At 44.8% G+C, this 72,089-nt stretch overlaps 1 protein-coding gene across 1 annotated transcript; it reads right to left on the bottom strand.

The window, feature by feature from the left end:
* Positions 1-13,151: 13,151 nt before the first annotated feature.
* Positions 13,152-60,663, bottom strand: RCL1 (RNA terminal phosphate cyclase like 1). The gene is made up of 9 exons (XM_077249153.1): positions 60,425-60,663; positions 53,007-53,078; positions 35,136-35,311; positions 34,902-34,976; positions 32,586-32,710; positions 31,800-31,925; positions 31,541-31,697; positions 14,560-14,663; positions 13,152-13,693 (listed from the first exon to the last, which is right to left on the bottom strand). Exons 1-9 carry the CDS (start codon positions 60,654-60,656, stop codon positions 13,546-13,548), a joined length of 1,215 nt encoding a protein of 404 aa, XP_077105268.1. The 5' UTR covers positions 60,657-60,663; the 3' UTR covers positions 13,152-13,545.
* Between the last annotated feature and the right edge of the window lie 11,426 nt (positions 60,664-72,089).

The following is a 72,089-nucleotide window of genomic DNA, read 5'->3' as shown; positions in this document are numbered from 1 at the left end:
CCTTCGGGTTCTTTTTGAAGGTTTCCACAGTAGGCGAGAGTCTGATGTGTTGGGGTAGAGAGTTCCAGAGTATGGAGGACACATTGGAGAAATCTTGTATGCGATTGTGGGAAGAGGAGATAAGAGGAGAGTATAGAAGATCTTATGAGGATCGGAGGTTTCGTGCAGGTAAGTACCAGGAGACGAGGTCACAGATATATAGAGGAGTCATGTTGTGGATGGCTTTGTAAGTCATGGTTAGGGTTTTGAACTGGAGTTACTGGGTAAGGCCGGTTTCACACGTCAGTGATTCCGGTACATGAGGTGACAGTTTCCTCACGTACCGGAGACACTGACACACGTAGACCCATAAAAATCAATGCATCTGTGCAGATGTCATTGATTTTTTGCGGACCGTGTCTCCGTGTGCCAAACACGGAGACATGTCAGTGTTCGTGGGAGCGCACGTTTTACACGGACCCAATAGAGTCAATGGGTCCGCGTAAAACACGGACCTCACACGGACATTCTCCGTCTGGGGTCCGTGTGCGTGCAGGAGACAGCGCTACAGTAAGAGCTGTCCCCCCCACATGGTGCTGAAGCCGGTATTCATATCTTCCCTGTAGCAGCATTTGCTATAGAGAAAATATGAAGAATAGTGTTAAAAATAAAGATCCATGTGTCCAACGCCCCCCCACCCCCTGTGCGCCCCCCCGCTGGTCAGAAAATACTTACCCGCTCCCTCGCTCCTTCCTGGTCTGGCCGCGCCTCCTACTGTATGCGGTCACGTGGGGCCGATCATTTACAATCATGTATAGTCGGCTCCGCCCCTATGGGAGGTGGAGCCACATATTCATGACTGTAAATGATCGGGCCCACGTGACCGCATGCAGGAGAAGCCGCGGCCAGACCAGGAAGGAGCGACAGCCGACGGGGGACCCAGGTAAGTATTTTCTGACCAGCGGGGGGGCGCACAGGGGGTGGGGGGGCGGCGGACACATAGATCTTTATTTTAAACACTATTCTTCATATTTTCTCTACAGCAAACGTTGCTGCAGGGAAGATATGAATCGCAGCTTCAGCACCATGCAGAGTGGGTACCACACGCTCCGTGTGGTACCCACTCGCCATACGGGCGGCACACGTGTGCCGCACGTATGGCCTCCGTGAGTTCCCAGGCACACGGACAACTCCGGTACCGATTTATTCCGGTACCGGAATTATCTGGACGTGTGGGACAGCCCTCATGGGGAGCCAGTGCAGGGATTGACAGAGGGGAAAGGCTGGAGAATAGTGGGAAGACAGGTAATTAGTTGGGCAGCAGAGTTTAGAATAGATTGGAGGGGTGCGAGAGTGTTAGAGGAGCGGCCACAGAGCGGGAGGTTGCAGTAGTGAAGGCGGGAGATGATGAGGAGACTATGTAAGACTAGATGGTGGCCCGATTCTAACGCATCGGGTATTCTAGAATATGTATGCGTAGTGTATAGCACAGCTCACGTAGTACATTGCGCAGCCCACGCAGTACATTGCGCAGCCCACGCAGTACATTGCGCAGCCAACGCAGTACATTGCGCAGCCCACGTTGTACATTGCCCAGCCCACGTTGTACATTGCGCAGCTCGTTGTATATTGCGCAGCCATGTAGTATATTGCCCAGCCCACGTTGTATATTGCCCAGCCCACTTAGTATATTGCGCAGGCCACTTAGTATATTGCGCAGGCCACTTAGTATATTGCGCAGGCCACTTAGTATATTGCGCAGCCCACTTAGTATATTGCGCAGCCCACTTAGTATATTGCGCAGCCGTTGTATTTTGCGCAGCCCACATTGTATTTTGAGCAGCCCACGTAGTATTTTGAGCAGCCCACGTAGTATATTGACCAGCCCACGTAGTATATTGACCAGCCCACGTAGTATATTGACCAGCCCACGTTGTATATTGACCAGCCCACGTTGTATATTGACCAGCCCACGTTGTATATTGCACAGCCCACGTTGTATGTTCCGCAGGCCACTTAGTATACTGCGCAGCCCACTTAGTATATTGTGCAGCCCGTTGTATATTGCCCAGCCCACTTAGTATATTGCGCAGGCCACTTAGTATATTGCGCAGGCCACTTAGTATATTGCGCTGGCCACGTTGTATTTTGCGCAGGCCACGCTGTATTTTGCGCAGCCCACGTATATAGCAATGTGGGCATGATATACCTGTTAAAAAAAAAAAAAGAATTAAAATAAAAAATAGTTATACACTCGCCTTTGGTTGGCGCCTGGATCCAGGAAGCGGTTACCAACGCTTGGGATCCACCGAAGCTCCGCCGAGCTGCTCGCGCCGGCCGCCATCTTCCGTTCCCAGGATGCATTGCGAAATTACCCAGAAGACTTAGCGGTCTCGCGAGACCGCTAAGTCTTCTGGGTAATTTTGCAATGCAGCGCTGGGAACGGAAGATGGAGGCCAGTGCGAGCGGCTCGGCGGACTACGGAGTGTGAGTATAGCAGGTGTTTTTGTTTTTTTATTATTTTTAACATTACATTTTTTTACTATTGATGCCGCATAGGCAGCGTCAATAGTAAAAAATTGGGGACACACAGGGTTAATAGCGGCGGTTACGGAGTGCCTTACCCGCGGCATAACGCGGTCCGTTACCGCCGGCATTAACCCTGTGTGAGCGGCGACCGGAGGGGAGTATGTGGGCGCCGGGCAGTGAGGAGCGGCCATTTTCTTCCAGACTGTGCGCGTCGCTGATTGGTCGTGGCAATGGTCGTGGGCGTTTTGCCACGACCAATCAGCAACTTGGATTCCATGACAGACAGAGGCCGCGACCAATGAATATCCGTGACAGACAGACAGAAGGACAGACAGACGGAAGTGACCCTTAGACAATTATATAGTAGATATATATGTATTTGTGTGTAGTCATATACAGTGCCTTGCAAAAGTATTCGGCCCCCTGGAACTTTTCAACCTTCTCCCACATATCATGCTTCAAACAAAGATAGCAAATGTAAATTTTTGGTGAAGAATCAACAACAAGTGGAACACAATTGTGAAGTTGAACGAAATTTACTGGTTATTTTAAATTTTTGAGGAAATTCAAAAACTGAAAAGTGGGGCGTACAATATTATTCAGCCCCTTTACTTTCCGTGCAGCAAACTCACTCCAGAAGTTCATTGTTGATCTCTGAATGATCCAATGTTGTCGTCAATGCCTAATGATGATAAATATAATCCACCTGTATGTAATCAAGTCTCCGTAAAATACATCTGCTCTGTGATAGTCTCAGGGTTCTGTTTGAAGAACAGAGAGCATCATGAAGACCAAGGAACACAACTGGCAGGTCCGTGATACTGTTGTGGAGAAGTTTAAAGCCGGATTTGGATACTAAATGATTTCCAAAACTTTAAACATCCCAAGGGGCACTGTGCAAGCGATCATATTGAAATGGAAGGAGTATCAAACCACTACAAATCTACCCGGCCGTCCCTCTAAACTTTCATCTCAAACAAGGAGAAGACTGATCAGAGACGCAGCCAAGAGGCCCATGATCACTCTGGATGAACTGCAGAGATTTACAGCTAAGATGGGACAGTTTGTCCATAGGACAACAATCAGTCGTACACTGCACAAATCTGGCCTTTAAAATTGATGGGAAGATGGATGAAGCCAAATACAGGACCATTCTTGAAGAAAACCTGTTGCAGCCTGCAAAAAACCTGAGACTGGGACGGAGATTTGTCTTCCAACAAGACAATGATCCCAAACAAAGCAAAATCTACAATGGAATGGTTCACAAATAAACGTATCCAGGTGTTAGAACGGCCAAATCAAAGTCCAGACCTCAATCCAATCGAGAATCTGTGGAAAGAGCTGAAAACTGCTGATCACAAACGATCTCCAACAAACCTCACTGAGCTCGAGCTGTTTGCCAAGGAAGAATGGGCAAGAATTTCAGTATCTCGATGTACAAAACTGATAGAGACATACCCCAAGCGACTTGCAGCTGTAATCGCAGCAAAAGGTGGTGCAACAAAGTATTAAATTAAAGGGGCCGAATAGTATTGCACGCCCCACTTTTCAGTTTTTGAATTTCCACAAAAATTTAAAATAACCAATAAATTTCATTCAACTTCACAATTGTGTTCCACTTGTTGTTGATTCTTCACGAACAAATTTACATTTGGTATCTTTAAGTTTGAAGCATGATATGTGGGAAAAGGTTGAAAAGTTCCAGGGGGCCGAATACTTTCGCAAGGCACTGTATATACATATTTCTGCAGCTTTGTCATCATAAAAGGAGGGGGGCCCAGACACATTTCCTGCACAGGGTCCCCAAGCTGTCAGTGTCCGCCCCTAACCTGGACGATAAAGAAACAAGGCACAAGAAGAATCAGCACCTTTGAAATGAGATGCTAGAGAAGGATGTTATCAACACTATGGATGGGAAGAGGAACAAATCAAGCCAGACATGTCACTCGAACCAAGGATCACCAAGCTAAGACTTGCCTACTTTGGACACGTCATACAAAGAGAGCAGTCACTGGAGAAGAACATCATGGTTGGAAAAACAGAAGGAACAAGGAAAAGGTGAAGACCATAAGGCTATGTGCACAGGTTGCGGATTTTGCTGCGGATCTGCAGCGGTTTTCCATGCGTTGTACAGTACCATGTAAACGTATGGAAAACAAAATCCGCAGTGCACACGCTGCAGAAAAAAATGTGTGGAAATGCAGCAGTGTTTTTTCCGCAGCATGTCAGTTCTTTGTGCGGATTCTGCAGCGGTTTACATGTGCTCCTCAATAGGAATCCGCACAAAAACCACGGTAAATCCATGGGTAATCCACAGTGCGGTTTACCTGCGGATTTTGCAAAAACAGTGCGGAAAAATCCGCACACCATTCCGCAACGTGGGCACATAGCCTAATGGTGGAGAAGACCCTGCTGGACCTATCTAGACTTGCACAAGACCGATCTTCCTACAGACCGTTCATCAAGTTGCCATGGCTCAAGATTGAGTCGAAAGCCGTTAAATAAAAAATAAATCCTCCACATAGACAAAAAAGTAAGGCTGGGTTCAGCATATGCAAAATTGGACGTTTTTCATCCAGAAAAAAGCGATTATTCATACATATTGCCATCCATATCTCCATTTTTTACATCTGTATGGGATCCAGTTTTTACATAACCTACTCATGCTTACATATAACCCTTTTAAAAGATAATTTTTAATAATAAATCCCTACAGTGCACAAAAAGAACAAGAAAGGAGTTACCAAGTCTGTAGGATCAGACCACTAGGCTAGTCTTTATGATCAGACCATATTGGGGATCCTATACTAGACATAGTCCAACTGTCTAGGGGAAAAAGAAGAGATAGCAGTATATAAGATACGATGAAATGATAATTATTATGATGTTGAGGAGTAGAGATGTTCTATGCCTCTGCCTCAACGCGTTTTCCCCAATACGGTTCATCAGAAGGCCCAATTCATTAGAGGTACAGATTTGTTCATAGTCATAGGTCCATTGTGGTATCATTAAAAAAGTATCCATACCCTGTGAACTTTTACACAATTTTTCAAGTTATACCCACAAACATTAATGTTTTTTTTGGATTTTATATGGCCTACCAACACAAAGTAGCAAGTATTCCTGAAATGTAAAGGAAATGGTACATGGTTATCTAAATATTTTAAAAATATACATCTGAAAATCATGACATGCATTTGTATTCTGTCAACGAGTCAATACTTTGTAGGACAACCTTTCACAGCAATTACAGCTGCATGCCTTTTGGGGTATGTCTCTACCCCCTTTGCACATCTCAAGGCTGACATTTTTGGCTATTCTCCTTTGCAAGCTAGCTCCATCTCAGTGAGATTGTATGGAGAGTGTCTGCGCACAGCAATTTTTAAGTCTGGTCACAGATTCTGAATGGGACTTAGGTCTGGACTGTGACATTCAAACCCATGAATATGCTTTGATCTGAACCATTCCAAGTAGGTTTAGGGTCGTGGTCCTGCAGGAAGGTGAACCTATGTCCCAGGCGCAAGCCTCTAACAGATTTTCCTCCGGGATTGCCTTGTATTTAGCGCCACCCATTTCCCCATTAACTCTGACCACCTTACCTGTCCCTGCTGAAGAAAAATATCTCCCACAGCATGATGCTACCACTACCATGTTTTATTTCAGAGATGGTATTTCAGGGCGATATGTAATATTAGTTTTTGCCACACATAGCATTTTGAACTTCGCACAAAAAATTCTTTGGTCTCATCTGATCAGAGAGCCTTATTCCGCATGCTAGCTGTGTTCCCCTATGTTTTTTTTCTTCGCAAACTGCAAGTGTGACTTCTTATGGTTGTCTTTCAAAAATGGCTTTCTTCTTGCCACTTTTTCATAAACGCCAGATTTGTAGAGTATACAACTAAGGCCACATTTACGGGTTCAGTGTTTTATATCAGTATTTTTAAGCCAAAACCAGGAGTGGGTGATAATAACTGGAGATGAGTGAATGTGATCGGGTCAAGGCTTATTCGGCAAGCTATAGCGCTTGCAGGATAAGCTACAGCGGGAACCCGGATACATGGAGCGCGCCGCCTGATCAGTTGTTCGGCTCCGCAGCTGAATGTATCTCGGCTGTGTGACAATCATGACAAATGCATGGAGAGCCCAACAAACAGGCTCTCCATGCATGTGTTGTGAAAGTGACACAGCCACGACACATACAGCTGTGGAGCCGAACAACTGATCAGGCGGCGCGCTCCATGTATCCGGGTTCCCGCTGTAGCTTATCCTGCAAGCGCTATAGCTTGCAAATAAGCCCTGACCCGATCAAATTCACTTATCTCTAGTGATAAATACAGAAGTGGTTTCTCTTATACTTTTCCTCTGATTGTTCGACTCCTAGTTTTGACTAAAGGTACCGTTACACTAAACGACTTACCAACGATCACGACCAGCGATACGACCTGGCCGTGATCGTTGGTAAGGCGTTGTGTGGTCGCTGGGGAGCTGTCACACAGACAGCTCTCTCCAGCGACCAACGATCAGGGGAACGACTTCGGCATCGTTGAAACTGTCTTCAACGATGCCAAAGTCCCCCTGCAGCACCCGGGTAACCAGGGTAAACATCGGGTTGCTAAGTGCAGGGCCGCGCTTAGTAACCCGATATTTACCCTGGTTACCATTGTAAAAGTTAAAAAAAAAACAGTACATACTCACATTCTGATGGCGCGCTGCTGCCGAGAGCTTCCCTGCACTGAATGTGTCAGCGCCGGCAGTAACAGTTACTGTGTTTTTTTTTTTAACTTTTACAATGGTAACCAGGGTAAATATCGGGTTACTAAGCGCGGCCCTGCGCTTAGTAACCCGATATTTACCCTGGTTACAAGCGAACACATCGCTGGATCGGCGTCACACACGCCGATCCAGCGATGACAGCGGGTCATCAGCGACGAAATAAAGTTCTGGCCTTCTAGCTCCGACCAGCGATGTCACAGCGGGATCCAGATCGCTGCTGCGTGTCAAACACAACGAGATCGCTATCCAGGACGCTGCAACGTCACGGATCATTGTCGTTCTCGTTGTAAAGTTGCTGAGTGTGAAGGTACCTTTACAGCTACTGAGCATGTGTTGCATAATAGTTGTCCTGTAGACAGATTCTCCCACTTGAATTGCAGCACGTCCAGAGTGACCACGGGCCTCTTGGCTGTTTCTTGAATTTGTGCTCTTCTTGTTTCGGATGTGTTTAGATGGATGGCCATATCCTTTCCGTTTTCGCATGATGGATTGAACAATGCTTAGAGCTTGGGAGATTATATATATATATATATATATATATTTTTTTTTGTAACCTAACCCAGCTTTAGGGCTTGTTCACACGATCCTTTTTTCGCTGCGGATTTTTCAGGTCCTGATTTGTGGAAACCGCAGTGCAAAACCTGCGGTGGTTTTCAGTCCTTTTTCTACTGCGGATTCCACTGCGGGTTTCCAGCTGCATTTTCCTATTGGTGCAGGTGGAAACCCGCTGCGGAATCCGCAGAAAGAATTGACATGGTACTTCTTTTTTTCCGCAGAAAATCAGCGCGGATTTTCCAGCGGAAAAAAGGAACGTGGGAACAGCGGATTTTTTTTTCAATAGGGTTACATTGTACTGTACCCTGCATGGAAAAAGGATGCGGATCCGCAGCAAAAACCGCATCGTGTGAACATAGCCTTACTCTTCTCCACAACTTTATCCCTGACCGGTCTGGTGTGTTCATTGGTTTTCATAATGCTGTTTGATTCCCAATGTTCTCAAACCAATCTCTTCACAGAACAGCTGTAGTTATATGGAGAATAAATTACACATAGGTGGACTTAATTTACTCATGTGTTCAGTGTGCCGTCTGTATGCTGTCCGTTTAACATAAGGACAGTACACTTATATTTCATGCTCTCTACGAGCCCTAAAGGTGCACGGCAATCTCAGTCAGTTAATCAGTGCCAATCAATTTGTATTAAAGTTGATCACTGCTCATTGACTGGGCCATTTGCACATGCCGATAAGTAACATTGTGAGCAGAACAATCATTACGATGCTCCTGTCATCATACAGCATCATGTCCTTGACAGTACAACCCACATGTGTAACCAATAAACAGGATTTTTAGGCAAATAAAATAACCAATTCTCAACCAGTCTAAATGGACCTTAGGTGAAGTTCCCACAATGACTATTGGGTAGGTTTTTTTCTGCTGCATATTTACAAATATCAGCATATTACAGCAAAATGGTTGAGATTTATATAAATTTCATGCCCGCTGTGAAATTTTTCAGCACTGCAGAAACGGTCTTTCGGTGCGTTGTTGAATGCTGTAGCACGTCAATCTCTCTTACGATAGGAGTTGTTTTTTGCAGATATTTCATAAAAAATTGAAAGCCTGCAGATAACAAATGTATGCAAAACTCTCAAAAAAGCAATCAAAAAGAAAATGCAATAAAATACAAAAACAGGTAGGGCATTTTCAAGATGACAGGAACTTTTTTTTGGGGGGGGGTGGGCAGAATATTACAAGGTGCCAAAGTTTCAGGGGTAGAAAGTCAGATGCTGTTAGTGATTGAGGGGGCTCACGAAGTGACAGGGCTCAAAATTCCCAATTATCCATGGGGTACCCTCCATTAATGTGTCTGCCCTACGGCATATTGCCTATAGGTATGGGCAAGGCTGATGTTAGGATTACAGTACAAATTGTAGGCAGGGAACCAGGCAAATACAGCCATCTTGCAGCATTTTATCAACATTTGTAAGCCACGAACAGGTGTTGGCCCAAGGCAGAAAATATATACTGGAAATCTTCTCGCTTACAAATAGTGACATGTGAATAAAGCCTTATTCTTCTGTGGAGGACCCTTCCCATCTATGCAGGCTCCAGTGTTGGACATCCCTCAGGAACCTGGTGTTTATTACAGCAGTGGATCTGTAAAGCAGCGAAATGACATATGAAGTTGATCGTCACAATTTAGTAAATATTCTCCTTAAAATTGATTTTCTTGTATCAGAAAGCCTTGTCCCCCAGGTGCAGTTGGTTCTGAAATAAACTATGCCTTACCTCCTGTAGGCCAGGGATGAAGTCACATCCACAGAGCTGCAGTCAGTCACTAAGCTCAGCCGATATAAAAGGCACAAGCTATTGAGCAGTCTTCGTGTCATCAGCCCTGGCTCCTCTTCCGATTAAAAAAAAAAAAAAAAAAGATGCCAACAGTGTAACACAGGTAACATCTGCCCTGTGTACGGCAGGTTCAGCTGCAGAGCCCCATCACACATTCTGACAATTTATGTAATATATACGGTAGATATGAATGTATCACCTACGCTATATTGTGATAATTAAAAACAAATCATTTAAATGTGTTTCAGTCCGATCATTCTAGATTTTAATTTATTTTTTTCTGTACAGAATTAGGAGGGCAGTCATTGTGCATCAAATTCTGTTAACGATTTTCACGCTAGATGAATCTGGACTTAATGTGTCATATTGTTCACCTTCTAAAATGTCAAGGTTGTGACACATCATTGTATTTCTGCCATTGTTTTGGTGTAAATACTTCTCAATTAATGACTTTGATTTGCGCCTTTTTTCAAGTTGTCAATTGTGGTTTACTTAGTTTTCAGACGTTTATATCTATTTGCCTTTTGCAAATGTTAAGACCAATTCATGAAATACAGCTTTTTTTTTTTTTTAAAGTTACAAAATGTGATGCAAAGCCACTCCAGTCCACCCAGAAGTGATTTTATGTATGTCAGTTAAGTCATATTTGGAGACATTTTGCACAAAAAAGTAGCAACATTTAACCCCTTACAGACAACCATCGCACATATACAACATGGGCTCACAGGGTGAGCCTACCCTATACCTGGCAGATAATGCCTGTAACAACAGCCAGGTCTTACCTATCAGAATAATTGGACCGCTTGTCTCAGATGTAGAAAAACCAGTCGTGTGACCCTCCCCTCTTAGTGACTTACGTAAGAGTGTATCAAATTTCAATAGGAAAACTGTGTCAGCTAGGATATGGCATTTTAAGCAGATAAAATGTATTTATTTTATTAGTGGGGCTGATGTTTCTATAGATCCAAAAACAAGTTTTGCTCAAAAAAAGCACAGGTTTCTACTAACTCCTCTCACTCTCACTTGTTTTATCCGGTTTTCACAAAATAAGCCGGAACCGGAGTGCGGCGAAAAACCTGATGTGTGAAAGTAGCCTTACTTGTGCTGGTCACGTGACAACCTACGTCACGCAAGGTCTTGTTCGGTGTTCGCCGCACTACAGGTCTTGATCGCATGCTTCTAACGCCTGCGCACCATCGGTAAGAAAGCCTGGGGGAGAGTATGTCACCGGCCGGGACTTCACTCCTGAAGACAACTCTTTCCTCGATTCCCCACATTGCGGAAACAACGTTTACAGAAGAATCTCCGAAACGGTAACTTCAGAATTGAGACTGCCATCATCTGTAAGAAGGTACCCTTTGGTGCTATGCTTCTTATTTCATTTGACTTCCACTCTGTGGCATTTGGAACGTCTCTACCTATAAGCATTTGGAGTATAGACCCAGATTTTGGGGGACATTATGTCTATATGCACACTGCTCAATGTAATCCGTTGATTCAGTGCCATCGGTGTGTTTTATTATGATGCGACCTCCCTATTAAGTATTGCATATTTGTTTTCACATGGTTGAGAGTGCCGGATAGCGCAAACATTTTTAGTTATTTATTTGGCCAGTATTTTTGACAAATTTGTGGTTTTGTCCTGTTTGCAGTTTCACTCCACCCGTTAACCATTTCTGCACCTGCCTTTACATTTTTAATTTATATATATATTTTTTTTTTGTTTAATCTTGACCATTTGGCTATGTGCACATGTTGTGGATTGGGGTGCAGAATTTTCCACACAAAATCTGCATCTCCTGGCAGAAAAGGCAGGTGCAGATTTGCCACGGATTTTGTGCATTTTTGTTGCGGAATTGATGCAGATTTTCTGCGTTTTTTGCCCCCTGCGAATTTCTATAATGGAAGGGGTGAGAAACGCTGCAGTTCCGCACAAAAGTAGCAGCATGCTACTTCTTTTGTTCGCAGCGGTTTTCATGCAGATTTTTCCGCACCATTAGCACAGCTTTTTTTTTTTCTCTATTGATTTACATTGTACTGTAAATCACTTTGCGGAACTGCAGCGTTTGTGTGGTAAAATCTGCTGCGGATCCGCACCAATTTTTAATCGTGTGCACACAGCCTCTCATTTTCAGAAAAAAAAAAAATGTATTGCTTGGAAATTCAGACACGTCACAAGTTTATAGAATAAATGAGTAATTTACATTTTACTCAAAAATATACCTATAACGATAAAAATCAGACACTGAACATTTTTCAGTAGTTTCTTAATTTTTGCCAGAGCTTCTTTTCCCTTTTTGTGATTCAACCCACTAAGGCTGAATTCACCTGTCATTTTTTCTCATACGAGTGCCATGTTTTTTAAGGGTGATTCTTGTACCGATAATAGGGAATAGTACAGTTTGCATGCCCGTGATTTATTGTGAAATAAATGTTCCAAGAAAAGAAAAAATGCAGATACATGTCCAATTCGGATTCCAATGTCAGGTCAAAATTAACATTTCAAGTCTATGGTGCATGATTAAAAATAAATTGGACAGCACTTGAATGTAACCCATGGTTTTTTTATTTTGTTTTGTTTTTTTTTTTTGGGGGGGGGGGGGGGTGTTAATTGAAACCAAACTAGAAACGGGGGTGGGTGGGGGGTGCGGTGGAAAATGGATGAAACTTTCTCGTTAGAGAAAATCTTTGTTATTTTCTGAATGAGCCTTCCCTTAGATTAGGTCTTAGATATAGTGTGGATTTGCTAGCTTCAAACCTTTCTGCAATGAGATACTATCTTGAGAAACTGGAAGACCACGTTATAAACCATTTCATTCTGGAAACCAGTGGTGGTCTGAGACCACAAACTACTCACTATAGCTACAATACTTGGACGATATAGGAATAATTCTGGTAAGACTTTTATAGCTGTGTGTCATACAGTAAGGGTATGTATGTGCACATGTATTCTTGGCCACTGTGGATTTTTCCGCAGCAGATTTGATAAATCTGCAGGGCAAAAATGCAGCGTTTTTGCAGCAGATTTATTGCGGATTTACCACGGTTTTACAACTGCGGTTTTCCATAGGGGCAGCTGTAAAACCGCTGTGGAATCCGCAGAAATAAGTGACATGCTGCGGAATGTAAACCGCTGCGTTTCCACGCCTTTTTTTCCATAGCATGTGCACAGCGTTTTTGGTTTCCCATAGGTTTACATTAAACTGTAAACTCATGGGAAACTGCTGCGGACCCGCAACTGCAGAAACGCTGCGGATCCGCAGCAAAATCCGCATCGTGTGCACATACCCTAATACAGCCCTTGGCAATAAAAGGTTGTGTGCCTCCGCACCAGAAGGAGACTATGTAACCATTCTGAGATGGCAACGTTACTAGCCCAAGTCCAAACCTCTCATCTGGTTGCTCCTTTTAGAAACAAAAACAAAGCAGTGTTGTATTTTCTCCAGTTTGTATTTCTTTACAAACTGTCTACAAAAGTCTATTTTTCACATTTGTGAAACATACCAACGAGCACACTAAAAAGGCTTCAAAAGTGCACTGGATTTGCAAGAAGTATGTAAAATGCTAGCAGAAACGGACAAATATTTACATATCCAAGGGTGTATCCTAACGAAACGGCAACAGGGAATAAATATAGTTGTAAAAAAAAAAAATATATAAAAATCAGTTTTTCGCTAATTGATGTCAGAAGATTATAGAAATAGCTGGTGGCAGAGGCTTAGATGCTGAGCATGTTTGGAAGGTCAATGTGTTATTGATGAGGTAGCACTGATCCAAGTCCTAAAGTTTTGGATATTCGAGTCTTGTTTTCTTCTTCACGGTTCCCAAGTGATTCAGCCCAGCAATCCTCAAATTCTGACTCTAGGACAGCGAGTACATCTGTCAGTACCATCCCACAGAGAATTTGGCTGCATTATCGCATGGTCTTGCTGAGATTGGAATATCCAACGCCGACGCCTGTCATCAGCACTTTCTCCGCTCCTTTGCGTTCTTCAAATGTCTTGCTTTCAATTTTAAACATGATCTGGAAATAGCTCCTCAGATGACGCAAAAATTCAATCCTGCCAAGTACACACATAAAACAGACACGTTCAAATACATATACACCATATAGCAGTGTGTTGTAAAGCAGGAGCCAGGAAACTGGCCAGGTTTATGCCACCTCATCTGAGGGCAACACTCCGATTCCAGCCATGTGTCACTGGGCGACATGCTGTAGATGTGATAATCTCCAGCTGAGAAGTGATTATCACTAGACGACTAGTAAACCTGCGGTCATGTAGTCCTCCATATTCATGAGCCATGTCTATACCCAACACCCGATTGGCAGCTTTCTGGCTATGCAGTGTACACTGAACTAACAGCTCAGCATCCAGAGAACTGGTAGATCGGAAGTAGAGAAAACAGAATTTATAAAAAAAAAAAAAAAGCAGTGAGCTGCCCAATGTGTGATGAATCACTGGAACCAGGGTCTCTGCCACTCCACCATGTTATTCTTAGATGGGGTAGCAAAAGCCTGGTGACCAAATCCTTTTAAGCAATGTTTAGCCATCACTTATTTCACTTTAGCCAGAGAATGAAGGAAATTCAGTTAAATCTTACTGGATTTCATTTACAGCCATAGATGAGACCATGTTCTGTTTAGTGAGACCCTGAGCAGTCAGTCTCTTGATGGCACCACCATTCTTCAGTTATCACAGTACTGTACCTTACACATATACAGCACCGGTACCATGATAACCGAAAAAGGACAGTTCACATTCTTCGACTCAGCACCAGGCCAAGGATGATCCGCTCTACAGAATAGTTCCAAACAACATTACATAACCGATTACCATATATTATCCAACAACCTCCAGCCGGGGTATCATATGCATTATGGAAAAAAAACAACACTACACGGTGCAAGAAAAAAACGAAAACTTACGTGTAAGGAGACAGAGGTCCAAGTAAAACCTTGGAAACATCCTGCTGTCCGAGGGTCATGAGGAGAAGAACCAAGCTCTGATTTACCGAGTCCACACATCCTCCCTGCAAACACAAGCAAGTCAGTCTTATGTTGGAGGATTAGACCATAGAAAACATAGCACGTAAACCAGGGAATGAAAGAACAGGATTTACAGATAGCCAAAGTAAAAAGGGCAGATCATAGGTGGATATAGGAAAATAAAGGATAAAACAAGAGCATAAAAACACCAAATAGCCAAGGCACTAAGCGATCGCCTTCAATTAATCACTTTATTGGTTACAACATACACACAGCAAATAACATGCAACGCTGCGGCCTCATTGTCAAGCCATAAGGACAGAAGTATGCAATAATATATATGGACTGGCAAAGGCCCTATGTGGCTACAATGCTGCATGTTAATTGGAGAACCTCTGGTGCCTTGGATTTTGGACCTTTTATGAATTGACAACATCGCAGAGAATTATACCAAGACTGCACAGACCATGGAGTGGTGCCTGGGAGTATATTGTTTGCAAGGATCAAACCCGAGCAATCACAAATCAATAGGAGCGGCCAGGAAGCCTTGTTTTGTTATAGCCAGCCTAATGTAACTGTCCTGGCTACACCGCCCCCTAGTGATGACACTAGATCACTACAAAATATAATCTCCGCTTCAATGCTGTGAAAGGGAAAATTAGCTCTAAAGAACATGGAGAAATGCAGAAACAAAATGCATTCTTCAACGGAGTATGTAAGAGCACATTGCACAAAAGGTTTCCTAAATGAAATATCCAATGCTGCAATTAACTACAAAAGCACTTCAGTTCTTCTTTTATATGACCGTAATAATATATATATATTTTTTTCTTTTTTTAAAGCACATGCTCTATTCACCTACACTTAATGTCCAATGTGCAGCAAAATGCCCTACAGGAAAATGATACCAAACCCTATTCAGTGGTTGGTACTAGAGTGCGGCAAGGTAAAAGCAACTATAGAAATAAGTGAGAATAATAAGAAAGACTAGCTTCACACGTAAACACTTAAGTTGCTGCAGATTGCATTGTCAGAAGCAATCAAGTATTCAGGACACAGTGCCCTCTAAAACTACTGGCATAGTGTGTGCCTACTCAGCAGAGGCTCCAACCACAGTCACATTGTGAGGAGCTCATATTACTCCAAGGCTACTGACGGGACTAGGATTACCCGGAGGTATATAAGGAAGCATTGGGCAACACTCCTCAACGACCTACTGCGCACATTTCCGGCGAGGATGCCAGGCATATACATTCACACTGTGATCCTAATCCGAGGGCATGGAGACTGGAGGAACAACTCCATTATTGTATATACTTACCTTTGTAGTCCCATGTACAAAAGAGACTATAGTGCTGCTATTGATTACCATTTACTTCATACAATAAAGGTGTTAAGTGTTGAGTATGCAGAAAATAAAGCTATATGTAAAAGAAAAACTAACTACAGCTACATCTACTTGTCAGGAAAATAAAAGGGAAGAAAAAGCTTGATTCACGGTCCAGTGATTGCTTATGTCTACGGCAAGCTTATTCTAAAATATGCAGTGCCCCAAATATTGATCAGTGCCACTTCCATTGGTTGAGGATACAGCTGATTATACAGCAAACTAAAACAAAGACTAGGGCAACTAAGGCCATGTTCACACGTCCAATAATCCGTTATAATGGATCCAGCAGGAATTAGTTGTGCAGACAACTGTCAGTTTAAAAAAAAAACAACAAAAAAAAAACAGATTTAAGAAAATTGGTTAAATAAACATGTTTTCTTCAATTTGAAATGGAGCCAGGAAGAAAAAAACAAAACAAAAACAAAACAAAAACAAACAGATCCTCAGACTCCGACCCCACAATACTGCATCACTACCAAGCGTGTGCATAATGTGCTGCTCAGATTCATCTAAACTAGAAGCCCAGATCCTTAGATCAGGAACAGAACAGAGACTTAGGCTGGTTTCACACTTGCGTTTTTGTCTGCAGCGTTTTTTGCACAAAAAACGCATGCGTTTTTTTCTCCTATATTTAACATTGAAAACGCATGCGTTTTTTTGCACATGCGTTTGGTCGCGTTTTCAAACGCATGCATTTTTTGTCTGCATGCGTTCATTTTCAAAAATGCTACCTGCAGTATTTTCTTGCGTTTTTTTTGCCGCAAAAAAACGCATGCGTTTTTTCGCGGCAAAAAAATGCATTGCTGTCTATGTAAACGCATGCGTTTTTAAGCACATGCGTTTGTTTGCGCTAAAAACGCATGCGTTTTTATAGAAAAAAACCAGAAAACACACTGAAAAGCCACCCACCACCATCAAGGTGATAAAGGGATCCAAACCCTAACCCTAACTCTACCCCTAACCTCACCCCTAACCGTTTAATGAACATTTTCTGACAGTCATATTGCCACGTATTTAAGTGCCACGTATCACGTATTAAAGTGCCACGTGCCACGTATGTAAGTGCCACGTATTTAAGTACCACATATTTAAGTGCCACGTGCCACGTATTTAAGTGCCACGTATTTAAGTGCTACGTGCCACGTATTTAAGTGCCACGTATTTAAGTGCCACATGCCACGTATTTAAGTGCCACGTATTTAAGTGCCACGTATTTAAGTGCCACGTGCCACGTATTTAAGTGCCACGTATTTAAGTGCCACGTATTTAAGTGCCACGTGCCACGTATTTAAGTGCCACGTATTTAAGTGCCACGTATTTAAGTGCCACGTGCCACGTATTTAAGTGCCACGTGCCACGTATTTAAGTGCCACGTGCCACGTATTTAAGTGCCACGTATTTAAGTGCCATGTGCCACGTATTTAAGTGCCACGTATTTAAGTACCACATATTTAAGTGCCACATGCCACGTATTTAAGTGCCACGTATTTAAGTGCCACGTGCCACGTATTTAAGTGCCACGTATTTAAGTGCCACGTGCCACGTATTTAAGTGCCACGTGCCACGTATTTAAGTGCCACGTATTTAAGTGCCACGTATTTAAGTGCCACGTATTTAAGTGCCACGTATTTAAGTGCCACGTATTTTAGTGCCACGTATTTTAGTGCCACGTGCCACGTATTTAAGTGCCACGTATTTAAGTGCCACGTGCCACGTATTTAAGTACCACATATTTAAGTGCCACGTGCCACGTATTTAAGTGCCACGTGCCACGTATTTAAGTGCCACATGCCACGTATTTAAGTGCCACGTATTTAAGTGCCACGTATTTCAGTTGCACGTATTTCAGTGCCACGTATTTCAGTCACGTTTAGGGTTAGGGTTAGGGGTAGGGTTAGGGTTTTCTTGTTTTTTCTTGTGTTTTCTTGTGTTTTTCTATAAAAACGCATGCGTCTAAAAAACGCATGCGTTTTACCGCGTTTACATGCGTTTTTCACACATGCGGTTTTTTTAAAAACGCATGCAGATAAAAACGCAAGTGTGAAACCAGCCTTATAGGACATTTCATAACTTTCCCAAATTCTTATAAAAACATTTACAGCACATCCTGCACTGTACTACTGAACCCAATTTATTATATATTGTCAGTCTGTCCATTTTATACCGACTCCACAGCACTGGTTCTAACTGATGATTTCTGGACATGTAAACCTAGCCTAAAGCCATATAAGAATGTGACTATATCCATATACACATGAGCAAAACAAAAACTTGCACTTTCCGTGTATTAAAGCGATCGTGTGTGTATACTTATGCATATGTGCATGCAAGTAAATACTGCATGTGTACTGTATACTCTCTCTCTCTATATATATATATATATATACACACACACACATTATATATATATATATATATATATATATATACATACACACACATACACACACATATATACACACACATATATGCATGCACAAACGTGTGTATATTAGCACGTATATATTATCTTATCTATACACACAAACACAGTATTTCAGTATTTTTTGTAACACAGTTATCTTACCTCAAACATGGACACCTTGTACTTGTCCAATTTAGTTCATTTTACTGACAGTGACATGGTGAAACCAGAAACCATTACAGAAAGGAGGAGTACCATTTTCACCTACATGTGCCCCCAAGCTGCTCACCTTTGAAGACATCCTTAAGCCCAAACCTTGAGGATTTGCCATATTTCACCATATGACGTTAGGCTTTACAAGAACATAAGGGGGAAGCCAGCTTGTTTACTTCAGTCTCAAGTGTGAAGGTGGAAATTAAGCATGTCTGTACTTGTAAGGCGCATAATTCTGTGTAGTGAATATTCCTAAAGCTATAAAGACCACACAACAAAAACCACAGCCACTTACCTGTAGTTTACATTTAGCCTTTCTTGCCTTCCCTGCCTGAAGCAACGTCCCCCAGAGCTCGTCCTATACTTTAATGGCCACCGTGTCATCCCCACACAAGCTAGCTATGCTTTCTGGGCAAGCAGCCTTACTGGTATTTATTAACTGAAACCAAATACAACGGAGGTTGCCTTCACTCGAACAACAAAATGTTCACTAGCACTTTGCACAACATCTTATGAAACCCTCGGAGCAGCGTACAGCATAGTATATACTGCACAGGATCAGAGCTGTGAGCACAAACTGCAGAGGGCGACACTAGGGGGGCTCCTTTTGTAATATACAAGCTTAATTTAGCTTAAAGAGTCGGCCTTAAATCTTTTTCCTAATTTTTGAGGCAGGAGTTTTATTTTTTTTTTTTGAGGGGGGGGAGGTTTCCCCTCAGTTTCTGCACCAAAAAAAAAACATTCTGAGTGATCATACCCCTAGATGGATTTTTGATTAATGAACGACTCACAAGCATTCTTCTGAATACCTAGAATATATTTCTTAACCCCTTAACCCCCAAGGGTGGTTTGAATGTTAATAACCAGGCCAATTTTTACAATTCTGACCACTGTACCTTTATGAGGTTATAACTCTGGAACGCTTCCATGGATCCTGGTGATTCTGACATTGTTTTTTCTCGTGACATATTGTACTTCATGTTAAAGGCAAAATTTCTTTGATATGACTTGCGATTGTGAAAAAAATGAAAATTTGGCGTAACTTTTGCAATTTTCTAACTTTGAATTTTCATGCCCTTAAAATCACAGAGATATGTCACACAAAATACTTAATAAGAAACATTTCCCACATGTCTACTTTACATCAGCACAATTTTGGAACCAAAATTTTTTTTTTGTAAGGAAGTTATAAGGGTTAAAAGTGGTGATGAGCGAGTATGCTCATTGCTCGGTTTCCCCGAGGACACCCGAGGACACTCGGGTGATCTCAGAGTATTTGTTAGTGTTCGGAGATTAAGTTTTCAACGCCTCAGCTGATTTACAGCTATTAGCCAGGCTGAGTACATGTGGGGGTTGCCTGGTTGCTAGGGAATCCGCACATGTAATCAAGCTGGCTAGTAGCTGTAAATCATTCAGCTGTGGCGATGAAAACTTAATCTCCGAACCAGTGGCGTAACTAGAAAGTTATGGGCCCCGATGCAAGCTTTCAAATGCCCCCCCCATGCAAAAATATTTTCCACCCAAATTCAGATTTTCCCTATTCATTTCACAAACTATAGCTTTATTGCAAAGTTGTATAGTGTGATCTCAGTGGCGTAACTATCCGGTGCCCCATCCTGGTATATATCTGTCCCCCGCACTGCCATTGTTATGTACTTTATAAAAGAAAATAAATTATTATACTCATCAGGGGCTTACATAGAAGTCATGGGGATCCATGTAAGAATTATAATGCACCCCCATAGTACTCCTTATAATATAATGCACCCCCATAGTCCTCTATATAATATACTGCACAGTTCATAGTCATCCATATAGTATAATACACTCTCCAGTCATCCATATAGTATAATACACTCTCCATAGTCCTCCATATAGTACAATAGTATAATACACTCCTCATAGTCCTCCATATAGTATTATACACTCCTCCATATAGTATAATACACTCCTCATAGTCCTCCATATATTAAAATACACTATATGGAGCACTATGAGGAGTGTATTTTAATATATGGAGCACTATGAGGAGTGTATTATACTATATGGAGGACTGAGCAGTGTATTACACTATATGGAGCACTATGAGGAGTGTAATACACTGCTCAGTCCTCCATATAGTATAATACACTCCTCAGTCCTCCATATAGTATAATACACTCCTCATAGTCCTCCATATATTAAAATACACTGCTCAGTCCTCTATATAGTATAATACACTCCTCATAGTGCTCCATATAGTATAATGCACCTCCATCGTCATCCATGTCGTACAATTCACTTCTCATAGTATAATGCACCCCATAGTTCTTCATATAGTATAATGTATTCCCCATAGTCCTCGATACAGTATAATGCAGCAACCCCACAGAGAATAATGCAGCCACCCCACAAAAGTATAATGCAGCCACACCATACAATATAATGTAACCCCCATAGAATATAATGCAGCCCCCCTCATAGTATAATGCAGCCCCTCCATACAGGTGCAGTGAGAAAGACATGGGCAAATGGTGACTATGGGGCAGGGGAGAAGGACACAAGGGGGCTAGGGGAGACAGGCACAATGGTGACACAGGGGGGCTAGGGAGCAAGGTAGACAGGCACAAGGGGATACATGCGGGCTAGGAGGCAGGGGAGAAGGGCACAAGGGGACTAGTGGGCAAGGGAGACTGACACAAGGGAGACTAACACAAGGGGACTGACAAGGGGACACATGGGGACTAGTGGGCAAGGGAGACTGAATAGAGGACACAGGGACTAGTGGGCAAGGGAGATTGACACAAGGGGACTAGTGGGCAAGGGAGACTGACACAAGGGGACAAGGGAGACAGACACAAGGGGACCAGTGGGCTAGGGAGACTGACAAGGGGACACACGGGGACTAGTGGGCAAGGGAGATTGAACACGGGACACACAGGGACAAGGGACACAAGGGCGACAGGCACAAGAGGACACATAGGGACTAGGAGGAAGGGGAGAAGGGCACAAGGGGGCAAGGGAGACAGGCACAAAAGGAAATAAGGGGACTCCTAAGGCAGAGTAGATAGGGACACGGGGAGACTGGAGCTGCAAGGGGACAGGGGAAAACAGGGGGAGCCATGGGAGCAAGGAAGAAGGGGGCACATGGATTATGAGGACAGGGTAGATGGGGAACACACGGTGAGAAAGGGGACAGGGGAGACTTGAGAACAGGGCAGACAGGTCACACGAGCGGCTGCTAATGACAGGAGGACAAATGCAGATCTGAGACATAAGGGACCCTTCGGCAGCAGGAGGAGGAGGACGCAGCAACAGATTGCAGCTTTTTAGGTGTAGGTACTCAGCCACTCACTCAAGCAGCACCAGCTCCCTTCGACCAGTCTTTCCCTTTGGTGTAGCTGAAGGACCTGTGGACACGCCTCTCTCCAGTCACAAGGTTGGATCACGTGACCGCATTAAATCCATCTTCCCCCATGTAACTGGAGGACCTGCGGTGACGCCTCCCTGCTGTAATGGTTGGGTCCTTCTTCACTATTGCTGGACGGACGGGCCCCTAAGCAGCTTGGGCCCGGTCGCAGCTGCGACCGCTATAGTTACGCCCCTGCTCCGAACACTGACATTCAGAGATCACCCGAGCGTGCTCAGGAAAACCTCGCTTTTAACTCGCTCTAGTTAAAAGTTTACCAGCGATTTCTCATTTTTACATTTTTTTTTTTTTTTTTTTTAAGGGACCACATCACAGTTGAAGTGACTTTGAGGGGTCTATATGATAGAAAATACCAAAAAGTGACACCATTCTAAAAACTGCACCCCTCAAGGTGCTCAAAACCACAATCAAGAAGTTTATTAACCCTTCAGGTACTTCACATGAATTTTTGGAATGTTTAAAAAAAAAAAAAAAAAAAAACTTAACTTTTTTCACAAAAAATTTACTTCAGATCCAATTTGTTTTATTTTACCAAGGGTAACCAGAGAAATTGTACCCCAAAAGTTGTTGTCCAATTTGTCCTGAGTACGCAGATACCCCATATGTGGGAGTAAACCACTGTTTGGGCGCATGGCAGAGCTCGGAAGGGAAGGAGCGCCGTTTGAGTTTTCAATGTAAAATTGTCTGGAATTGAGATAGGACACCATGTCGCGTTTGGAGAGCCCCTGATGTGCCTAAACAGTAGAAACCCCCCCAAAAGTGACACTATTTTGGAAAGTAGACCCCCTAAGGAACTCATCTACAGGTCCTTCTCAAAAAATTAGAATATAGTGTTAAATTTAATTATTTACCATAATGTAATGATTACAATTAAACTTTCATATACTATAGATTCATTATCCACCAACTGAAATTTGTCAGGTCTTTTATTGTTTTAATACTGATGATTTTGGCATACAACTCCTGATAACCCAAAAAACCTGTCTCAATAAATTAGCATATCAAGAAAAGGTTCTCTAAATGACCTATTACCCTAATCTTCTGAATCAACTAATTAACTCTAAACACATGCAAAAGATACCTGAGGCTTTTAAAAACTCCCTGCCTGGTTCATTACTCAAAACCCCCATCATGGGTAAGACTAGCGACCTGACAGATGTCATCATTGACACCCTCAAGCAAGAGGGTAAGACCCAGAAAGAAATTTCTCAACAAATAGGCTGTTCCCAGAGTGCTGTATCAAGGCACCTCAATGGTAAGTCTGTTGGAAGGAAACAATGTGGCAGAAAACGCTGTACAACGAGAAGAGGTGACCGGAACCTGAGGAAGCAGTGGACTGAGTCTGGTGTGGAAACATCCAGAGCCACCGTGCACAGGCGTGTGCAGGAAATGGGCTACAGGTGCCGCATTCCCCAGGTAAAGCCACTTTTGAACCATAAACAGCGGCAGAAGCGCCTGACCTGGGCTACAGAGAAGCAGCACTGGACTGTTGCCAAGTGGTCCCAAGTACTTTTTTCTGATGAAAGCAAATTTTGCATGTCATTCGGAAATCAAGGTGCCAGAGTCTGGAGGAAGACTGGGGAGAAGGAAATGCCAAAATGCCTGAAGTCCAGTGTCAAGTACCCACAGTCAGTGATGGTGTGGGGTGCCATGTCAGCTGCTGGTGTTGGTCCACTGTGTTTCATCAAGGGCAGGGTCAATGCAGCTAGCTATCAGGAGATTTTGGAGCACTTCATGCTTCCATCGGCTGAAATGCTTTATGGAGATGAAGATTTCATTTTTCAGCACGACCTGGCACCTGCTCACAGTGCCAAAACCACTGGTAAATGGTTTACTGACCATGGTATTACTGTGCTCAATTGGCCTGCCAACTCTCCTGACCTGAACCCCATAGAGAATCTGTGGGATATTGTGAAGAGAAAGTTGAGAGACGCAAGACCCAACACTCTGGATGAGCTTAAGGCCGCTATTGAAGCATCCTGGGCCTCCATAACATCTCAGCAGTGTCACAGGCTGATTGCCTCCATGCCACGCCGCATTGAAGCAGTCATTTCTGCCAAAGGATTCCCGACCAAGTATTGAGTGCATAACTGAACATTATTATTTGATGGTTTTTTTGTTTGGTATTAAAAAACACTTTTATTTGATTGGTCGGGTGAAATATGCTAATTTATTGAGACAGGTTTTTTGGGTTATCAGGAGTTGTATGCCAAAATCATCAGTATTAAAACAATAAAAGACCTGACAAATTTCAGTTGGTGGATAATGAATCTATAGTATATGAAAGTTTAATTGTAATCATTACATTATGGTAAATAATGAAATTTAACACTATATGCTAATTTTTTGAGAAGGACCTGTATATGTGTTGTGAGAACTTTGAAACACTAAGTGTTTCACTAAACTTTATAACGCAGAGCCGTGAAAATAAAAAAAAAATATTCCGCAAAAATGATTTTTTAGCCCCCCAGTTTTGTATTTTCTCAAGGGTAACAGGAGAAATTGGACCCCAAAAGTTGATGTCCAATTTGTCCAGAGTACGCCGATACCCCATATATGGGGGTAAACCACTGTTTGGGCGCACGGCAGAGCTCGGAAGGGAAGGAGCACAGTTTTACTTTTTCAACACAGAATTGGCTGGCATTGAGATCAGACACCATGTCGCGTTTGGAGAGCCCCTGATGTGCCTAACCAGTGGAAACCCCCCAATTTTAACTCCAACCCTAACCACACCCCTAACCATAACCCTAATCCCAACCATAACCCCATTTCTAGCCCCAACACAAACTTTAGCCCTGAACCCTAATGGGAAAAAGGAAATAAATCCTTTTTTATTTTATTTTTCCCTAACTAAGGGTGTGATAAAGGCGGGTTTGATTTACTATTTATAGCGGGTTTTTATGTTTGGCAGCTGTCACGCTAAAAGACGCTTTTTATTGCAAAAAATAGTTTTTGCATCACCGCATTTTGAAAGCTATAATTGTTCCATATTTTGGCCCACAGAGTCATGTGAGGTCTTGTTTTTTGCGGGACGAGTTGACGTTTTTATTAGTACTATTTTCGGGCACATTACATTTTTTGATCGCTTTTTTAAGATTTTTGTGAGGCAGAATGAACAAAAAAAACAGCAATTCATGAAGTTCTCTTGGGTGGGGCGTTTATACCGTTCTGCATGTGGTAAAATTGATAAAGTAGCTTTATTCTTCGGGTCAGTACGATTACAGCGATACCTCATTTATATAATTTGGTGTTTGTTTTGGCGCTTTTATACAGTAAAAACTATTTTACATAAAAAATAATTATTTTTGCAACGCTTTATCCTGAGGGCTATAACTTATTTTTTTGGTGATGAAGCTGTATGGCAGCTTGCTTTTTTGCGGGACAAGATGACGTTTTCAGCGGTACCATGGTTATTTATATCAGTCTTTTTGATGGTGTGTTATTCCACTCTGTTCGGCGGTATGATGATAAAGCATTTTTTTGCCTGTTTTTTTTTTTTTTACGGGGTTCACTGAAGTGGTTAACTAGTGGGACAGTATTATAGGTCAGGTCGCTACGGATGCGGCGATACTAAATATGTGTACTTTTATTGATATTTTTATTTACATAAATATGTATTTTTTGGAAAAATATTTATTTTTTTCTTTATTTAGTAATTTTTTTAAAATAATTTTTACACTTTTTTTTTTTTTTTTTTTTTACACACATTGTCCCAGGGCGGGACATCGCTGTATAAAGTCAGATTGCTGTCTGACACTTTGCAGAGCACTGTGTCAGATCAGAGATCTGACAGGCAGTGTAGGAGGCTTCTAAGCACCTGCTCTCAAGCAGGTACTGACAAGCCACCTTACATGCAGGACCCAGAAGGACCCCACGGCCATCTTGGATCCAGGGGCCTGCAGGGAGGAGACCCTTGGAACAACGCGATTAAATCGCGTTGTTCTGAGGGTCTCAGGGAAACTCGCAGGGAGGGGGCTCTATGCCACTGGAACGCTGTTGATCTTGTTTGATTGCAGTGTTCCAGGGGTTAAAGTTCCGGGAGTGGTCCATGACCGCTCCTGGCACAGTGTCAGGTGTCAGCTGTGATAATCACCCGGCCGCGATAGACAGCGCTCCCCTCATGAGCGCGGCTGATCGCGTATGACGTACTATTCTGTCCATGGGAAGTAAGGCCCAGGTCACATGGACGAAATAGTACATCTGATGGTAGAAAGGGGTTAAAATGTAGTTTTTCAGGACCACATATGCCAACTCACAGCTAGTTTGAAACTCTCTTAATAGTTGCTCAATCCCAAATTCTTTTTTTTCTATTTTTTACATTATTTTCCTCCCGACTCCTGAATAAATGCTATTTTACGGTTCTCCAAGTCTTATCTGTCAGACTCATGTACCCCTCTTATTAGAAAAAAAATGAGAACGCAAGGTTAATGTAAAGAGGACCTTTCACCAGTTTTAACATGTAAAACTTGCCACATCAAACAATAATGGCTGCAAAGCTGAATAAAACATGTAAAGTTTAGGTTATAGTTTATGAGGCGTTGAAGGGGTGATACCAGAGATGCTTTTTTTTTGGGTTGTATACTTTGTCCACTGCATGACATTGACCAATCACAAGCAAGAGGCATTATAGAGGGGGAAAAAAAGAAAACATCCTCAGAAAACATGTTTTTTTTTCTTGAAAGATAAAAGATTATAGTGATGTGCAAACGTGTTATCCGAGTAGCTTGGGCGTGCTCGAATAACATGTTCAAGTCCCTGTGGCTGCACGACTCGCGGCTGTCACTGAAAGTCCCTACTTTTGTTTAATTTTGACTGCCTCCAGAAGGCGTACATGCCCGAAAATTATGCACAACAGTGTACATTAGCTCTGCAGGCCCCAATAAAGTTTATGGCCCCAGCTGTGCGTGGGGTTCAGACGCAAGACACTGAACGGGTGCATGAGAGCAACCTTAGGGTATGCTTGTCTCCTACATTTCACTTATATGTGTTATTTTAAAATATGTAATAGTAAACTTATCGTACCACCAAATCATTTCTGGGCTTGTCAAAGCCAACAATACAGCAGAGTGAATCAGCAAAATTTTGCAGGAATAAAGCCAGAAAAACAAAGCCTTTCCATAGACGCTTGTAAAATGAGCCAAGCAGACGCGGATACTTGGAAGGTACTATAGGGAGCATTTCCAAGACTAGTCAGCACAGATTTAGCTTTGTTGCGCTTTGGGGCCCACTCCTCATGTAACTGAAAAACATCAACCTTGTGCAAAATGCAACATTACTAACATCTCCTTTAGGTCTACACATTTTGGCTAAAAAGCTATAAGGTTGTATGTGGTTTCATTTAAAAATAAAAAAGTCAATGCAAAAAGCCATATACCTGTTCAAAAACGTGCCAGCTTTCTATGATGCATGTATTTAAAGGGGCTGTCAGCCTCTCTACCATAATGAGAGGTGAAGGGTGCGAGTGTGTGTAGATGTAATATCTTTACGGCTCACCTCCCAATGTAAGGGGTGAAGGCTGCTGGACAAACTTTAAAATTGAAACATAGAATATAGAACAGCCGAAGGCCATGTTCACACAATGCGTTTTTTACCGCGGAACCGCAGCGATTTTGCCGCTGCGGGTCCGCAGCTGTTTTCCATGCAGGGTACAGTACAATGTAACCCTATGGAAAACAGGAAACGCTGTGCACATGATCCTGAAATTCACTAAAAAAGCCGCGCTGAATAGCTGCGGTAAAAAAGAAGGACCATGTCACTTCTTTGTGCGGAACTGCAGCGGTTCTGCACCCATAGACCTCCATTGTGAGGTCAAACCCGCAGTAAAACCCGCAGATCAAAAATATATCTGCGGGTTTTATTGCGGTTATGGGTGGAGAAACCGCTGCAGCAGGAAGTGCGGGGAAGCGGGCGGAAGTGCGTGGGCGGAAGTGCTTGGGCGGAGTGTGTTCCGAAGTGACGGAGGCATACCGTCGCATGGGGATCGATGTCGGCCGTTTGATACATTTGGTGTGTGTGTGTGTGTGTGTGTGTGTGTGTGTGTGTGTGTGTGTGTGTGTGTGTGTGTGTGTGTGTGTGTCCCCATGGGACGCTAGTGCCACCGTTGTGCTAAGTCGCCGTATGGGACTACTACTCCCATCCGGTATTAGGATGGGAGAGTTGTCCCTGTGTCCGGCGACTTAGCACAGTTGTAAAGTTACACAAAACACACACAATACACATACATGACACACAGTACATACAACATATAACACAGAGTATATACTCACCAACAGCACACTGGTAGGCGAAGCCCTCGATCCCCTAGAAAAAATCCCAAAATAAAAACTCAAATTCATACTCCCTGTCCGCAGAATCCATAAAACGAGTGTCCCACGCCGATCGGCTGCTCTCTGGCGATACACTGCCAGGAGCGAAGCTCCTAGCAGTGTATCGCGTACTGTTCCGGAGTTCAATGGCTCCGGCGTCTCGGTTAACGGCAGTACAGCTGCGTTGAACTTTCCCACGCAGCACTGCCGTTAAGCGAGAGTGCTGGGGTCAATGACCGCCGGTAAACTCGCTCGCGCATGCGCAGTGACACACCGACAGGAACTATGGCTCCTGTCAGTGTGTTGCTGCAGCCGTGGAGAGCAGACATATCTCTGGATGTGTCTGTTCTCCATGGAAGATCTTCGTGGGACCCTCGATGGATTTCTGCGGACAGGGCCAGGGAGTATGAATTTGTTTTTTTATTTTGCGTCTTTTTCAGGTCGAGGGTCTTCAGGACGGATTGAGCGTACAATAAAATATGGTCAAAAAGTGGGTGTCTTTATTTCATTAAAATATTTTTTTTCTAGTGTTTGTGTTTTTTTTAACCCTTTCATTGGATTAATAATGGATAGGCGTCTTATTGACGCCTCTCCATTATTAACCGGGCTTAATGCCACCTTACAATAGTAAGGTGGCATTAACCCCTCATTACCCCATATCCCACCCCTACAGGGAGTGGGAAGAGAGTGGCTAAGTGCCGGAATTGGCACATCATTTTGATGCGCCTTTTCTGGGGCGGCTGCGGGCTTATATTTGTAGCCAGGGAGGGGGCAAATATCCATGGCCCCTTTCCTAGGCTATGAATATAGGCCCACGGCTGTCTGCGTAGCCTTTCTGGCCTAAAAATATAGGGGGACCCCAACACTTTTTTTTTTTTTTTTTGGGGGGGGGGGCTCTCCCTTTATTTCTGAGCCAGAAAGGCTACGCAGACAGCTGTGGGCTTCATATTCATGGCCTGGGAACAGCCATGGGTATTTTAACCCCTTCCCAGGCCACAAATATTGGCCCGCAGCAGTCTGCCTAGCCTTTCTGGCCTAAAAATATAGGGGGACCCGATGTCTTTTTTTTTCTTGGGGGGGGGGTCCCCCTATATTTTTTTGATCATTTTAATAGCATTAATAATGGATAGGCGTCTTATTGACGCCTCTCCATTATTAACCGGGATTAATGCCACCTTACAATAGCAAAAATACGTGGCACTTAAATACGTGATACGTGGCACTTAAATACGTGATACGTGGCACTTAAATACGTGATACGTGGCACTTAAATACGTGATACGTGGCACTGAAATACGTGGCACTGAAATACGTGATACGTGGCACTTAAATACGTGATACGTGGCACTTAAATACGTGATACGTGGCACTTAAATACGTGATACGTGGCACTTAAATACGTGATACGTGGCACTTAAATACGTGATACGTGGCACTTAAATACGTGATACGTGGCACTTAAATACGTGATACGTGGCACTTAAATACGTGATACGTGGCACTTAAATACGTGATACGTGGCACTTAAATACGTGATACGTGGCACTTAAATACGTGGCACTGAAATACGTGATATGTGGCACTAAGTCTACGTTCACATTTGCGGTCTGCGCCGCAGCGTCGCCGCATGCGTCATGCGCCCCTATATTTAACATGGGGGCGCATGGACATGCGTTGCACTTGCGTTTTGCGACGCATGCGTCACTGCGGCGCACGCATCCGGGCGCAGAGGACGCAGCAAGTTGCATTTTTGATGCGTCCAAAATCAACCAAAAAAAGGACGCATGCGTCGCAAAACGCAGCGTTGTGCATGCGTTTTGGTTTGCATTGTGCGTTGCGTCGCCGACGCTGCGGCGCACAACGCAAATGTGAACGTAGCCTTAAATACGTGGCACTTAAATAGCTGGATAGAGCTGGATCCGCGGGCTGTGATCTGGCCTACGCTCAGCACTCTGCGGAGCGCTGTCATTCAAAACACGTCCACTCATTTTGGTGTTTAGTCTCAAAATGGAGGATGGAAGAAGAAAAGGGTTGGACAAGGAAATGACATCATTTCTTTTTTTTTTTTTTCCCCACTGCAGTTAAAGCTTTATTTGTGTCAAACACAGTCAATCTGCAGAGAAAACTGCATAAAAAACCGCACTAAAAACCGCATCAAAAAACGCACCAAAAAACCGCACCTGCATTTTCTGCCAAGAGCTGCGGTTTTTAGTGCAGAAAAACAGCAGGGAAATCAGGAACGTGTGAACATGGCCTAAAAGTGATTGTCAAAAAATATTTACAAAAAGCCCCAATAGCAGAAGTGTGGCACAGTTTTCTAGAAGAAATCAGAGATGGTCGTCTACCAATGTCAAGAGCCTTAATTGGCATCTCGTGATGTAGATCCAGTCTGTATATCATAGAATTTCATTTTTGCATTCATTTTATAGAGGGGGATTCGTCTATACAACCTACTACTATTTGCCCTGTTAGAACAGAATTTACATCATCATGACCCTGAGAATTGAAAACTAAGGATAATTTCACAAAGAATTTTTTTTTTTTATTATGTCTTCCCCTTGTGCAATAACGGAGTTATCTGGTACTGAATAGTATTATGGAAATCTAAGTTTAGGAGTGTCCTATAATAGAATGGACAGCAGCTCTTGTTCTGGTGGACCTTTCCTGTCAGTGGTCAATGTATCATTCCCATGGTAGAATGGAGAGCACTAAGAGCAGCTCTTGTTGTGGTGGACCTTTCCAGTCAGTGGTCAATGTATCATTCCCATGGTAGACTGGAGAGCACTATAAGAGCAGCTCTTGTTGTGGTGGACCTTTCCTGTCAGTGGTCAATGTATCATTCCCATGGTAGACTGGAGAGCACTATAAGAGCAGCTCTTGTTGTGGTGGACCTTTCCTGTCAGTGGTCAATGTATCATTCCCATGGTAGACTGGAGAGCACTATAAGAGCAGCTCTTGTTGTGGTGGACCTTTCCAGTCAGTGGTCAATGTATCATTCCCATGGTAGACTGGAGAGCACTATAAGAGCAGCTCTTGTTGTGGTGGACCTTTCCTGTCAGTGGTCAATGTATCATTCCCATGGTAGACTGGAGAGCACTATAAGAGCAGCTCTTGTTGTGGTGGACCTTTCCTGTCAGTGGTCAATGTATCATTCCCATGGTAGAATGGAGAGCAATACCACCTTACTCTACATCACATACCCTATAGATTTCTTCCAAAAGCAGCTTTGCACAGTTCTTGCCCAAATCTTCTGGTAGTACAGTAGCTCCCTGCCCCTGTGGGTTTGATGCTAGCTCCGCACTCATGAAATAACCTTCAGTTGTTTCGGCCACTAAAGACAGGCCAAAACCAGGAGACCTAGAAATAGAGAAAACCCATGGATATATTTGGAAAATGCACACAAGAAAGCCATTATTCAACTTCCACCAAAGCATGTGGTGATCACACACATACACTTACTTTCCAGAATTTGCCCCTTTAAGGTGGTCTGTGTATATATAAATATCTGGGAGAAACTTATTCAATATGCTTCTTGCCGACTCGACAATTCTATTGCCAATTTGCGGAGACACTCGGACAGAATATCTGTTCACCAAGGGTTAAAGATAAAATCTTATATTGTAATAAAAAAGAAAATGGCAGGGTGGACCCCAAAACACAAACAACTGTGGAAGCAAATTACATAGCAAAGCTTTTAAGAAATCATTCCAAGTATGAAAGCAAGATTTCCATCTCCTGCCAAGATGTTACCAATAATGGGGTATTTCCATCTCCAAGATTCTATCCCAGTTAATAATATTAGCAAATACCTCCAATTAGAAAAGAAGCATAGTTCTTCTCATTCGCTATGTCTCTTTCCTCATGTGCAGGCATAGCAGCAGCCTAGGTATCCATGGTTACCAACACTGGGAACTCACTGTCACCATGTCAATGGTCATAACCATGGATACCTCCTAAGCTGCTGCAATGCCTGCACATTAGCAAAGAGACATGGTGAATCAAAAGAACTATACCACATTTCTAACTGGTTATTTGCTATTATTACACCTATTACATATTGGATATGATCTTGGATATGGGAATGCAATTAATAACTTAAAGGGGTATCTTTAAATCTTTTATGTCTGTTAGTTTACAGTTTTTGATGCAAATTGTCCCAATTAACAAGTAATAAAAAGTTCATCATCCGGACGCTTTAGCACTGTAAGAAAGGACTTTTTGTACAGCCCTCAATTTAAAGGATACGCCACTCCCCGCACACGCTTTATTTTGCCAGGATCCGTCAGGTGAACTGGTCTGAGGACTTTTCTAACAGGACAGGAGAAAAGGACTTCTCCACCTCCTCCAGGTGGCATCCCCCTCTTTAAAATCTGGAAAGGCAAAAGATTAAATGGTAAAAAAGACAAAAAAAAAAAAAAAAATGTTTAAAGAGGACTTATCAGCTCTCCAGTTATTGTTCCCTTTGGTAAATAATTTTTTTGCATATATAACACTTCTAGAAAGTTCTGTTCTTAGAACTTTACAAGGAATCTGACATCAGATTTTTGTCATGTTGTCTGAGGGTAAGCAAGGTGTAAGAGCAGACACCCTGATTCCAGCGATGTGTCACTTGCTGCCATTTTGATACAATCACAGTTTTCTCTGCTGCAGATGTAGCGGTGCTCTGAATGCAGAGCCCTGTATAACCCTGCACGCATTGATTAGCAGCTTTTTGTGTATACTGTGCACTAACAAAAACATGCTATTCAGTGGTGGGGGCGAGGTTATATAGAGTAGTTGACTAGGAGGCACGAGACAAGGAGTCCTCTAGTGATAAGCTACTGCTGTTAAAACAATGATTTTATTGAAACAGCAACACAGCCTAGTGTAAGTGACATCACTGGAATCTTCCTCTCTGCCCCTACATCACATGCTGCTCTCAGATTACAAAGCAAATGGTTGCTCCTCTTAGAAATTGATGAATACATGAAAGGGGCATTGCCACCTTTGTAAGTTATCCCTTATCCATTTGATAGGGAATAAGCTCCTAGTTGCTGGGGGTCTGACCGTTGGGAACCCCACCCATCCCGAGAAACACTGCTTCAATGAGCCCTGTTTGAATAAAGTGGAGGTCGATCATGCGCCCTGCAGCTCTATTGATTCTCATCAGGAACGCTGGAGAATTCCAAGCTCTGCGCTTGGCAGGTCTTCAGTATGCCCATAAGAATGGGTGGAGCAGCAGTGTGCATGACTGTCCAGTGATCCATTCACATGGTTGTTTCTCATAATGGATGGGGGTCCCAGCGGTCAGACCCCTAGCGATCGGAAAGTTATCCCCAATCCAAAGGGATAAGTGACAACTTCCAAGCTTGATAATATCTTTTTAAACAACTGGGTGTATCCCAGCATTCTCAGAGTAGGTTCACACCACTAGTTGGAAAAAAAAAAAAATAGTTGTGTTGATTATGCTAATTACACTCTGATCAAAGTTTGATCAGTGTGATTTAATATTCTTGAATAAAAAGATGGGATGAAAAAAATAATCCATCTCCTCCGTTATGTCAGTCTGTGAAAATTGGACGGCACTCAGACGTCATCCAAATGCAGTCTGATTTTTTATTTTTTTCAGCTGACTCAATGACTTGCATGGCTGAGTGCAAACCAACTATCGAATGAAAATCGTGCATGCTGTGACTTTCCTTGGATACTGTCAGAGGAAAAAAAAATGGACATGGGCACGGCCTCATAGACTAACATTGGTCCGAGTGCGATCTGCTGCTTTGTCGGATTGTACTCGGACCAAAAATACTGTTGTCTGCATGAGCCCTTATGGTGTCCATATGTTTAAGGACATACGTCTGTAACAAGGGGGATGGTAATACCCACCAGCGGTCAATATAGTTACAATTCCTCCAGAATGGCAGTTATGAGAAAAGTTTTCTTATAGGCAATATTGGTATTTGTGTCAGTAAACATGTCGAGTGGTGACAGTTCCTCTTTTACAAAGGGGAAAACAGATGTCCGGCTAAATTTGACTTTCAATTAGGATTTCATGCAGAATTTTGGATACAGAAAAGGAACTAAAATGTTGCTGCTCATTGTGAAACCTCAGGTATAGAGTCACTGCTGCCACTAGAAGTTAGATACTAAGCAAATAAGTTAGTTCCTCCAATGGCCACCATATGGAGTGGGCTTGCATGAAGGCGGCAAAAAAAGGGGCCATTGCAGAGAACCTGTAAGGTAATTAGAAGGTAGGGCCTAGAGTATTCTGCTGGATTATATAGTGCTACCATATTGTACAAGGCTATAACTCGTTACCATTCTCTGTCCCCATTGGGGCTCACACAAGCATTCCTTCTGTAGTGTGCTGTGCAATCTGTGGGCAAGTTTGGGCTGTCACTACACCAGCAATGGGGGTTTCAGTTATCTGGCTGTGGCTCGCAACATCTCAGAGATGAATGTGGCTGGCAAGGTAAGAACGGTACAGGACCACTAGAACAGACCGATATGAAAAACAGCCAGCACAAGACAAATTCGAGAAATGCAATCTCTATTACACTTTTATTAAATATGAAATATTACCTTTAGCTCGAAATGCTCACCATCTATACCAAATCTTTTTAGTAATGGAATGGCTGTGGCCTTTAGAGTATCCACCTAGTAAAGAGAAAGAAAAATGAAGAATGCTGGGTAAAACTACAGTGCAATTAATATGCAACTCAATGAATGAACCAAAATCAGGGCAACTAATGTTCCGATAGCCCGAGATGCAGAAGAAAAAAAAAGGGGCTTCCTCGGAGCGCTGTGGCAACTTACTGAGGGGTCAATTTGATCATTGGTGACACCACGAAGGGTTATTTTCAATGGATGCTTCATAAATGGCGCCAGACAGATCAAACTCTCCAAGTAATAGCCAATGGAGCGTTGTATATTGCAGTCATGATCCAAAGTTCCACCAAAAAGAAGGCCCGGCTGATAATACAAGGAGGTACCTGGAAGAGACAGAGCGTGGTGAGTCTTGTAAAGTAAGCTTGGCAAGGTGGCAGCCAAAGAACATTACGGTATGTACAAAGCCAAACATGCACCAGCATCATTCAAATTAGGTTCAGCCTGAAAAGGGATATCCAAGAATTCCACCGTTTACCCCACAGGCTCCCACTGATCCCTGTGCCAGCCTACACTCCCCACTAATCTTGGCTCACAGCCTGCAAAGGTGGCGTCACAACTAGGGTTGAGTGACCTTTACTTTTATAGGATCGGGTCGGGTTTCACGAAACCCGACTTTTTCAAAAGTCGGGTCGAGTGAAATCGGCCGATCCTATAAAAAAGTCGGGGTCGGCCGAAACTCGAAACCCAATGCAGTGCATTGGGTTTCCAATGGTTCCCAGGGTCTGAAGGAGCGGAAACTCTCCTTCAGGCCCTGGGATCCATATTTAAGTGTAAAATAAAGAATTAAAATAAAAAATATCGCTATACTTACACTCTGACGGGCCCTGGTACTAACCGGGAACCTTCCTTCCTTAGAATCAGCCTTCCAAGACCTGCGGTGACGTCGCGGCTTGTGATTGGTCGCGCGGCCCCCATGTGACCGCTCGCGCGACCAATCACAAGCCGCGACGTCTCCGTGACGTCACCGAAGGCCCTGGAAGGGCTGATTCTTAGGAAGGAAGGCTGCCGGAACGAAGCCGAGGGTGAGTATATTCCTATTAGGTATATACTCACCCTCGGACATGCCCGGCTTCTTTCCGACAGCCTTCCTTCCTAAGAATCAGCCCTTCCAGGGCCTTCGGTGACGTCACGGAGACGTCGCGGCTTGTGATTGGTCGCGCGAGCGGTCACATGGGCGGCCGCGCGACCAATCACAAGCCGCGACGTCACCGCAGGTCTTGGAAGGCTGATTCTAAGGAAGGAAGGTTCCCGGTTAGTACCAGGGCCCGTCAGATGGTAAGTATAGCGATATTTTTTATTTTAATTCTTTATTTTACACTTAAATCTGAATTCCGATACCAATTCCCGATATCTTAAACATATCGGGAATCGGTATCGGAATTCCGATTCCAGATTTAGAAGATCGCCGACTTCATGGCCGACCCCACACAGGGGTCGGGTTTCATGAAACCCGACTTTGCCAAAAGTCGGCGACTTCTGAAAATTGCCGACCCGTTTCGCTCAACCCTAGTCACAACTACATAACAGGGGTCCTAGACCATCGGCCAGCGCAACTAGTTATGTGATGACTGAAAGACGGTCAGGATTCTGTGCTCAGCAAGGTGTCTGAACCCAGCCTTCGAGCCATTCATTACGCACTGCTCAGAAATGGTAGAAGGCTTAAAAGAAATGATTGTTGTAATGGAAAAACAAGGCCACACACGCTGAACAGCGTAGAGAAGCCGCCACCACCACCAGTATTATTGCACAACAACCTGGGTCGTAAAAAAAAACAAAACACTGTAAAACAGAACCAAAAATAAATTCCGTACACCAAGCAAAAAAATGTTACGGCCACATGCCATCTTTCAGATTTTCCGTAAGTGACACACATAGCTGCAATTTTCCTCACATTTCTGTTCACATGAATGCGACTTCTGAAACAAACAGATCAAAATGGAAGAACAACAAACAGAGGAGGACTGAATATTATTTCCAAGTGAATTCTACCATCAGGGTTCCATACTTTATGCAAGGCCTCATTCACATGTCTGTTTAAACATGAAAAATGGCGCCGGTGTCATCACTGGTTTTACTATCCAAGTGTCATCACAGAAACGAATGACAAATCTTCTCCTTGCACACAGACGCCATCCCCATGCTGTACGTGTTTTTCACGGACCCACAGACTTGTATTGGCCCTTGTCATCCATACTGCCAGGGAAAAATGGACACGTCTGAGTTTTGCATGGACATACAGTCTGTGGTAAGAAACACATCACATGTGCAACATGGACAGCTGAATGAGGCCTAAAATGTCATGTGAGGAAGCAGATGGATAGTTACACACACTGACCAACAATATGTTGTTCGGGTCCCCAATTTTCTTGCAGATATAAATCTGCAGCATATCGATTTTTTCAGCATTTTGCTGCAGATTTCAACCATACTAATGAGTGGGAAAAATGCTGGTAAACAGATGTCCATAGCACACTTATTTTACACAGCATTTTTCCTGAAAGAAGAAAAAAAAAAAAAAAAAAAAAAGATGCAGAAATTTCTGCCCCAAATACGTAACGTGTACACGTATCCCAATGATGTCCATCTTATACATTCAAAACATGCCTTTTATCAGACCTTTTTATTCTAGAGAATCCCATTGGGAAATTAACAAAGAAACTTTTTTCACTTGTTAAATCCCCTGGTTTCTCCGGGCCGATGACATCCGCACGTGCTAACGGCCCTATCCTCTCACAGAGCAATCAGTGAGCATAGCGATTCTGATAGGAAATAGGAGCCAAGCATTTGCTCTCCACACACATTAACCCCTCAGGCTGTGTGCCCACATTGCGTTTTTTATGCGTTTTTGCAGTTTTTTTTGCCGCAGCGGAAACGCATAAAAAACCGCACTCTCAAGGGATTCCACAGTTACTGTGCCCATGCTGCATAGGCAGCATCAATAGTAAAAAGTTTGTCACACTTGTCAAGCACTATGCTCGTGTGACCAACCTGTCAAACAGTTTTCCAAGCAATGCTTCAAATCGCTTGGAAAACGCTAGCATTTGGCAAGCTAAAAACGCTTGTAAAACGCTTGTGTTTAGCGGGAAAACGCATGCGAATTCCACATGCATTTTACCCACGGCAGGGAGTTGCGGAAATGCTGCGGAAATTTCTGCAGCATTTCTGCAACGTGGGCACATTGCTCAGTCCTTGAGGCCATTTTTCACTTTTACTTCCCTTCTTCCAAGAGCCATAACGTTTTGATTTTCCGGCCGATATAGCCGTATGAGGGCTTGGTTTTTGTGGGACAAGTTGTACAATACTAGTTATACAATGCAGTATACTGAATAATACAGTGTCGTGTAAGGTGTGGGTTCATCCCGACCCTGCTCCACACACCCCCACCGAGCACTGTACATGAACGCCGCTCGTCGTTACAGTGGTGCGTCAACACTAAATGACTGTTCAAATCAAGCATATGCGAATGAGCTTGGTATGAACACTCATTTTATGCTAACAGACTAGCTTTAAATATGTTGTGTGCCCAGGTTCCAGTTTTTGGTTCACAGCTTGAACTACTTTGGACAAATTTTGGTGACTACATGCCATGGCATAATTTGAACACCCACCAAGCTCTCAACCAGTTAGGCACCTTTCACACATCAGTTTTTTTCCCCATCAGTCGCAATTCGTCGAAACCCCCCCCCAAAAAAAACCCGTATCCGGCGACTGATGCCACCGTATCCGGTTTTTCTCAGACTTGTAGTCGCGACAGATTGTGAAGGATGGCCTCACGTTTCATCTGTCGTTCGCCAGATCCATCGAAACTGTTTGTCCGGCGGCCGGAGACAACGGACAAAGTAACGTTTTTTGTGTCCGTCGGAAAAACTGACAGCGACTGATCCGTCGCCATCCGTCGTTTGTTAGAATGGAAGCCTATGGAGCCAGATCCGTCAAATGACGGAATCTGGCGACGGATTCAATTTTTTTTTTTAACCGAGCATGCTCCGATACAATTAGCCAGATCCGTTAGTCGGAGCCGTCCAAAAAACGGATCCGTCACATCAGTTTTTCACAATCTGCGACGGATCCGTCGAGCCAACAGATTGTGACTGACGGCAAAAAACCGATGTGTGTAAGGCTTCTTTCACACTTCAGGTTTTTTGGCGTCAGTCACTTCCGACATAATGACAGATCGACGGATCCGTCACAATAGTTGAAAAAAAACGGATGTAACGGATCCGTTTTTTTGACGGATCCGTTACTCGGGGGTTGTATATACTTTTTGGAGCATGCGCAATTGAAAAAAATTGAAAAAACGTCGCATGACGGATGGAACGGACGACCATCCGTCGCTAATGCAAGTCTATGGGGAAAAAAACGGATCCGTCGAAAAAAAAACGGATCCGTTTTTTGAGGAAAATGGCGGATTTAGACTGACGCCAAACAACTGAAGTGTGAAAGAGGCCTAAGGGGCCTTATCGGATCCTTACAATTGTTAATTTTTTCAGCTTTCAATACATGAAGATCTGACCATTCTTTGCTGGCTAATATTTCTCACCACATGACAGGTCTTATGGTAAGTAGATAATTCAGGTTTTCCACTTCACTCAGCAGTGGTATTAAAAGGGGGTTACTTTTGAACCTGGCATTTGTTTCCAAGGGGCCCTGTAACCTAGTAACTCATTAAATCCTATAGAAACGTTATATTGAGCTCTAATATATCAGTAGCTTTATCCATTATATGCTCAGACTACTTTGTGCAGTGAGGAAGCCAAGACTGTGGGAGGCCAAAGAGGGTGGAGGTCGAGAACAAAGAGGGGCGCTAGCACAAAAGGAGGGGAAGGACTGCACACAGTTTTGGGTCAACTGTGGACTGCGTAACAATAAGATAATATGTTCACACGTTTCATTTTGTTCCACAGGCAAAACCTGCTCTCTTGGCAGTAAAGAAGCTGCTTACCAGAAGTAGGTTTTGGTGAGCTTTTATTGTCTCTTGTGCATGCTGATAAAGCGCTAGTGAAACCTGCAGCAAATAACCTGAAAGAATTGACATACTGCAGATTTATCTCTCCAAGTCACAAATAAGCAACGTGTGCACGAGACGTCAGGATTCTCATTCACTTTGCTGGCATCAGGAAACCCTTCAGGCTGTGACCAATCTGCAACATGTCCACAGGCCCTTACAACGATTATGATCCCAAGACCAGCCAGATGGAACCAGCGGTCTCACAGACGTATAGGGGATAGTTCGCTCACATCTGGAGCAGTCTCGCGATTTGAGTCTGGTCCATGCTTTCCGGACATGTCAGCCTGGCTTTAGCCTATGTTCACACAGTGCGTTTTTTACCGCGGAACCGCGGCGGTTTTGCCGCTGCGGTTCCGCAGCTGTTTTCCATGCAGGGTACAGTACACTGTACCCTATGGAAAACAGGACACACTGTGCACATGGTCCGGAAATTTTAAAAAAAAGCCGTGCTGAATAGCTCCCGGAAAAAAGAAGGAGCATGTCAATTCTTCTTCCTGAACCGCAGCGGTTCTGCACCCATAGACCTCCATTGTGAGGTCAAAATCGCAGTAAAACACGCAGATCAAAAATATATCTGCGTGTTTTACTGCGGTTTGATGTGCAGAACCGCTGCAGCAGGAAGTGCGGGGAAGCCGGCGGAAGTGCGGGGCCGGAAGTGCGTGGGCGGAGAGACATGGAGGCATAGCGTCGCATGGGGATCGTGTCGGCCGTTTGATTGATTTGGTATGTGTGTGTGTGTGTGTGTGTGTGTGTGTGTGTGTGTGTGTGTGTGTGTGTGTGTGTGTGTGTGTGTGTGTGTGTGTGTGTGTGTGTGTGTGTCCCCATGCGACGCTAGTGCCACCATTGTGCTAAGTCGCCGTATGGGACTACTACTCCCATCCGGTATTAGGATGGGAGAGTTGTCCCTGTGTCCGGCGACTTAGCACAATAGTAAAGTTTACACCAAACACCTACACACAATACACATACATGACACACAGTACAGTACATACAACACATAACACAGAGTATATACTCACCAACAGCACACTTGTAGGCGAAGCCCTCGATCCTCCAGGAAAAAATCCAAAAATAATAAACCAAATTCATACTCCCTGTCCGCAGAATCCATAAAACGAGTGTCCCACGCCGATCCCCTGCTCTCCGGCGATACACTGCCAGGAGCGAAGCTCCTAGCAGTGTATCGCGTACTGTTCCGGAGTTCAATGGCTCCGGCGTCTCGGTTAACAGCAGTACAGCTGCGTTGAACTTTCCCACGCAGCACTGCCGTTAAGCGAGAGTGCCGGGGTCAATGACCGCCGGTAAACTCGCTCGCGCATGCGCAGTGACACACCGACAGGAACTATGGCTCCTGTCAGTGTGTTGCTGCATCCGTGGAGAGCAGACATATCTCTGGATGTGTCTGTTCTCCATGGAAAATCTTCGTGGGATACGTGGATACTTAAATACGTGGCACTTAAATACGTGGCACGTGGCACTTAAATACGTGGCACGTGGCACTGAAATACGTGGCACGTGGCACTGAAATACGTGGCACGTGGCACTGAAATACGTGGCACTTAAATACGTGGCACGTGGCACTGAAATACGTGGCACGTGGCACTTAAATACGTGGCACGTGGCACTTAAATACGTGGCACTTAAATACGTGGCACGTGGCACTGAAATACGTGGCACTTAAATACGTGATACGTGGCACTGAAATACGTGGCACGTGGCACTTAAATACGTGATACGTGGCACTGAAATACGTGGCACGTGGCACTTAAATACGTGGCACGTGGCACTTAAATACGTGGCACGTGGCACTTAAATACGTGGCACTTAAATACGTGGCACGTGGCACTGAAATACGTGGCACGTGGCACTTAAATACGTGATACGTGGCACTGAAATACGTGGCACTTAAATACGTGGCACGTGGCACTTAAATACGTGATACGTGGCACTGAAATACGTGGCACGTGGCACTTAAATACGTGGCACTGAAATACGTGGCACTTAGGCTATGTTCACATTTGCGTTGTGCGCCGCAGCGTCGGCGCCGCAACACACAACGCAAAGTAAAACGCAGCAAAACGCATGCACAACGCTGCGTTTTGCGCCGCATGCGTCCTTTTTTTGATTGATTTTGGACGCAGCAAAAATGCAACTTGCTGCGTCCTCTGCGCCCGGATGCGTGCGCTGCAGTGACGCATGCGGCGCAAAACGCGGAGCGCTGTCATTCAAAACACGTCCACTCATTTTGGTGTTTAGTCCCAAAATGGAGGATGGAAGAAGAAAAGGGTTGGACAAGGAAATGACATCATTTTTTTTTTTTTCCCCCCCACTGCAGTAAACTTTATTTCTGTCAAACACAGACAATCTGCAGACAAAACTGCATCAAAAAACGCACTAAAAAAACGCACCAAAAAACGCACCAAAAAACGCACCTGCGTTTTCTGCAGAGACCTGCAGTTTCAGTCAGGAAAAAAAAAGGATGGAAATCCTGAACGTGTGAACATAGCCTTAGACTGTGCTGTTCAGAAGGACATGTTTTGCTTAATAAAAATACACAAAGAAAATAAACACCAATGAGTAGACTCTCAGCTTGTACTTTGCTCAGCAGAGCTGCCAAAGCAAAGCCACCTCCAGAGAATGATTACAGCTTCCCATCCATCTCCGTTCTTCCCTGATCACCACATTACATGAGACAATATTGAATATTTGCCTTCTGGGTGAATCACTGGAGGTTAGAAGTGGGCCTAACACACAGCCATCTGATGCTGCTGGCAGAGAGGCAGGAGTCACTTGACTTGCAATGTCAATAATGGATTAGTGCACAGCGGCCTCCCATCACAGGGCTACAGTGCTCTCCGCATGATACGGATCTGGAACACAGTCTATGACAAATCACACTTCTTTGGATCTCCACAACAATTTCACAATTCCACTGCATTGGTATGTGGCGACTGCTTTACCTTAAAGGGGGGTTGTTGGCACAAAATATAACTGCTCAAACCAAGCAAAAGCATGTGGCGCACCCTTGGCATGGCCCATCAGTTCAATGCAAATGTGCCCATATATCTCTGCCCTTCAGAGAGCTCAATCAAGGAAGAGGAGGAAGGAGATGGATGGAAAACATAGGTTGGAAGGTCACTGAACTACTTATCCACATGGGGTGCACCGAGGAGAACTGGGCTTGGGTGACAGCGTTTAGTGCTGCCAGACTCTTTATAAAGCTGCACGTTTTTCAGAAAAAAAAAAAAAATACAAAACACTGTTGTCCAAAGTTAATAAGAGGTAGAAAACTGCAATCAGAGGTTTTTGTAACCCTGTTTTTTAAACTTCTACGTCACGATAGATTGCTATTGCCAAGAAGGTCCATTTTCTTTTTTCACAGTTTTGATCTTTAAGTTTTCAATTTACAACAGGTGTGATAAACACCAAGAGAAATTCCTGAAGGGGTCACTCGAAAAATAAATTGTAGTATTTATTTTAAGAAAAAAATATCGTAGTTACTCACCGATAACAGTATTTCTCTGATCCCATGACGGCACCACGGAGAGAGGGAGGGATCCGCCCTCAGGGACAGGAAACCCACATGTTAAAAAGGCAGGACCTCTCCTCCACCTCAGTTTGGTTTACAGAGCTTTAACAGGACTTCAGCTGTAATTTAATTGGTTATTTACACGCACAAAAATCATCATATACATACATACATACATACACACACATATATATTTATTTATTTTTGCGACACCGGGTGACTAAAACATTAGTAGTGTGCACACTCATATGTGAAGGGAGGGAATATACGGGTGCCGTCATGGGATCAGAGAAATACAGTTATCGGTGAGTAACCACGATATTCTCTTACCCCCATGACGGCACCAAGGAGAGAAATTCAAAGAATGTGTATTTAGGGTGGGATTACTGCCTCCAGAACTCTTCTACCGAGGGTTAAGTCTGAAGAGGAAGATAGGTCAAGTTGGTAGTGCTTAAAAAATGTAGAGGGAGAGGACCAAGTGGCTGCTCAACATATCTGGTCAATTGATGCTCCAGCTCGCTCTGCCCAAGAGGTTGCCACCGACCTGATTGAATGAGCCTTAATTGTGTCTGGAACCGCTTCCTCGAATGAGGTATATGACAGGGTGATGGCATCCCTTACCCATCTCGTCAACGTGGCTTTTGATGCTTTGTGCCTTGTATGGCCCATGAAAACAAACAGAGCCCTCCCTTGTGGCTGATATATAATGGGTCAGACATCGCTTCACATCTAGTGTGTGCAGAGTTCTTTCTTTCTCTTTTTGGGATTTGGGCAAAAGGATGGTAAGGATATTTCTTGGGTTCTATGAAATCTTGATGCCACTTTAGGAAGGTAGGATGGATCAGCCCTAAGGACTACTCTGTCCTCTAATATCTGGGTTAGAGGTGGGTAAGCTGATAGAGCCTGTAAGTCACTGATCCTGTGAGCTGAGGTTAGTGCTACCAGTAGAGAGGTTCTCAGTGAAATTATTTTTAAGGAAGCCTGCGATAAGGGTTCAAAAGGCGCTTTAGTTAGTGCCGGAAGAACTAAGTTCAGATCCCAGGGAGGAGAAGTGTGATGTATGACAGGTCTAGATCTAGTTGAAGCTTTAATAAACATTTTTATCCAGTGGTTTCCTGCCAAGTCATGGTTATAAAGGGCGCCTAATGCTGCGATTTGAACTTTTAGAGTGCTTGTTGCCAAGCCTCTCTCTAACTTTTTTGGAGGAATTCCAGTACTTCCTGAATTGGGATCTCCTCTGATAAGCTGACACCTGAACTAGAGAGGAATTTTTTCCAGACTTTTCCATATGCCCTCGTAGTTACTGGTTTTCTACTGGCCAACAGAGTTGAAACTAGATTTGGAGAAAAGCCCCTCCCAGTTAAAAGTTCCCTCTCAAATTCCAGGATGTCATATGCAAGTTTTTCATTTGTGGATGATTTACTGGCCCTTGGCGCAGAAGGTTTGGGATATCTGGGAGGACCCAAGGCTCTGATATGGACATTAGGCGTAGCCATGGAAACCACGTTCTTTTTGGCCAAAACGGGGCTATCATGATCACTCTTGCTCTGTCCTCCCTGATCTTCTTTAGAACTAATGGAACTAAAGCTATCGGAGGAAAGGCACAAGCTAGTTGGAAATTCCAGGGAATTAGAAAGGCGTCTAGGGTCACTGGATTCCCCCGTGGATCTATTGAACAAAATGCCTGTGTTTTCCGGTTTTGACTGTTTGCGAACAGATCTATATCCGGGGCCCCCCCAACGATCCACTATGTGATTGAATATCTCCTGGTTTAATTCCCATTCCCCCTGCTTTAGTTGCTTTCTGCTTAAAAAATCTGCAGTCTGATTCTCTGTCCCTTTGATGTGAAGGGCTGTCAGGGAGGACAGGTTGGTTTCTACTTGTGACAGAATGGATTTCGTCACTTTCAGAGATTATGACCTTGTTCCCCCCTGATGATTCAAATACGCCACTACCACCCTGTTGTCTGTCAGTACTCTTACTTGATGGGAACGGAGGGAGACTAAAAAGTGGTTGAGGGCATACTTTAATGCCAAAAGCTCTTTCCTGTTTGGAGTGAGGAGTTTTTCTTCCCCTGACCATGGACCCTGAGCAATTTGACCGTTTAGGTGGGCTCCCCAACCCCATGGGCTTGCATCCGTGGTCAGGGTTACTGAAACCGGCCATACCCATGGAACCCCTCTGATGAGATTGGACGGGTCTGTCCACCAAACTAGGGAAGCTATTGTTTGTGAGGATATTTTTAATCGCTTCCCTAAATCTCCTTTGAAGCGGAATTCTGCTTCTAATATTTCCCACTGGAGATCTCTGGAGTGACCCTGAGCCCATTGGACCGCTGGAATGCAAGCCGTCATTGAACCCAGTGTGGACATTGCTTTTCTTAAAGTAACGACTGGAGAATGTCTTAAATAGTCCACTAGTTGTATCATGTTGGACACTTACTTCTGGAAGACAACATTCTTGTTTTGTTGAGTCTATTATTATCCCTAAGTATTGTTGTACTTGTGTTGGGATAATTCTGGATATTTACAGATTCAATAACCACCCTAGATTTGATAGGGCTGCCATTACTTTGTCTAGCTGCTGACTGCAATGGAGAGGAGATCTGCCCATCACTAGGAGGTCGTCCAGATAAGGGACAATCAATACATCTTGCTCCCTTATGTGGGCCATTACTTCTGCCATTAGTTTTATAAACACCCTTGGGGCTATGGCAAGGCCGAACGGAAGTGCTCTGTATTGATAATGTTTCAGCTCCCCTTGCATCATTACTGCCACCCTGAGATATTTTTGGTAATCTGGATAGATCGGCACATGATAGTATGCGTCTTTTAAGTCTATGACGGTCATAAAACAAGACGGATGAAGGGTTCTGACACATGATTTTATTGTTTCCATCTTGAAACTTTTTGTCACTAGGTATTTGTTTAACCTCTTCAGGTTTATTATTGCTCTGAAAGTTCCGTCCGGTTTCGTCCCAAGAAAAAGAGGAGAGTGGAAACCTGTTGCTTCCTCCTGTTGTGGGACTTCCTGTAGGACATTCTTTGTTAGGAGACTGTGGACTTCTTTCTGGATGCTCAGCTGTTCGGCCTCGGATTTCCTTTGTGGTGTTACTACAAATTGATGGTGTGGCCTTGTATGAAATTTCAGCTTCAGGACCGTCTCTATTATATTCATAGTCCAAGTGCTCCCTGATATTTTTTCCCAGGCTTGGAGAAAGTATGTCAGTCTCCCTCCTACCTGGGGCGCGCCTTCATTGGGGCTGTTTCTTATTATCCGGCTTGTTGAACATGAAGCCTCTCCCTTTAAATTTTTTTTATCTTCCCATCCATCTTTTTGGTTTTTTGGGGGGGCGTCTTCGCATAAATTTCTTCCCTTGAAAGGGCCGCCTATAGGACTGGTTGGGAAATCCTGGAAAAGCTTTTTTCTTGTCTACGGCTTTTTCGAGGATATCATCCAGGGTAGGTTCAAATAAAAATTCCCCTTCACACGGTATGGAGCATAGCTATGCCTTTGTAAGTCACCTGGCCAGCACTTCAGCCATAGTGTTCAGGCTGCATTTGAAAATGAAGCTGATCTTGCTGTCAGCCTCACTGAGTCTATGGAGGCGTCTGCTAAATATGCCGCAGCTCCCCTCATAATTGACACAGAGTCCAATATAGACTCTTGGTGTTTCATTTTTTAATTGGGTCTCCAGGTGACCCAGCCATACCATTAACGCTCTGGCCGTGCATGTAGCAGCTATCCCAGGTTTTAACCCTCCGCTAGCGGCTTCCCAGGATCCTTTTAATGGTACTGTCACACAGTGCAATTTTGATCGCTACGACGGTACGATTCTTGACGTTCTAGCGATATCGTTACGATATCGCAGTGTCTGACACGCAGCAGCGATCAGGGATCCTGCTGAGGATCGTACGTCGTAGCAGATCGTTTGGAACTTTCTTTCGTCGCTGGATCTCCCGCTGTCATCGCTGGATCGTTGTGTGTGACAGCGATCCAGCGATGCGTTCGCTGGTAACCAGGGTAAACATCGGGTAACTAAGCGCAGGGCCGCGCTTAGTAACCCGATGTTTACCGTGGTTACCAGCGTAAAAGTAAAAAAAAAACAAACCGTACATGCTCACCATCTGATGTCCGTCAGGTCCCTTGCAGTCTGCTTCCCGCTCTGACTGTGAGCGCCGGCCGGAAAGTGAGAGCAGATCACAGCGGTGACGTCACCGCTGCGCTCTGCTCTCACTGTACGGCTGCACTCAGTCAGAGAGGGAAGCGGACGGCAAGGGACCTGACGGACATCAGATGGTGAGCATGTACGTTTTTTTTTTTTTTACTTTTACGCTGGTAACCAGGGTAAACATCGGGTTACTAAGCGCGGCCCTGCGCTTAGTTACCCGATGTTTACCCTGGTTACCAGCGAACCTCGGCATCGCTCCAGCGCCGTGATTGCAACGTGTGACCGCAGTCTACGACGCTGGAGCGATACTCATACGACGCTGCGACGTCACGGATCGTGCCGTCGTAGCGACGAAAATTGCACGGTGTGACAGTACCCTAAGAATACATCAGCTCTCTTATCCATAGGATCTTTGAGGGTTCCCATATCCTCAAAGGGTAAAGCAAATTTTTTAGAAGCTTTCGCAATAGCGACATCCAATTTTGGTGCTTTTCTCCATGAAGCAAAGGCTGGGTCATCAAACGGATATTTCCTTTTAGGGGTTAACAGGACTTTTTTTATCTGGCCTCTTCCACTCCTTTATTAGGGCCTGTATTTTTTCGTTTAATGGGAACACCCTATGCTTCTTTTGTTCTAGGCCACTAAACATAAGGTCTTGTGCGTTTTTTTTTAAGAACGAGTGTCTGCCAGCCCCATGGTTGTTCTAACCATTTTAACTAGAGCATCTGTTTCTTCAATAGGGAAACAGTTGCGGCTGCCTTCTGAGGATGCAGAGGATGATGATGAGGAGGATGTAGAGCTATCCGAACTATAATGGACACCATCTTCCTCACTGGAACTGTAATTTGGGGATTTATTTTTGCGTTTCCTCTTACGGCTTTTTACACTTTAGCGCATCTTCTACTTGGATTTTAATTAAGTCTTTGAGCTCAGATGCAAATCTTGGGGTCTCTTCAGTTATGGTGTTCTCTATGCATAAGGCACAGAGCTTTTTTGCTCAAGTAGCTGGTAAATCTGCCGAGCAGAGCGGGCACACTTTATGTTTGGTTTTCGCCTTGCATTTCTTCCCCCAAGAAATACAATAAACCCCTATTTAGAATATATACATTCACGGAGGTCACTTACCCTCCTAACATGAGGGAGATACCGGTTCTGGTCTTGGGGATGCCTCCTCCATTTGAACCGCTGTTTTTCTCCCGGATCAACTGGAGCCTCTGCTGCGTTGGGATCCTGAGCTGTGGCGTTGCATAGGCTGATACTGCTTTTGTCTCATCTGCGGGTGATGGCGCTCCTGTGGGTCTTTCTTCAGCTCCAGCGGGGATTGAAGAGTTTTCTCCACCGACTGCTCTTTTCCACTCATAGTGGCACTGTTTGAGCAGTGGTGTCAGGTTTCTCCGCCGATTTTATCTTCACTGTGCGGCGCAAGGCAACATCCGGCCTACCCAAAGGTACCTTGCGCCGCCCCGGAAATGACCCCCCCAAGCCTGCACAGTAAATGCCGCCGGACCTCGCGCGCGCTCCACTGGCTGCCGGCTCCCAGGAGGGATCGCCGCAGCTGCTTTACAGCATATCGGTGCCTCCTGTCGGTGACCGCCGTCACCTCCTCCCATGAGCCCCAAACCGGCGGTGACATACCAGGTAGCCGCCGCTACCTATTACCGGCTGCTGTGGAAGAGGCAGACTGGGTTCCTCTTCACTGCCTCTTCTCCGCACATACACACAGGGCCCGCCGACCCCGGAATGTGCCTTCAGGGAGGACGTCCATCTAGTACCGCGGCAGGGCCCCCGCTGCCTGAATTCAGCCCGATGGTCCCTGGTATCCCGCGACGACGTGGTAATGTGTGGGTTCCCAGTCAGGGACAGTAAACCGAACTAAGGTGGAGAGGTCCCGCCTTTTTAACCTGTGAGTTTCCTGTCCCTGAGGGCAGATCCCTCTCTCTCTCTTCGTGGTGCCGTCATGGGAGGTAAGAGAAATATATTTTTTGGCTAGAGGACAGTGGTGGTATGTTATTGGCTTGGAATGCAATGTACATAGCAGGATAAATTGGGTGAAGTTGAGCTGTTGGAAAGGTTAAAGAGGTTGTCCACTACTTTATCACTGATCACCTTATACTTCGTATAAGTCGTCAATATCTGATCAGTTGGGATCCTACACCTGGCAACCCTGCCAATCAGCCGTTCTCTGTGTCAGCAACCGGCAATGGTTAATTGTACAGCTACCCTGTCTTCTGATAGTTGTCACCGCAGGGAACTGGACATCTGCCTCCTATGGATCTGAATAAGAGACGGATGAGCAGTACCCAGAAGCGGCCACTATCCAAAGTCTGAGCAGCTGTTCAATTGAGCAATTTCGCCAAGCAGCCACCCTGAGAACAGCTCCTAGGAGGATAGCTCAACAATAGTGATGAGCAAACGTGCTGGGGAGATAAGGTTATCTGAGTATGCTCGCGTACTAACCGAGTGTCTTCGGCGTGCTTGAAAAATATGTTTCAGTCCCCGAGGCTGCATGTCTCCCCCCAAACAGGAAATCCCTGCATGGGTTGCAGCTGTCTAACAGCCACGAGACATGCAGGCGCGGAGACTCGAACATAGTATTTGAGCACATCGAAGCCACTCAGTTAGCACCCGAGCATGCTCTGATAACACCTTCTCCGCGCACATTCACTCATCACTAGTCAATGATAAAGTAGCGGACAACCTCTTTAACGCAATGTAACGGCAACTACCTATGAACACTATTACTTTGGCTTTATTCACATATCAGCATGCGTGTACCAAAACCAGGAGTGTCCCAAGACATAGGTGTCAATATTTCAATTATAGTTTTTAAATATATGTAACAATCCTGGTTAGGAAATACAAACACCCTTATGGAGAACCTTTCTATGTTGAAACTTAAAGGGCCACTGTCACCCCCTCCAGCCATTATAAACTAAAAGAGCCACCTTGTGCAGCAGTAATGCTGCATTCTAACAAGGTGGCTCTTTTAGTTTTTGGTGCATATATTCCCAAAATAAAGCGTTTTATAAATTCTCCAAAATACCTTTCTTTCGCCAGGGAGGCAGGTCCTCACCCCCCTGCTTGAAACGCCACACTGCAGTCACTCAAATCTTCAGGGGCGCCGGGCGCCGCCCCCCTCCGTGCTGTGTTCGCTTGAAATCCGGCGCCTGCGCTGTGTAGTACTGTCTGGTGCAGGCGCAGTGAGCAGGGGCCGGATTTCAAGCGAACACAGCGCGGAGGGGGCGGTGCCCGGCGCCCCTAAAGATTTGAGTGACTGCAGTGTGGCGTTTCAAGCAGGGGGGTGAGGACCTGCCTCCCTGGCGAAAGAAAGGTATTTTGGAGAATTTATAAAACGCTTTATTTTGGGAATATATGCACCAAAAACTAAAAGAGCCACCTTGTTAGAATGCAGCATTACTGCTGCACAAGGTGGCTCTTTTAATTTGTAACGCCTGGAGGGGGTGACAGTGGCCCTTTAACTGATCTACAAGCAGTATGTTACAGAACAGGAGGAGCTGACCAGATTTATATGAATTTTTGTACGGAAATGTTTCACTAAAACGTGCATTTTATTCATTGAAACCCTTGAAGTGTGCATACGAGTCCAGTGGGCAGTCCTAATCGGTGAATGCCAATCTTCCCTGTATGACTGTATGCATGAGTCCAGCGGGAAGTCCTATTCGGTGAATGCCAGTCTTCCCTGTATGACTGTATGCATGAGTCCAGTGGGCAGTCCTATTCGGTGAATGCCAGTCTTCCCTGTATGACTGTATGCATGAGTCCAGCGGGAAGTCCTATTCGGTGAATGCCAGTCTTCCCTGTATGACTGTATGCATGAGTCCAGTGGGCAGTCCTATTCGGTGAATGCCAGTCTTCCCTGTATGACTGTATGCATGAGTCCAGCGGGCAGTCCTATTCGGTGAATGCCAGTCTTCCCTGTATGACTGTATGCATGAGTCCAGTGGGCAGTCCTATTTAGTGAATGCCAGTCTTCCCTGTATGACTGTATGCATGAGTCCAGTGGGCAGTCCTATTTGGTGAATGCCAGTCTTCCTTGTATAACCGTATGCATGAGCCCAGTGGGCAGTCCTATTCGGTGAATGCCAGTCTTCCCTGTATGACTGTATGCATGAGTCCAGTGGGCAGTCCTATTCGGTGAATGCCAGTCTTCCTTGTATAACCGTATGCATGAGTCCAGTGGGCAGTCCTATTCGGTGAATGCCAGTCTTCCTTGTATAACCGTATGCATGAGCCCAGTGGGCAGTCCTATTCGGTGAATGCCAGTCTTCCTTGTATAACCGTATGCATGAGTCCAGTGGGCAGTCCTATTCGGTGAATGCCAGTCTTCCTTGTATAACCGTATGCATGAGCCCAGTGGGCAGTCTTATTTGGTGAATATATCGTATCTGCTCCTCAACCCACCAGCCCAGTTGGGAGCAGCATAGGCTACTATTTAGTTTTAAGTTTATAAGTAACAGAACTACTATTTTATTTACATACTTCCTATTTTTAATGTTCTCTGCTCTGATTTAATCATTTTTCTGCTTTTTCATACAACTTCCCTATTAGGTCACAGTCACGCATATATTGCAACTGTTGCTTACCGTCGTAGCTCAAAACCATCTTCTCTGATCTCCCACTTATGTGTACTTCAATGGGGACAGGGAGGCAACATACTGGTAGCGATTTATCTCCCAGGGTTCATCTGACATCTGTCACACTTTTCCCCAATGCTGTGCATGTACCAACATACAGTCTTAACACAACACCAGGTTAAGAGCTGCAACCTTGTAATCAGTCTCAGCACCCTGGCACTGATCTATCCAAGCTATACACCAAATCTTACTATACTGAGAAACTCCCTTCAACGCAACTCAAATATGTTCTCCGGATGTCATATAGGGCACAACTGCACCAGGCACTGTATACCATACTCTGCCTCATATTACTCGGCACTGGCTTACAACTTCATCAATCACAGGCATCCATTACTAAAAGGAAACACATAACTAGCCAAATTCAAAGAGTTCATAAGGTTTTCCCACTGGCTTCGTAACAAGCAGCGAGAGGAATTCTGGGTGCGGTTAGCACCATCTTAAGCTACTTGGAAGAACAAACCGGGGTGGAGACGGCTGTAGAATCTCACTGGAGTACCTTGTCCATCATCAGATTGTAGAAAAGCCAGCATTATAACAAAAAAAATCCAAACAGTACAAAGAGCGGGATCAAACATGTGAAGTCACTGATAACCGCACATCACAGCTCTCCGGCACTTGTCTGCTGCAGCCTGCACCATTACACAATACTCACCAGTCTGATTGATCTCTATTCTCGCTCCATTGGTTATTTTATCCATCAGCCTGATGAAACTTGCCTCAAAGTCTGCAATAAGGAAAATGCTAGTTAGATATACAGTAGAAAATGAAACATAAAAACAAAACTACTCAACCATGAAAAATGGCCATGAGAGGGGAACGTGTATAAAGGTACCTTCACACTAAACGACTTTGCAGCGATAACGATAGCGATCCGTGACGTTGCAGCGTCCTGGATAGCGATATCGTTGTGTTTGACACACAGCAGCGATCTGGACCCTGCTGTGATATCGCTGGTCGGAGAAGAAAGTCCAGAACTTTATTTGGTCGTCAGATCGCCGTGTATCGTCGTGTTTGACAGCAAAAGCAACGATGTCAGCAATGTTTTACAGTGGTAACCAGGGTAAATATCGGGTTACTAAGCGCAGGGCCGCGCTTAGTAACCCGATATTTACCCTGGTTACCATTGTAAAAGTAAAAAAAAAAAACAAACAGTACATACTCACCCTCTGCTGTCTGTCACACGTCCCTGACTGTGATTGCCGGCCGTAAAGTAAAAGCAGAGCACAGCGGTGACGTCACCGCTGTGCTCTGTACTGCCGGCGCTCACACAGTGCAGGGAAGAGGACGCCGAGGGACGCGAATGTAAGTATGTACTGTTTGTTTTTTTACATTTACACTGGTAACCAGGGTAAACATCGGGTTACTAAGCGCAGCCCTGCGCTTAGTAACCCGATGTTTACTCTGGTTACCCGAGGACTTCGGCATCGTTGGTCGCTGGAGAGCTGTCTGTGTGACAGCTCTCCAGCGACCAAACAGCGACGCTGCAGCGATCGGCATTGTTGTCGATATCGCTGCAGCGTTGTTTAGTGTGAAGGTACCTTAAGTCATAGGGAACACAGTAATACAGACACATCCGAACACAGGCGTTACCTCTCCTAAAAGTGCGGCTACTGATTGATAAACTTTTTAAGGGCTCATTAGATATTTCTTGAAAATTTAAGCGTGATCATCTTACTCTTAAGAGATTTGTGGCTGAATCTGGGCACAGTCGTGTTCGTGCTGATAAAGGCATAATGAGGAAGGTTTCTGCCAGGAAAGTTCATCAGATAAAGAGAGCAGCTGCTAAAAAGCCATTACAAACCAGCAAACAGATATTTGAAGCTGCTGGTGCCTCTGGAGTCCCTCGAACCTCAAGGTGTAGGCTCCATCAAAGGCTTGCTGTGGTGCATAAACCTACTATTCGGCCACCCCTAAACAGTGTTCACAAGCAGAAATGGTTGTAGTGGGCCGAGACATACATGAAAACTAATTTTCAAACAGTCCTGTTTACTGATGAGTGTCGAGCAACCCTGGATGGTCCACATGGATGGAGTAGTGGATGGTTGGTGGATGGCCACCATGTCCCAACAAGGCTGCAACATCAGCAAGGATGTGGAGGAGTCATGTTTTGGGCCGGAATCATGGGGAAACAGCTGGTAGGGCCCTTTAAGGTCCCTGAAGGTGTGAAAATGACCTCTGCAAAGTATATAGAGTTTCTGACTGACAACTTTCTTCTATGGTCTAAAAAGCAGAAACATGCCTTCAGGAGCAAAATCATCTTCATGCTGACAATGCACCATCTCATGCTGCAAAGAATACCTCTGAGTCATTGGCTGCTATGGGCATAAAATTAGATAAACTCATGGTGTGGCCACCATCTTCCCCTGACCTCAACCCTATAGAGAACCTTTGGAGTAAAAGCAAAAGATCTATGAGGGTGGGAGGCAGTTCACATCAAAACAGCAGCTCTGGGAGGCTATTCTGACTTCATGCAAAGAAATACAAGCAGAAACTCTCCAAAAACTGACAAATTCAACAGATGCAAGAATTGTGAAGGTGATATCAAAGAAGAGTTCCTATGTTAACATGTAACTTGCCCTGTTAGGATGTTTTGGAGTTAAATAGTTTTTTTGTTCAGTGAATGTGACCTCTTAATGCTGCAAATTCCACAAATGAGCATTTTCAGTTCTTTAAAACATAACAAATGTCTAGAAGTTCTACTGTGCCTAATAATTTGGAACAGTGCATTTTGAGTTTTTATTCATTTTGGAGATTATACTGTTATCATTGGGAGGTTTCTTCAATAAAATTCGATGTATACTCTAAAGGGTGATGACTTTTATTAGACTGACTGTCATTTGGACCGACCATTTAGGAAAATCCGAGAAAAATATCTTTTGCATAATAATTTGGAAGTGTGTGTGTGTGTGTGTGTGTGTGTATACACAGTATATCTATATATACACACAAACATCACGTCTGTTTATCAAGGACCAGAATTTTTTTCCTCGAATGAGGAAAAAAAACACGAAAATGCTCGGATGTAATGAACTGATAAAGACATGATGAAAATAAAAACATTTTTCTTTAACATGTAGAAAAGGGACATCAGAAGGAACCCCAAGTGTGATATATAGCAAGGAGACATCAGTTTTTTTCTCTAGAAAATTGATGGGAAAAATTGACACTGACGAAATTCTGATCAATTTGGTCAAAAACACTGATGAAACTCAGCTCATGTTTCACGCTCGGGAAATATCACAATCGTGTGAAGCAGCTTAGAGCGATCTACTACACCAACAATGCATCCCCTTCATTTCTCAGGATTTGGGTGGGCCCCAGATGGCGAATCCCCCGGGATCATAAAGTGATTGCATATTCTACCTGAAAGGGAACCTGGCAAATCTAAACCTAGGAAAGCGGCCAGTGGGTTGAGGGGCGATTTATGAAACCTAAATGATGTGATCAGTTCCCTTCAAGGTCCAGATGCAGGAAAATAGCTTGTGAAATGCAAAAGATAAGGTGTTGGAATAAGGCTAGGTTCACATTGCGTTAGGGCAATCCGTTTAGCGCTAGCGGATTGCGCTAACGCAATGTTTATTTAGGGGCCGCGTTAACGTCCCCGCTCTCGCAGATCCCCGATCTGCGAGAGCGGGGAACGGACCTCAGGCGCGCCGCGAACGCTGCAAGCGGCGTCCGAGGCGCGCCACAGAAGAACGGCACATCGCTAGCACAAGCCGAAAAAGGCACGCGCTAGCAATGCGCTGCAGGGAAAATTGCTGTCAATGGGTGCACTAACGGACCCGTTGCACGGCGTTAATTGCGACATTTTCGCCGTGCAACGCTGTCCGTTAGCGTGCACACATTAACGCAATGTGAACCTAGCCTAAGCCCAAGTAAAGGTACCTTCACACGAAACAACTTTGTAACGATATTGCTAGCGATCCGTGACGTTGCAGCGTCCTGGCTAGCGATATCGTTGTGTTTGACACGCAGCAGCGATCTGGATCCTGCTGTGATATCGCTGGTCGTTGCTGAAAGTCCAGAACTTTATTTGGTCGTCAGATCGGCGTGTATCGTCGTGTTTGACAGCCAAAGCAACGATGCCAGCAATGTTTTACAGTGGTAACCAGGGTAAATATCGGGTTACTAAGCGCAGGGCCACGCTTAGTAACCCGATATTTACCCTGGTTACCATTGTAAAAGTAAAAAAAAAAAAAAACAGTACATACTCACCCTCTGATGTCTGTCACACGTCCCCCAGCGTCCGCTTCCCGCACTGACTGTGATTGCCGGCCGTAAAGTAAAAGCAGAGCACAGTGGTGACGTCACCGCTGTGCTCTGTACTGCCGGCACTCACACAGTGCAGGGAAGAGGACGCTGGGGGACGCGAATGTAAGTATGTACTGTTTGTTTTTTTTACATTTACACTGGTAACCAGGGTAAACATCGGGTTACTAAGCGCGGCCCTGCGCTTAGTAACCCGATGTTTACCCTGGTTACCCGAGGACTTCGGCATCGTTGGTCGCTGCAGCGATCGGCATCGTTGTCGATATCGCTGCAGCGTCGTTTAGTGTGAAGGTACCTTTAGGCACTGTTCACACTGCGTTTATACAACATGTCCAGGAGTTTTGCCTGAATTCTCAAAAAATGGAATTTGAACAAAAACCCAAATAAGCGATAGTCTGCAATGAGTTCAGATGGACAATACTTGGGCTTTTTCTGGCCATGTCTGGCAAAATAATGTAGCACTGTGAAGGGCTCTGCGTGACTCTTTTTTAAGATTCAGACAGAACCCCATGACGCAGTGTGAACAAGGCCTAAAAACGAGTGAGGTGACCATTGGCAGACAAACGTTTGATATGACTAAGTATATTACTGTAATACTTTCCCCATGAGGCAATGTCACTGACTGCTAATGGCATGATTGTGGCTCAAATGTCGTCTCATCCATCATGTACCTGTGCCGGATATGACAGCAGAGTCTCCCGTCACTGAGCGGGTATAACAGTATGATTGATATTCAGCCATTCTCACCTGCACTAATAAGAAATGCTAGATATAAGCCTGGATCACAGGCGAAGAACGTCTAGCAAGCCGAGCTGGAGATATGCAAGGGGATATCGCTGCCTCCATGATCAGTGCTGACTCACTACTCTATAGCACAGGTCTACACCTCAGGAGTGATCACTCGCTAATGTGTGGCTGGCGGCTGCTTATCAACCGAGGGAGAGTGACTGGACACAGTCAGCCTGTGCCTAGCCTCACAAGGCTGATACCAGAGGACAGCAGCCAGACGCGACAGGGTGAGAACATTATTATTATTATTATTTATTGTTATTGCGCCATTTATTCCATGGCGCTTTACATGTGATCTCTAGCTATAGACTTTACTACAGCATTCCCACAGTCAGCCTGTGCCTAGCCTGACATGGCTGATACCAGAGAACAACAGCCAGACGCTACAGGGTGAGAACACCTCTAGCTATAGACTTTACTACAACATTCCCACAGTCAGCCTGTGCCTAGCCTGACATGGCTGATACCAGAGAACAACAGCCAGACGCTACAGGGTGAGAACACCTCTAGCTATAGACTTTACTACAGCATTCCCACAGTCAGCCTGTGCCTAGCCTCACAAGGCTGATACCAGAGGACAGCAGCCAGACGCGACAGGGTGAGAACACCTCTAGCTATAGACTTTACTACAACATTCCCACAGTCAGCCTGTGCCTAGCCTGACATGGCTGATACCAGAGAACAACAGCCAGACGCTACAGGGTGAGAACATTATTATTATTATTATTATTTATTGTTATAGCGCCATTTATTCCATGGCGCTTTACATGTGATCTCTAGCTATAGACTTTACTACAGCATTCCCACAGTCAGCCTGTGCATAGCCTAGAGTAACCAACTCATATATAGTCAAGTAAAAAAGGCAGCACACTGCAGCGCTAAGACATGCAAACATGAAACATGAAAACTGAACTGCAATACTGCACTAGAAATATGAAAAATGAGAGCGTTTAGCGCATAAAAATGGCCAATTTTATGTGTACCTGATAGCCCCCTTACGGCATCTCTCGTATATCAGGTCCTACGCTTGCCTACCTCGCTGAGAATAAACGTCTCCATGTGAATGGGTACCTGTGAAAACCTCTTCCTAGACTCATATTCTCTCTCTCTGTGGAGGGGTACTGGACCTGCTGCGATTAAAACACCTGGGCTAGGAGGCGGAGTGCTCAGTCAGAAGGCCAAATAATATATTTGAAAAAACTGACCGTCACATCCATACATAGACTAAGTGTGAACAGGTGCTGAACCTAGAGTAACCAACTCATATATAGTCAAGTAAAAAAGGCAGCACACTGCAGCGCTAAGACATGCAAACATGAAACATGAAAACTGAACTGCAATACTGCACTAGAAATATGAAAAATGAGAGCGTTTAGCGCATAAAAATGGCCAATTTTATGTGTACCTGATAGCCCCCTTACGGCATCTCTCGTATATCAGGTCCTACGCTTGCCTACCTCGCTGAGAATAAACGTCTCCATGTGAATGGGTACCTGTGAAAACCTCTTCCTAGACTCATATTCTCTCTCTCTGTGGAGGGGTACTGGACCTGCTGCGATTAAAACACCTGGGCTAGGAGGCGGAGTGCTCAGTCAGAAGGCCAAATAATATATTTGAAAAAACTGACCGTCACATCCATACATAGACTAAGTGTGAACAGGTGCTGAACCTAGAGTAACCAACTCATATATAGTCAAGTAAAAAAGGCAGCACACTGCAGCGCTAAGACATGCAAACATGAAACATGAAAACTGAACTGCAATACTGCACTAGAAATATGAAAAATGAGAGCGTTTAGCGCATAAAAATGGCCAATTTTATGTGTACCTGATAGCCCCCTTACGGCATCTCTCGTATATCAGGTCCTACGCTTGCCTACCTCGCTGAGAATAAACGTCTCCATGTGAATGGGTACCTGTGAAAACCTCTTCCTAGACTCATATTCTCTCTCTCTGTGGAGGGGTACTGGACCTGCTGCGATTAAAACACCTGGGCTAGGAGGCGGAGTGCTCAGTCAGAAGGCCAAATAATATATTTGAAAAAACTGACCGTCACATCCATACATAGACTAAGTGTGAACAGGTGCTGAACCTAGAGTAACCAACTCATATATAGTCAAGTAAAAAAGGCAGCACACTGCAGCGCTAAGACATGCAAACATGAAACATGAAAACTGGAGACGTTTATTCTCAGCGAGGTAGGCAAGCGTAGGACCTGATATACGAGAGATGCCGTAAGGGGGCTATCAGGTACACATAAAATTGGCCATTTTTATGCGCTAAACGCTCTCATTTTTCATATTTCTAGTGCAGTATTGCAGTTCAGTTTTCATGTTTCATGTTTGCATGTCTTAGCGCTGCAGTGTGCTGCCTTTTTTACTTGTGCATAGCCTGACATGGCTGATACCAGAGAACAACAGCCAGACGCTACAGGGTGAGAACACCTCTAGCTATAGACTTTACTACAGCATTCCCACAGTCAGCCTGTGCCTAGCCTCACAAGGCTGATACCAGAGGACAGCAGCCAGACACTACAGGGTGAGAACATTATTATTATTATTTATTGTTATTGCGCCATTTATTCCATGGCGCTTTACATGTGATCTCTAGCTATAGACTTTACTACAGCATTCCCACAGTCAGCCTGTGCCTAGCCTGACATGGCTGATACCAGAGAACAACAGCCAGACGCTACAGGGTGAGAACACCTCTAGCTATAGACTTTACTACAACATTCCCACAGTCAGCCTGTACCAAGCCTGACATGGCTGATACCAGAGAACAGCAGATGGCAGCTGTAAACTGCAGTCTGATCCACATCTCTAGTTATGGCGGTTACTCATATGGCAGAGGAACCCCCCCCCCCCCCCCCCCCCATCTAGTCAGCATCACATGGCTGATACCAGGGAACAACAGATACCAAGCAGGTATTAAAGGGATGAGGCTTGGGGTGTAACCTATTAGCGGGGGACCAGACCCAGTGTCCCCGCACCGCACGCAGGCGGCACCTTACCCCTTATTCCCGGGCTCTCGTCCTTCACCCGGACGCTCTGGATTCTCACCGGCCTCCCGCTCAGGGTGGACAGCACCAGCCGCTGCCTGAAGAAGTTGCAGCCCTCGAAGCGCAGGCAGTGCCCCTCAGTCGCCATGCTGCCTCCGCCTGGACGAGGTGCAGCAGCCCCAGCAGCACACGTGGTTTGGAACGGGAAGTCGGATGGAGCGCAGACACTGAGGTCACAGGTCATGTGAAAGGGGTGGAGTGAACACGCTACACAAACAGAAGCTTTTTTTTTGTGTTCTTATAAAAACTTTATTAACAACTGCTTCACAACATTTTTAAGTCGTCACTTTCCCAGCCCGGCCATTCCTGTACACAGCAGTAATGGTTGTCTGTTCAGTCCTTCCTTGCTCCATGCACTCATGATGATGACTGGCAGGGCCGTATTTAGAGTTTCTGCTGCCCTAGGCACTTTTAGTGCTGCCTCCCCCATTGGTGAGTATGACACTATCGGCAGTGACTTTGGCAAAAATCGCTGATGTGAAAGTCGCCTTTTGCAGCAGATCCGGCAGTTTTTCTGCATCTGCCGTGTAATGGATCACTTACAGCAACACTGAGTTTGGCCTCATTCATTCCCTATGGGCATACCTCCCAACTTTTGAAGCTGGGAAAGAGGGACAAATTTTAGGCCACGCCTCTGACCACACCCATTCATAATTAGTCACACCCATATCCACGTCCCAACCACACCCATTTAGCACTGCTGATCACACGGTTTCATATACAATAGTTATAAACAAAAAAATATGGCCACACAGTGCTCCATACCGTATAATGACCACACATGATGCTCCATACTGTATAATGGCCACACATGATGCTCCATACTGTATAATGGCCACACATGATGCTCCATACCGTATAATGACCACACATGATGCTCCATACTGTATAATGGCCACACATGATGCTCCATACTGTATAATGGCCACACATGATGCTCCATACTGTATAATGACCGCACATGATGCTCCATACTGTATAATGGCCGCACATGATGCTCCATACTGTATAATGGCCACACATGATGCTCCATACTGTATAATGACCACACATGATGCTCCATACTGTATAATGACCGCACATGATGCTCCATACTGTATAATGGCCACACATGATGCTCCATACTGTATAATGGCCACACATGATGCTCCATACTGTATAATGACCGCACATGATGCTCCATACTGTATAATGGCCACACATGATGCTCCATACTGTATAATGACCGCACATGATGCTCCATACTGTATAATGGCCACACATGATGCTCCATACTGTATAATGACCGCACATGATGCTCCATACTGTATAATGACTGCACATGATGCTCCATATTGTATAATGACTGCACATGATGCTCCATACCGTATAATGGCCGCACATGATGCTCCATACTGTATAATGGCCGCACATGATGCTCCATACTGTATAATGGCCACACATGATGCTCCATACTGTATAATGGCCACACATGATGCTCCATACTGTATAATGACCGCACATGATGCTCCATACTGTATAATGGCCGCACATGATGCTCCATACTGTATAATGGCCACACATGATGCTCCATACTGTATAATGACCACACATGATGCTCCATACTGTATAATGACCGCACATGATGCTCCATACTGTATAATGGCCACACATGATGCTCCATACTGTATAATGGCCACACATGATGCTCCATACTGTATAATGACCGCACATGATGCTCCATACTGTATAATGGCCACACATGATGCTCCATACTGTATAATGACCGCACATGATGCTCCATACTGTATAATGGCCACACATGATGCTCCATACTGTATAATGACCGCACATGATGCTCCATACTGTATAATGACTGCACATGATGCTCCATATTGTATAATGACTGCACATGATGCTCCATACCGTATAATGGCCGCACATGATGCTCCATACTGTATAATGACGGCATGCATACCGTATTATGGCCGCACATGATGCTCCATACCGTATAATGACCACACATGATGCCCCATACTGTATAATGGCCACACATGATGCTCCATACTGTATAATAACCACACATGATGCTCCATACTGTATAATGACCGCACATGATGCTCCATATTGTATAATGACCGCACATGATGCTCCATACTGTATACTGGCTGCACATGATGCTCCATATTGTATAATGACTGCACATGATGCTCCATACTGTATAATGGCCACACATGATGCTCCATACTGTATAATGACCGCACATGATGCTCCATACTGTATAATGACCGCACATGATGCCCCATACTGTATAATGGCCACACATGACGCTCCATACTGTATAATGAACACACATGACGCTCCATACTGTATAATGACGGCATGCATACCGTATAATGGCCGCACATGATGCTCCATACTGTATAATGACTGCACATGATGCTCCATACCGTATAATGGCCGCACATGACGCTCCATACTGTATAATGACTGCACATGATGCTCCATACTGTATAATGACCGCACATGATGCTCCGTACTGTATGCTGGCTGCACATGATGCTTCATACTGTATAATGACCGCACATGATGCTCCATACTGTATAATGGCCACAGTTCTCCATACTGTATAATGACATACAGGCACGCAGCTCACACACGCTCACACACATGCACACGCACACAGCTCACACACACGCAGCACACACACAGCTCACACACGCACGCAGCTCACACACATGCAGCATCACACACACAGTATCACACATACACACGCAGCATCACAAACGCAGCTCACAAACACATGCAGCTTTGACACAAATGCATCACATACGCAGCCATCACACACACACACACACACACACACACAGCCATCACACACACACGCAGTCATCACACACACACACGCAGTCATCACACACACACACACGCAGCCATCACACACACACACACACAGCCATCACACACACACACACACAGCTATCACACACACACACAGCCATCACACACACACACAGCCATCACACACACACACACACCCAGCCATCACACACACACACGCAGCCATCACACACACACACGCAGCCATCACACACACACACACACACAGCCATCACACACACACACACAGCCATCACACACACACACACAGCCATCACACACACACACAGCCATCACACACACACACACCCAGCCATCACACACACACACGCAGCCATCACACACACACACGCAGCCATCACACACACACACACACACAGCCATCATACACACACGCAGCCATCACACACACACACACAGCCATCACACACACACACACCCAGCCATCACACACACACACCCAGCCATCACACACACACACCCAGCCATCACACACACCAGATACCTCATACACACATGACACACACACAAATGCAGCATCACACACACACAATGACACACACATGCAGCATCAGACACACACACACATATCACACACACACATCACACACACACACATCACCACACACACACACACACACACACACACATCACACACACACACAATCTCCTCTGTGTTGCAGGGGCGGCTGATCTGGCCATGTGCACTGCAGCTCTTCAGTTTCTCCGGCTGCTCACAGCTCTGCACTGTCCCGGCACCTCCCCCGTCTCTCCTTCTCTGCCGGGATAGCAGCTAAGAGCAGGAGAAGCCGGAGCTCCGTGCACACACAGGAGGAAGTGAGTCGCTGACCTCTCATCTTGATCGCTGCTGGCTCTCTGCCTCAGCGTGGCAGCGCCGCACACACAGGGGGCGGGGAGGGGGGTGGCGGGATCGGTCGGGAGGAGACCCAGCGTGTATAAGAAAAAAAAAACAGCCACAAACCTAAGCTACTCAGGTGCCGCCCCCTGCATTGTCCCCGCCCTAGGCACGTAGTGCGGGACATTAGTGTCCCGCCCGGGATCCCGGGGCTGACTGTCAAAATCAGGACAGTCCCGCGGGATCCGGGACGGTTGGGAGGTATGCCTATGGGACTTGCAGACATGTGCGGCACTTGCGGTTTTGCTCTGATCCAGCAAATGCGGTATTTGCAGCAATGGAAAAAAACACTGCTAGCAGTGTTTTTTGTATCACCGCAAGTGCAAAACCGCAGGTGCTGCACATGTCCGCAAGTAGCCATCACTACCTGTCCCTGCACCTTGCTAGCTCATTTCTATCCATCCCTCCCTGACCTAAAACTACACTATAAAGCTTTAGAAAAACAATTTATTAACTGACATATTCCATTGACATATAATGAGGGCTCTAGGCTCCAGCGTAGACTGGGACGGGCAGTCTCCGGGTCTCCATTCTCTCTGTGCACACCCTCAGTCCCTGCCTCACTGCCTGTGCACAGACATCCCTCCACCAGACCCTGTAATCACCGCTCGCAGTAGCATACCGGCAGAGGTGTATCTAGGGTTTCTGTCACCAGGGGCAAGAATTCATTTTGGTGCCCCCCACACCAAGGACATATGCGATTTGCACACTCAGTCATGTGCCCACGAGCTCCTCTCCCTAATGCTCTCAATGTTCAGTGAAAACTGAGAGAAGCAGAAGAGAAGCTCGGTGTCACAGGACCATAAGTGTAAAAGTCACATGTGAGTGAAGTGTCCATCTGACGACTACTGGAACCTGCAGAGCTGAATCCTGACATCGCAGCTTCTGAATTCTCACAGCTAATGCACTGCACACTTTTAGGATTCTCCCTTGCCAGTGGACAGTCATGTCAGCACAAGCATGCGATTTGTATACTTCTGACCACATTCCGACTAGACGTGCCCGGCCTTCACTCCGTTCATTTTCATTGACGGAGGCCACACAAGTCTAGTCAGCATGTGACCGCATGTATGTAAATCGCCAGCACGAGAGAATCCTGACAGCGTGCAGTGCGCACTGTGAGAAGTGAGAAGTCTGCAGTCACAAAGAATGACTGCAGACTCATTACAAACCTGGACATCCCCTTTAATGCTCCCAACATAAATAAAACATGAGAATTAGTATCACAAATAACATTTACATCCAGGTACCTTATAGATGATGTTGTCTCTGGAGCCTTCTCCTTTTCTTCATCTTGTCCAGATCCCATGATGAGTTTTCTCATCCACAGCCGTCTCTGCAGACTTCCATCTTCTCCGCTCTTTTGCAGAAAGTCTCCACATGATGCCCTTAAAGATACAAGTGTCATTATAATGCTCCTGAATAAAAAATTGCCCCTCACTATATTGTCTGCACAAAATATGACCCCCACATTGTCCCTCTTATGGTACATGCTCTTCACACTGACCTCTCCTTTCTATACCGGCCCCCTCTTCACACTGTCCTGTCATACTGTGTCCCCCTATAGGGCCTAGTATTTATACTCCACCATATTTATACTCCATCCTCCCACCCTGTGTGCATGGCTCCCCCATCCTTCTCCCCTGCGTGCATGGCTCCCCCATCCTTTTTCCCTGTCATAGTCACCTCTCACCGCAGAACTTCCCGGCATCTCTGCAGCGTCTTCCTTCCTGTATGAGCAATCATGTGATACCGCTCATTAAGGTGATGAATATGCGCATATTCATCACCTTAATGAGCGGTACCATGTGACCACTGAAGACAGGACGCGCTGCCGGCGCTGAGACGCAGTTGCAGCCACCGCTGGAGGAAGGTGAGTATTACGTCTTCAGGGAGGGGGGGCGGGAAGGAGGGAGGGCGGTCACTTGACTCCGGAGTTTTATAAAAAAAAAAAAAAAGGAAAAAACCTAGCTCAAGTGCGCCCCCCCCCGCATTCCGCCACCCTAGGCACGTGCCCTCAAGTGCCTAGTGGCAAATACGGCCCTGACCGTGCCTCCTGGGTATAGGTCAGGCAGATAACTTGGAATTAGCTGTCCTGCCGGTCTCTGGAGCAAGGCATTGAGACTGTTGCTCCCTCGGTGTTCTGGCTACCGGATCCTGCGCCTCAGAAGAAGGCAGGCCTTTGCAGGGCAGAAGTCCTTCTGGTTTCCTCTCCTTTTGCTATGACTTTGTTTCTCACCCTCTACAATACAATTAGCTGTTCTTGTCTCTTTCTTAGGATGCTGCCGCACGTCGGGCAGGCGTAGCTCCGTGGCCTTCTGTCTAGGCCTCTGACAGGATCCCACCCCTGTGTAACAATTATAGTGGTACACTCAGGAATCTCTTGGCTTGAGACAAATAAGGCAACAGAACCAAAGTGCAGTGTAAAGTCTGTATTATTCAAATAAACACAGGTGCAAGGTGTGAGCAAGTTCAAACACAGCAAACAAGATGATATCAGGAGAAGTGCCTTAGCAGCTCTGCTGCAGGCAAAGTCAGTGTTTATATGCACAAACGTGGCTGCAGCATGTGCACAACAGTTCAAGTAAATAGCAAACAAGTTCCTTCTTAGGAGTAGTTCATTAGCAGCTCTGCTGCGGGCAAAGTCTTATGGGTGTAGCACCCTCTGTGGTGAAGCAGATAATCAGACACAGTTCATACTAAGTTTGGCAGTCACTAGAAAAGTGTCCAGAAGCAGTGCAGAGCGTTGAGTCCAGAAACAGACAAACTGGCAGCGGATACCAAACTAGAATGGCTGTAGCAGGCAGATCTTACGTGTCCTAGCAGGCAGGAGAAGATTGCAGATAGACACAGGCAAAAACAGCTTGCAGCATAGAGACCACTGAGAGCTGAGCAGGTTTGCTGAGGAGGCGGAGCCGGAGTATCTGAAGCGGAAAGTCTCTTGTAGCACAAGCCAGGAAGTCTAGCAGAATACACAAGCAAAGAGTTGGATGTGAACCAGGGTTATAAAGACAAGGAAGGCGGATCACATGAGCAGAAGCGAGGCAGCAGACACCATCTTGGAAAAGGGCAAAAAGTACCACAAATGAAACAGGGAATCCAGAGTCCTTACACCCTGTCAGGGACCACCCTGTCAGCAGCTATTAGGTGTTCCTCCTTCCCCTCTGTCTGCCTGACAGGTACTACCTGGGTGAAGCCCAGTCAGCTTCTGACCAACTTCCTATCCAGACCACCAGTTTTACCTAATTGTGAAGAGTGCCCTAATAAATAAGAGCATAGCTCCCCCTGGTGGACTGGAGTGTGAAGTGTGTTGCATGGTTTGTGATACCTGGTAAAGAGATCTCCTTTATTGCCTTCAGACGTAACATCACTCTCCCTGGTGGAAGAATGATATTACTGCAACGACCAGGACCCTGGGGCGCTGCACTAACACTGACCCAAAAAGCCATCCATAATCTGTCTCTTCCATATAGCTCCAAACTAATCTCCTGATATCTTCCAACACGCAATCTCTGGTCTTCCCAAGACCTCCTTCTATTACCCACACTCATAAATTTCACCCCCAATTGCCTCTAAGACTACTCATAAGTGTCCCCATCCTCTGGAACTCTGTGCCTCGACACTTTTGATTTTCTGCCACAGTCGGAACCTTCAGACGGAACTTGAAAACCTACCTCTCCAGGAAAAGACTGGAAATGGACTTCGTTTCCATTGGCGCTGAAGAGGTTACCAAGTCTTTGTATGCTGGTTGGAGACATGCACCTCCCTCTCACACATGCTCCTGACCTGCTCATTTTCTCTCTCTATAAAACCTGGCCAGACATTATCATACCTGCCTGTGAAAGTTTACTTCCTGGCTTGCTGGAGTTGGTGTGCTGAAGTTGGAGTTCGTAGTTGCTGCTGGAGATTGTTGTTTGCTGTTTTTGGGTGTATGCTTTCTCCTTTATCCAATTCCCAGTTGGTTTGTACATTCCTATCCTTTCCTTTAATCCTCTCTACCCATGGTGACAGTTTTTGTATGTAAGTTGCTTTTTGTTATTCCTGTTTGTCTTACAAGTTTATAGACTAAAGGTACCTTCACATTGAACAACTTAACAACGATAACGATAGCGATCTGTGACGTTGCAGCGTCCTGGATAGCGATATCGTTGTGTTTGACACGCAGCAGCGATCAGGATCCTGCTGTGACATCGTTGGTCGGAGCTAGAAGGCCAGCACCTTATTTCATCGCTGGATCACCCGCTGACATCGCTGAATCGGTGTGTGTGACGCGGATTCAGCGATGTCTTCACTGGTAACCAGGGTAAACATCGGGTTACTAAGCGCAGGGCCGCGCTTAGTAACTCGATATTTACCCTGGTTACCAGTGTAAATGTAAAAAAAAACAAACACTACATACTTACATTCCGGTGTCTGCCGCGTCCCCCGGCGTCCGCTTCCCTGCACTGTGTAAGCGCCGGCCGGCCGTAAAGCAGAGCACAGCGGTGACGTCACCGCTCTGCTTTAGGGCCGGCGATTCTCAGTTGGCTACAGGCTCTATGCTAGGGACGGGCTGCACCTCAATGGGGAAGGTGCAGCTGTGCTGGGGGAGAAAATGGCTAGAAGGTTGGAGGAGTGTTTAAACTAGGGATTGGGGGGGAGGGTATTCATTTTATAGGAGGGGAAGATAGTGCAGATAGAGACCTGGGCACAAATAAGGAAGTTGGGGGTGGCGGTGGCATGGGGGGTGCGGTTAGAACAGTTAGTAATTTAAGAAAGAATAGAGGTACAGAGAGGAACATCAAGTGCATGTATACTAATGCCAGAAGCCTCACCAACAAAATGGACGAATTAGAATTAATGTTGTTGGAGCATAATTATGACATGGTGGGGATATCTGAAACATGGCTGGATGAGAGCCATGACTGGACTGTTAACTTGGAGGGCTATAGCCTTTTCAGAAATGACCGTACAGATAAGCGAGGGGGTGGGGTGTGTCTGTATGTAAAATCGACCTTAAAACCCATCCTGCGTGATAATATAGGTGAATCTAATGAAAATGTAGAGTCCCTGTGGGTGGAGATAAGGGGAGGGGGAAAAATAATAAATTACTGATAGGGGTTTGTTATAAATCTCCAAAAATAATGGAAGCAATGGAGAATATCCTCGTAAAGCAAATAGATGAAGCTGCGACTCAAGGAGAAGTCATTATTATGGGGGACTTCAACTACCCTGAAATAGATTGGGGAACAGAAACCTGCAGTTCCAGTAAAGGTAATCGGTTTTTGACAACTATGAGAGACAATTACCTTTCACAACTGGTTCAGGACCCAACAAGGAGGGGGGCACTGCTAGACCTAATATTAACCGGCCAGACCGCATATCAAATATAAGGGTTGGGGGTCACTTGGGGAATAGTGATCACAAAATAATAAGTTTTCATGTAACCTTTAATAAGATGGGTAGTAGGGGGGTGACAAGGACACTAAACTTCAGGAGGGCAAATTTCCAACGGATGAGAGAGGATCTTGGTGCAATTAACTGGGACGATATCCTGAGGCATAAAAATACACAAAGAAAATGGGAGACGTTTATTAGCATCATGGATAGGACCTGTGCACAGTATATACCGTATGGGAATAAACATAATAGAAATAGGAGGAAACCAATATGGCTAAATAGAGCTGTAAGGGGCGCAATAAGGGACAAAAAGAAAGCATTTAGAGAATTAAAGGAAGTAGGTAGTGAGGAGGCATTAAATAAATACAGAAAATTAAATAAATTCTGTAAAAAGCAAATCAAGGCAGCAAAGATTGAGACAGAGAGACTCATTGCCAGAGAGAGCAAAAATAATCCCAAAATATTCTTTAACTACATAAATAGTAAGAAACTAAAAAATGATAGTGTTGGCCCCCTTAAAAATAGTCTGGGTGAAATGGTGGACGAGGATGAGGAAAAAGCCAATATGCTAAATGACTTTTTTTCATCAGTATTTACAAAAGAAAATCCCATGGCAGCCAATATGACTAGTGATAAAAATTCCCAATTAAAGGTTACCTGCTTAACCCAGCAGGAAGTACGGCGGCGTCTAAAAATCACTAAAATTGACAAATCTCCGGGCCCGGATGGGATACACCCCCGAGTACTGCAGGAACTAAGTACAGTCATTGATAGACCATTATTTTTAATCTTTAAAGAGTCCATAATAACAGGGTCTGTACCACAGGACTGGCGTATAGCAAATGTGGGGCCAATATTCAAAAAGGGAACAAAAACTGAACTCGGAAATTATAGGCCAGTAAGTTTAACCTCTACTGTGGGTAAAATCCTGGAGGGCATTCTAAGGGATGCTATACTGGAGTATCTGAAGAGGAATAACCTCATGACCCAGTATCAGCACGGGTTTACTAGGGACCGTTCATATCAGACTAATTTGATCAGCTTCTATGAAGAGGTAAGTTCCGGACTGGACCAAGGGAGCCCAGTGGATGTAGTGTATATGGACTTTTCAAAAGCTTTTGATACGGTGCCACACAAAAGGTTGATACATAAAATGAGAGTAATGGGGATAGGGGAAAATATGTGTAAGTGGGTTGAGAGCTGGCTCAGGGATAGGAAACAAAGGGTGGTTATTAATGGAGCACACTCGGACTGGGTCGCGGTTAGCAGTGGGGTACCACAGGGGTCAGTATTGGGCCCTCTTCTTTTTAACATATTTATTAATGACCTTGTAGGGGGCATTCAGAGTAGAATTTCAATATTTGCAGATGACACTAAACTCGGCAGGGTAATCAATACAGAGGAGGACAATTTTATATTACAGGATGATTTATGTAAACTAGAAGCTTGGGCTGATAAATGGCAAATGAGCTTTAATGGGGATAAATGTAAGGTCATGCACTTGGGTAGAAGTAATAAGATGTATAACTATGTGCTTAATTCTAAAACTCTGGGCAAAACCGTCAATGAAAAAGACCTGGGTGTATGGGTGGATGACAAACTCATATTCAGTGGCCAGTGTCAGGCAGCTGCTACAAAGGAAAATAAAATAATGGGATGCATTAAAAGAGGAATAGATGTTCATGAGGAGAACATAATTTTACCTCTATACAAGTCACTAGTTCGACCACACTTAGAATACTGTGCACAGTTCTGGTCTCCGGTGTATAAGAAAGACATAGCTGAACTAGAGCGGGTGCAGAGAAGAGCGACCAAGGTTATTAGAGGACTGGGGGGTCTGCAATACCAAGATAGGTTATTACACTTGGGGCTATTTAGTTTGGAAAAACGAAGGCTATGGGGTGATCTTATGTTAATGTATAAATATATGAGGGGACAGTACAAAGACCTTTCTGATGATCTTTTTAATCATAGACCTGAGACAGGGACAAGGGGGCATCCTCTACGTCTGGAGGAAAGAAGGTTTAAGCATAATAACAGACGCGGATTCTTTACTGTAAGAGCAGTGAGACTATGGAACTCTCTGCCATATGATGTTGTAATGAGTGAGTCATTACTTAAATTTAAGAGGGGACTGGATACCTTCCTGGAAAAGTATAATGTTACAGGGTATATATATTAGATTCTTTGATAGGGCGTTGATTCAGGGAACTAGTCTGATTGCCGTATGTGGGGTCGGGAAGGAATTTTTTTCCCCATGGTGGAGCTTACTCTTACCACATGGGTTTTTTTTGCCTTCCCGTGGATCAACATGTTAGGGCATGTTAGGCTATGGGTTGAACTAGATGGACTTAAAGTCTTCCTTCAACCTTAATAACTATGTTCCTATGTTACACTGGTAACCAGGGTAAATATCGGGTTACTAAGCGCGGCCCTGCGCTTAGTAACCCGATGATTACCCTG

This window comes from Ranitomeya variabilis, chromosome 1 (genome assembly GCF_051348905.1).
Source record: "Ranitomeya variabilis isolate aRanVar5 chromosome 1, aRanVar5.hap1, whole genome shotgun sequence".
Taxonomy (NCBI): Eukaryota; Metazoa; Chordata; class Amphibia; order Anura; family Dendrobatidae; genus Ranitomeya; species Ranitomeya variabilis.
This window is presented reverse-complemented; position numbering and strand designations above follow the sequence as displayed.

What these genes read in the sequence shown, in the direction of transcription:
- RCL1 (XM_077249153.1), bottom strand. Translation starts at nt 60,656, where the DNA reads ATGACCTGTGACCTCAGTGTCTGCGCTCCATCCGACTTCCCGTTCCAA. An exon ending in AATAGAGATCAATCAGACTG is followed by an intron (nt 35,312 to 53,006) that starts GTGAGTATTGTG and finishes TGTCTCTTCCAG; the next exon opens with GTACCTCCTTGTATTATCAG. An exon ending in AAGCGTGTGCGGGGAGTGGC is followed by an intron (nt 31,926 to 32,585) that starts GTATCCTTTAAA and finishes CTTGGTGAACAG; the next exon opens with ATATTCTGTCCGAGTGTCTC.